Here is a 71471-nt window from a genome sequence, read left to right as displayed (position 1 = left end):
TTACAAATTGGATCATCCGAGTCAATTAGTGATCCACCGATTTAACTACTAACCAAGTGCCATGACCGGATCAGTCACCAGGTTATTTTAAAAACCAGGTGTTGGAGCACGTCAAAAACGTATTCAAAATGGATTGTTTGGCAAATGACACAACAAAATGCATGGCCAAAATGTACCTACTTAACAGGGTAAGGAAGTTATTTGCACATTCCAAAGTAATAATTTGCAATTTCCATTTCATTAAGCTTTTCCAACAGTCCAACTTATCTAATTAAAATTAAAAAGTTGTTTCTTTTAATTAACTGATTCTAAAAATTTGTGTGAAAAATAAAATAGAGATATTTTAAAACTATTTTTTACTAAAAATATGGGGGGGAAATGTCAACTATGATATGTACGTACTTTTATTTATTTATTTATTTTAATGCTGACAACAACGTAAGAAAAACGTGATGCTATTGTTTAATAGAGATATTTTAAAACTATTTTTTATTAAAAATATAGGGGGGAAATGTCAACTATGATATGTACGTACTTTTATTTATTTATTTATTTATTTTAATGCTAAACGTGATGCTATTGTTTAATGATGTACAGGCCAGTGATGCTATTATATATGGTATGGAGTAGCAGGTTTGGAGTAGCAGGAGTGACAATGGTAAGCATTTTATCTTCTTACACAGTGATTCCTAGTGAGGCTACACCAAATTGTAGTCTCTTGTTATCTGAGAGTGAGCAAATCAATGCTCCCACTCATTCGCTCACCATCTACGTCTACAAGCCAAATCATCTCAACAAAATTATCCCCAACATGAACATGGTTGATACAATGAGAGACTCTCTTGCCAAGATCTTAGTCCACTATTACCCACTAGCTGGCCGGCTACGCATGATACAAGGTGTGTTGTGATATATGATGAAAAGTATTTAATTTTATGAATTGTATTTTAGAGTAGTTATTTAAAGTATTTGAAGATTAGCTTTTCTTCTTTATTTCTTACAGTAAGTTTAATTGTTTTAGGTTAATTATCCTTCGACACTTAATGGTACGTGACTCAATTAATTAAATTAACTAATCGACATATGTGGGAAATCATGATATAATAAGAAAAGGATAAAAAAAATGATAAGTATGAATAAAGTGTTTGATATACAAGAGTATTTTACATGTCATTGCACTATTTAAATATATGTAATTTCATCTAGGTAGAAGATGGGAAGTGGAGTGCAATGCAAAGGGTGTGATATTGTTGGAAGCTGAATCCACAAGAGCACTTAATGACTACGCTATCTTTGAACCCAACGACACCATTAAAGAACTTATTCCCAAAGTTGATTACACCGAACCCATTGAGAATTCACCATTGTTTCTAGTGCAGTTGACAAGATTCTCCAATGGTGGCTTCTGTGTTGGCATTGCCATTTCAAACATCATTACTGATGGGATTTCCGGCACTCACTTCATCAACTTGTGGGCAACGTTGGCTCGAGGAGACACCTTGGAGGAACACGACATGCCACTTCTGAACAAAGTGGTTCTTCAAAGTTCGGACAAAAAACCATGCTTTGATCACAAAGAATTCAAGCCATTGCCACTTGTACTAGGTCACGCTGACACCACGGAGGAGAGTAAGAAGGAGACAACAGTTGCAATGTTGAAACTCTCAAGAGAAATGGTGGAGAAGCTTAAGAAGAAAGCCAATGAGGGCAACCAGGGTCGAGCTTATAGCAGATATGAGAGCATTTCGGCTCATATATGGCGATGTGTCGGTGAGTATTACAAAAAATCAATACATCATATATATATATATATATAATTTGACTGATCTACCTTATCTTCCAATCATGTTTATTTTTATTTATAAAACTTAAATCTAAAATATTTCTTAAGACTAAGTTGATATCACTTGAACAAATAATTTATTGGTGTTTTTTTTATATATAAATCAGAATAGATAATTATCTTGAATTAAAATATTTTTAGTTGTTGTTATATTATGTTACTGTTTTTCTTTAATAAGATACTTTTAAATTGAGTTTTAATATTTTTAAAAGAAATTATCAATAGTAAAAAATAATTTTATATCACACTATAAATTTGTATAAAAAATTTAAAATATAATTTATATATTTAAAAATTTTATTTATTACATTCAAATGTATTTTTTTCATCATCATACTGAAAGCAGAAAATCTAGATGACTAATTTTTGTTAAAAAATCTTGTTGACAACTTTTAATAAGATATCTTCTTTTATTTATATTTTTTTATAAAACTCAAACTAAATACCTTTAAAAAAATTAAATCTAATTCTATTCAAACTAATGACTTATTAATAGAAGAATTTATTTATTATAAATTCTACTTATAAAAATAAGCATTTATCGTGTGCATTGCTCGTGATAAAATACTAGTAAATAATTAAATTTAGTAACAAACCCAAATTTTAGTGAGAAACTTCTTAAAAATTACATATATTATTCTATTAATAGTTTTAATTTTTTTCTTGCAGTGAAGGCTCGTGACGGGTATCACAATCAACCAACAGTCGTACACATTATTGCTGGTGCAAGAAACAGATTGAACCCACCTTTACCTTTAAACTACTTTGGAAACGCAACGTATCCAACAGTGACACCGACATGCCTAAGTGGGGACATAGTGTCAAAACCCTTGAGCTACGTGGCTCACAAGATAAGGGAAGCAATTGAAGTGTTAACAGATGAGTATCTAAGGTCAGGGTTTGGTTTTATTAGGAGTCAGAGTGATGTGGGGTGGCTTAGGGAAAAAAATGATAATGAAGGGAAAGTGGAGTCCTTGTTTCTTGGGAACCCTAACCTGAACATTTGGAGCTGGATGAGAAACATGCCAATGTATGGGCCAAATTTTGGGTGGGGGAGGCCTGTGTATATGGGCCCAGGTGTTGTGAAAGGGGATGGAAGGGCATTCATTATGCCAGGTCAAGAGGATGGGTCTGTTTTAGTGGCTATTAGGTTGCAAAGTGCTCATGTTGAAGCCTTTAAGGAGGTCTTCCACAAGGACATGTGAAATTAATTGGCTAGGTGCATGCATGGAAGGTTTCAAAATAAGTTGAAAATTAGTATGGTATTGTTTTTTTAATCAACTAAATTAGACTATTTGGTATGTGGTGCTAGTTTAAATTTGGGAAAGTTGTGTTTACTAATTAATTTGGGCTCGGGCATGTGGTAGGTTATGTGTATTCACTCACATATGAGAGCTATGGCAAGGTTTGTTTTGTATGCGTAAATGTTTGCAGAGGGGTTGGTGTATTTCAAAGAAATAAAATATGTGGCGATGAATGTCGTGCTTCCTCTAGCACGGATTCCATGCATCGTTGCAGTTCTTATTCTATGTCTTGTAATGAAAACTTTATCTTAAATTCAAGTTATGTTATCAGTTTAAGAAATATTTTTTTCTGATAATTTTTAGTTACACTCATTAAAAAATCTCACTTTACTAAAAAAAGATACTAGTTTTTTTTTAACTTAATTATGAAACATATCAAGAAGAGTGTTACTAAAAATTCTCTAATTAATATATTCCTTCTAATATTTTTATGAAAAGAAAAACTGTAGATATCAAAGTTTATTTAGATTTTTATGTTGGCCTAACAGCTTTGAGCAAGCATCTGTCTACCACGGATCGCAATCCTCTCTTGTAGAAAAACAACTGCAGAGGATCTCCTTGATTGAATCACTTTGATTTTTATCTAAAAAATGAAGTTAATTAAAAAGTTTGCACCCTTTTTGGATTTGAACAGTGCAAACATAAAATTTCCTTCTACCTTTAAATCTGACATGCAACCAATATATATATATATATATATATATATATATATATATATATATATATATAAACCATAACCGACACCTAGCTAGCTAGATTTGCACCCCATGCATGCACGCTGTCGTGACGGTAATGCGTCTCACGTTTTGAAAATTTTATTATATAGTATCTTAGTCTAGATCATCAAGTATCTATAGTCTCAATTAATCTATCTGATATGTATTTAAAATTTTCAAAATATTTTTTTAATAATTAAGTAACCTTAGTTATAGTTGCTTGTATAAGAAGTAAAGAAACTAGGATGCTAATTAAGTAATGTGTGGTGATAGAGAACACTGTCAAAAAGGATATTGCTAATGCTGGAAATAAACTAGTGAGATACTACTTCATAAAATTGTTATTCATGCATGATGCATGCAATTTCATATTAATATTACTGATTTTGTTTTCGATGTAAACTGCTTTGTATAGTACCAATAGGTGACTCAAAAGCATGATGAGCTAATTAAAAGTATGTAAATATGAGTTGCTTGCAGATTGGTTCCCTTTAAAGTTTAATGGAAACTTGAGCAAGAACACAGAACTGTGAAGTCTGAAGTGTTTTTTCTTTCATTGAAGCAGTTGAATTTCACTTGATTGACAGAGACCAATTAGCTCCTCATGGAGCACGCTCCAAATCCAATTTCCCTCCAATATGTACGATTCATTTTCTTCTCCCATTCACAAATTCTTAATTTCATTTTGCAGTAAGTAAATTAACCTAACACTACATGGAGTCACCGCAAAGGAAAAAGGTTATGTGCTGATATTTTATTTTTTCATACTTATATATTCGGTGGTTATCTTTTATATTTGTTTTTTAATTGGTTTATTGCTATCATTTTCTTTTTATTAGATTAGTTGTTTCCATGTGATATTCAACTGTGAATTTTTGAACTTTTTTTGGGTAAAGAATATATATATATATATATATATATATATATATATATATATATATATATATATAAGGGCATGATTTCAATATTCTCTTAATTTGGTGTTCACATCGCTACCTAGTGTTTTAAAATAATATCCTCCAATTTTTCATAAGTTCATCAAATTAGTTTCGTTTATAAATACTGGTGCTGATCAGGTGTTTATTATATACTTGCGGTAGGACCTGCTTATATTGCTTCTCTACTCTCTAGTGCTGGATTCATGCTCAAAGAGGAAGTGTCTCCCACTACAGAACCTGATCATCTGTTTCTTCATCAATTAGCCTTAACTTCACTTTCAAGCCCTGTACTCTTGAAATTGTACGGTGGCGCTTGGATTGAGTGTCATTTTCTGTTTTTATTTTTATTTTTTGAAAATAATTTTAGGTTTAAGAAATGTTGATGATCCTGAATTTACTGGATGCATTCCCGTGCAGTCTTAGACCCCTTGTATCGAGTAAACCCATTATAACATAGATGCATTCAATCCATCATTGGCCTATATTTTCAAATTTTTAAGATTAAAAAAATATGTACAGAAGAAATTACTTTAGGGTGTCATCATATTTTTATTTAAAAAAAAAAAAGACTAAAAACATTGATTTTCATTTATTGTTTTTAGTTTTTCATCTCTATTTTTTAAATTTTAAACAAACATATTTTTATTCTTATTTTTTGTTTTCTTTAAAAATAAAAACAGAAAACACTCAAACCAAAAAAATAATTTCATTTTTTGGTATTTTCTTTTTTTATTTGGAAAATGACAAAAGAAAAGGGTCTCATGTGAGGTATGAGAATGATTTCAGAATACAGGCTTACAGTGAATATTTATACATGATGAAATCTGAGATTTGAGAGAATGAGTGAAACTGAAAATGTATTCCGACTTATTTCAATTTTATTGATTTGTATGCTTATAAAGTTATAATGAGTATTTGAAAATGTTGGAGCAATTGCTAATGTTGGTGTGTACTTGGTGAAAAGAGAATAACACCAAGGCATCTATAGCTGGCTATCGATCAGGGGAGATAGGAGCTGAACACCGTGATTAAAAGGATTATTGTCAAGGTGATATCATTCCTCATATTTACAATTCCTTGATCAGCAAAGCCTCCAAGGAGTGAGATGTTGCTTCTGATTTCAATTTGGTGGTTTACCAAAACTTTGTTGTATTTATTATGCTTGATCGCACAGTGGGCTAACATGTTTTCTCTCTCTCTCTGTTTGCGTACAACCAAGATATAAGTATGTGAATGATCATGTTCTAATATGATTCTTTGACTACCTTAATTGATTTATCTTAGAGTTTTCATGATGCTATTGGACTTTTAGATAATGCTTTTATATATAATCAGTGATATATTGTTTTTATTGGCAATTTGATCCCTACCCATACTAAAGGACAGTCATAAGGATGTTTTAATAAGCAAATTATTAATTTGAATTACTACCTTCAGGAATACTCTCACAAAAAGAGGTTTCTACTACGGTCGTATCAAGTCTTCTATGATGGTCGTGAACCGTCTTTGAAAGCTACGTTGTGAAAAGTATTGACTTTTCAGGACAGTCTTCTTATAACTGATTTTAAATAGCAATAATTCTAAGATAATCCTTAAGAGAAAATCGTCTTAGTATGGTTGCATTCAAAGACAATTTTTAGTTAAAAATCATCTTTGAAAGCTATTATTCTAAGACAGTTTGAATGTGACCATTCTAAGACAATTTTTTCTTAAGAACCATCTTAGATGCTGCACCTAGGATGCCTTTGGTTGATTTTGATCCACAATGCTTCTAGTGTAGCAGGGAATATAAAACATACTGTTACATCACTTACAAAAGAATAAGTTGTGCAAGCTATGATCTACAAACTTGTAACCAATTTTATTAGAACGACAGGGAGGAAACGGAACAGAAACATACCTTTGCAAGAAAGAGTGAGAACAAAATGGAAAAATTGGAGATTGTTCATGTATCATTCCTGATCCTAGATTGGGATTTTTCAGGTAATCTGTTGTTTCCTGGATACAATGATGTTCACAATTTCAGACTACCATGAACCAATAAATCACAAAGGAAGAGTATAACGACTATCAATGGAAGAGCATTAAGTGAAGCAATGTCCAATACATTTGAAAACTCAGAAACTTATTTATTTCCATGTAATATTTTCAGTCACACAATACAAACACAGTTAGTTGTTGTTATCTGGAATATATAATCGCAGTTAATAGTTATATATTCAAACCTTGGCTAACAACTGCTCAGTTTATTCACTAGAATTGTTGTCTTTCACACTTGACTTTTAAAAGTTATACATTCCAAACCATCCACCCCACTGCAACCATATTTTGACTCACGGCTTCAATTTGCTGCTCAAGTTCGGCTAGTGTGTTCAAATGAAAGTACTAACACATTGTCAAGGATCAATTCTTCTTAAAGCATAGGCTATATAGTAGAGGGTCATGTTCTGTAATGAATGAACTTATTCCAAAAGGTTTGACAGGCAAAACAACACGAAGAGTTTTATATTTAACAGGCCGTCCTACACGAGAACCCATTGGACTAGAAGCAAGGATAAATACAATGCACAAGCCTACCTTTTTGTCAAATTCAACTTTTATTTACAAGAGTCAGGGTAATAAAATTCAAAATTTAGACCACATGATCATAGAGGCTATGATAACACCTCATGTAGACGTGAACCTACTCTCCCAAAAGCTTAAGCTATTAGATGAAATGATTTTTTATCTAACAATTTTTATATCTTAACAAACATGACACATAAACAATATTAGTGGACAATATTCATATGACCTTAAATAATCCATACTCAATATGAAAGGCACCACGTGTTATGTTCGCCTTGAAATCTTTGAATATTCCACCTCCATCTAATTCAAAGCCACACAAATCTGAAAATTACATTCAAGTATGATTTACAAGTTCCCTTCCGAAGACCAGGGAGGAAATGGTTAATAAACATGAGCATAGGCATTAAAAAAGGACATTACCAATACCTCGAAGGTCATCTTCGGACAAGTGACTCATTTGATTATAAGCATCTTCCAAAATATGATTCTACTGTATTCTTAACCGGTTTCTAGTATAAACAGGCTGAGACCCATGTGTTTGCCTTGCAGCAGCTAGTTGAGACTGATAAAACAATAATTAGACAATAGTTACTCAATGAAACACACCAGTGGCATAATTTGATATGCTGAAACTCCAAAGTTGGTCATTACAATCCACTTTAAATCTGTAATACAAAAATAACCCATATCTTTTGAAAAATTTACTTTGTCTCTCTTCACGGGACTCTCTTTTCATCTTGTATTAATTACTTTTTTATTAAAATATTTTTAATTATTTTTCAATTTTTGTATTTAATAACAATAAACATTATAGATTATAAAAATATTGATTCTCTTTCTCATAAACATTAAAAAGATGACTAACACATTAATTAATTAGGTAAAAGATGAATAAATGGTAAGAGATAAATTAGTCGTAAGAATCTTAAAGAGAGATTTTGAAAAAATAGCACAAATTCTTAATAAATTTAATGTTATTTACTATATTAATTAATTTTTTAATTGATATAATTAATTCAAAAAGCCTTGTATATAAATCGAAGCTTTTTACTATATTAATGTAAACCATAGAATATTTAATTTTAAACAAAACTTTCATTAATATATTTATGAATTGAGGGTAAATTTAAATTAGCATAACTAAATAAACCACATGACAGTATAGCAAATGAAAATAAATAGTGTGATGCCTCACTACTGCATTACAATACTTGAAATAAAAAATAATAAATACCCAAGTATCTTAAAATATGAAAGTACATTATAGTATATATAATAATAAGACATCCATTAATTTATAGAATACATCATCTTGCATGGTTTAAAAGGGCGCCCACCACATCTTTGTCATGGAAAATCAGAAGCCACAATCACATCCATAGTGAATGAGAAGATTGGTATCCTAACCAGTAGATACATGCATGATACCGAGGGTAAGCTTACGTTAATAAATCATAGGAGTATGTGCACAAGGAACATACTTAAAAAGAGTCAACATGACAACAATATATATATTGATTTTTTTTTTATCTACCCAACTATTCCTCCCTCTAAATTATTAACAAAACTATTCTTCATTATTATTCACCATGTGAATTCGGGCCTCTCAATCCCAAATTCACACCTTTTTTTTTTTCCTTTTACAAATCTAGTTTAGAATTCAGGACCCCTAAACTCCTTGAATGGTTTATCTTTTCGGTTGGTTTTTTTCCTTTTTGCAAACCCCCATTTATTATTCACATCCCCATTTATTATTCACACTAGGGATTGGGGTCTCTTAGACTTCAATTCATACCTTATATTTTTACTTTTCGTAGACCTTTGTTTAGAATTTGATACCCCAAACTCAATTTCTAAATGATTTTTTTTGTTTATTTTTTTTATTTTGTAATTTTTTTAATTAATTAGTAATATATTTAATTATTGTATTTCAATAATATAATTAATATAATTTTTAATACATAACGTAACTAATTAACTAATTGTAAAAATAATTTTTCGTGGGTGACTTTTGCCTTTTTTTTAATATTTATGATGTTTTATGGTTAAAAAAATAGTTAAATTTGATAATTTTCATGCAAATAAATTTAATGGTATAAGTTTCATATCTTGACTCAGTTTAAAAAGGCTTGAGAAAGGTGTTTGAAAATATTAAAAATCATTTTCATACTTGAATAATTTCTTGATGATCTTTTTTGAATATTTTTTAATATGAATATGAGGTTATTTTTGTATGAACAATGCATCATGTGTATTATTTTGCTTATGAAAATGAGGTTTTTTTATATGAACAATCGTTCACTCCCACTATTTTCATGTTGATTAATTTAATAGTATAAATTTTATTGTTCTACAATAAAAAGAAGATTTCACATGAAATTTATAAAACAAACATAGTCAGGACCACATAAAACAAACATAAATGATAAAACTATCGCTCAAACATATTGTTGGAGCATTATTTGTCACACTTCATGACATGTTGCATGCGCCAAATACATACCTATTAACATGAGGTCAATTCTTCTTCGAAAATATGTGTCACATATTAACAATATATGAACATACAATGCAAATTTATAAATATCAAAATTATCGGTAACCTAAAATGCAAAAATATTACATTGATAACATTGTGCAGTGTAATATTTAGATAACATTTAGAGTGGGGAGGAAAGAGACAAAACACAATTGTTTGTAGAGTATACAATTTAGTTCAATAAAAAAATGAACTCTATATGACATACAAAGTAAGAAAATAACAACAAAAGTAAGAAGAATGTCAAAATCTTTATCTTGCATGATTGTCCGTTGCAAAGTTGATGAAACCCTAATTTGTGAATCTAATTTTTAGTATCAACAAATTGAGGAACCTATTTGAGACTCTCTGAAATTAGAGGAGAATAAAAAGGAAAAAACAAAATTAGAAAATGAGATGAAAAGAACAACGCCACAATATTGAAAGATTGATAAGTTGAGAATGATTCATCACAAACAATATAATTCTTTGATAAAAACTTAAGGTTTCACACAAAAATCAAGAAAGATACTCTCTTAACTTAACCATGTCAAATCTGAATTTCATCAAAAACTCCAACAAAGTGTTTAATGAGTCTATTTATAACTAATACTAATAACCCTAAATTAGGCGCAAGGGCCAATGGCTAATCTAATAATTAAAAAACTTAAAAATAACAATAAGAAGGTAGCATCCCATTACAAGTCCAAAGACAGGTCCAAAATACAATTAAAAACGAAAATAAACCTTATTCTAAAAGTTGGCTAAAATTTATGAACTTCACTTCTTCTTCTCTTTCCTCCATGAGAGAATTTGGTCTCTCATCAAGCTCTTCTAGAAGTCTCTTACTCCTTGCTTAAGTGATTGGTTCATTCATGTTGAGTCACCCAAACCAAACTCTTTCTCCTTGGATAGTCCTCTATCAAAAGTGACATCAATAGTCTCTGTATGATCCTGAAATTAAAACTCTTATGAATGAATATCCCAAAAATAGCCATGTAATCGTTAGAGATCAAATTAAACTTGACTATCTTGAGTGTAACTCTCATGTTGTCAAAATCATTCGGTGTACAAGTTTTGACAATAACGATTGTTAAAGGTATACGATCAAAAGTATAATCAATGGACCCTAACGGTGTCCCATGATGTGTGTCATCAACATTTATAAATCTTGTAATTATATGAATTCAACAATCAATTGAAGGTTTAGATGTATCAAATATAATAAATATTTTACGGCAGTTGATCTTGTGATCAAACGAAATTTAGAACACTTAACCATTGATTCCTGTTAAGTTTACGTTAAGTTTCTTGGTGGGTAGACACTATGAATTCTTGAGTTGTGAATGACTCCTTAGATTGTCAATTCAGCATGACAGCCTGTACAACCCTTGTGGGACCAAAAATAAGTGCTTTTGATATGAAAGATGACAAATTTGGGTTAAAAAGGCGAACAAAGAATGGAATGTTTGAGTCATTAATATCAATAAATTTCCAGAATTATTGTTTATGATGAATGAGACTTTGTGAGAAAAATAAATTATTTGAAGATGATGAGATATTGAAGTTTACATCCATACATTACTCATATTTATACAAAAGATGAAATCCTACAAGATTCCTAATAGATGAATAGTAACCTCGTTCACATCAATGCATTATGAGCCATTGATTGTTGTCACTGCTAGCTTGACCACTACTTTTCTGCCACAAAAGATGAAGTTGTGCATGATTCATGACTGGCGAAGAGTAACCTCAATGACATCAATGTCTTTTGGGCTATTGATTGGCGTCAGTGTTATCTCGATCACTCTACAAAAGATGAAACTCTGGAGAATTCTTATTAGGTGAATAATAACCTCGTGTGCATGAAAATAAATATTCTTGTTGAGATTATTTTTTCTTGTTTTGGACACTTTTTTATGCATTTTAAAATCATGTAGAATTTAGATTTGGGGTACCAAATTCTAAGCGGAAATTTGCAAAAAGTAAAAATAATAAGGTGAGTTGGTGAGAATAATAAATAGGGAATAAACGGGCTCTAGAAAAAGAAAAGAAAAAAGAAAAATTATTCAAAATTTGGGTTTGAGATCCTAATTTTAAATGAGATATGTAAAAGATAAAAAAGAATTAGGTGTGAATTTGGGATTCAGAACCCCAGTTTACATGATAAATAATAATGATAGATAATTTTATTAATAATTTAGGAGGGAGAATAATTGGATAGAAAAAAAAAAGAATATTCGAGTAAAAAAAAATCATATTCATTCACACTAGCATATTTCATACAACAATACATATCATAAAAATTAGATTGATTTAGTTGGAATATCAAACATAAAGCAACTCAATTTAACTAATTAATTTGTTTAAATTTTTAAACACTTAAAAATCTGATCCAATATGATCGGGCTACATTACTATTTTTATGTTATCTTAGAAGTTGAAATAAAAAACCAAAAATCAAAATACCAAATAAATGTTAAATTTTAAATATTATAAATTTTAAAAAATATATTGAGAAGAATGAAAAATATCATAAAAATATACTCATTTAATCACATGGATGTGTATTTTTTGGACAAATTTCTTTTTATTATCAATTATCAATATACCTTCTTTTAACATAATATAATATAATTTTTTATTATAATTAAAATTTTAATTTTAAAGTAGATTTGTAAAATCAATTTGATTTGATTCGATTTAAACGAAATTTCCTAATTAGTGGTGCATCGTACGATCGTTAATTTCCTCTCTTTGTTTCGCAGACCTCACCAACCCCTTTTAGCTCACCCTCTCACTCTCAGCCACCGCACGCCGCCGTCTCCGGCAGCCACTGTGAGCATTCCCCCCCTTATGTTGTCGATGCAACCAAAATTTCATAAAAAAAAAAGAATTTTTCGGAGGATTTTCTCTCATATATATTTTTTTGGGTAGCAACTTATTGTTTTTGCCTTTTCTTTTTGGGGGTTTGATTAAATGGTTTTGCTGATTTCTCTGTACGTTGGATTTTTGGTGTTCCCGAGTTCCTGGAGAGGAGTTTGAGTTGCATCACTTTAGTGAAATATATACGGTTTCCGTAGATGTTTTATTTTTCCTTTTAAAATTTTCATTTTTTTTTTGTAAATAGGAGGGTGAGTTTATAATTATGTGTATTGATATTTCTATATTTTATGTGACTAACTTAAGTAATTTTGATACCCTTATGAGCTATGAGTAAGTTAATTAGATTTTCTAATACTGATTTCATAGCCAATTTTGTATTCTTCTTCACATTTGTCTGCGTAGTAGGATTAAGCATCATTCTCACTCATTTTTTCGTGTGTGAAAGTATGAATTGATTACATTCTCAGTGTTTTTAATTTTTATTTTATTGAAATTTAGGTCCGTTTTCACTTGTAATTTGTCAACTCAGCATAAAAGGGGTGGGTTAGGCTTTGCAACCATTGGAAGTTCCAACAATGGCAGGCATAGCTATACTTTTAGATCTATGGAGGAAAAATCAAAACTTGAGCTCTGGATTGCACTCCTCTCATGCTTTTCAGTCTTCCAGTGCCTTTTTTTCTGCCTCTGCTGCAACTGCTGCTGCAGCGTCTTTTGCTGCAGGGACTGGTTTTGCCTCAAGGGCATTGTTTGGGTATGCTCTGCCTCCATTTTTCTATACATGCATTGATGTTAGTATTTTAGGGATGTGCTTGATTTGTTGTGTTGAAGGATTTTGATCTAGGCTAGGATATACATATTGACAAAATATGATTGATTTGGTTTTGAAGATTTTGGTATGGCTTTTGATTATTATACACTCTACTTTTAAAGTTTATCTGGATGGCGAAAATTTGCTTTTTTTTTTTTTGGGATAAATGGGGTGTTGATAAAATTTAGAACATAATTTGGTGTGTGCTGTTTATTAGGACATAATTTGGTTCATTGCCAACATTGGTATAAATTGAAATCCATTCACTTACGTTTATTTTTGAAATAGTTAAAAATTATAAGATTTAAAAAATGTCGTTATAATGTCTTATTGTGGTAAAACAGTTTGTTATTTATTTTTTAATGTATATATGAGTGGATTTAGTAGCATATTTGACTAACATATCATTGGTTTGAGTGATCCTGGACTCGGTCCCCTTAAGCAAGGTCTAGGGTTCGAGCCTTGTGGATGGAAATAATGTGGTTAAGAAGGGAGACTCCACTAAAGATGACAAGTTAGGTTTCCTGGCGGAGATTAGTTATTAGTAAAACTGGTGGATACTCCGTCTCAATATCATGATATAAAAAAAGTAGCATATTTGAAGGAGTTACCATTGACCTAATTGTAGCAATTTGGAGGAATGAAAGAAGGAAAACCTATGAACATTTGTGATGTTTGTGGAAGTGTTATGAGTTGTAGTATACTGTCCTACTTTGGTTAAACCATGTGCAATGAGCATATATTTACTTTTAACTCTCACGCGACTTTAATTTCAGGTCATCAGTTGCATATTGTGATGCTGGTGCAGCATTACCAGAAGACTACATTTCTAATATACAAAGTTCTTTTGAAAGGAATTATAAATATGATGCTTTAAGATATAGTACCAAGCAGTATAATGTGGAACTTAAGCCTCTCTTCTCTGCTTTTGAATTGAGGGCATTTACATTGACTTCCTTAAGGTCGTTCTTGATGTTCTATTTGCCACTTTTGGAGCCTCGTGTGGAAATGGAAGATGATGAGGATTTCCTGGAAGACGATCAGGAGCACCATGTTGATCTGGTTGTTCCCTTCAGAAAATCAGTGAAGCATATCATGCGTGAGGTGAGATTTTTATCTTATTTATTCTATTGTTGGTTGAGTAAAATCTATATCCTGCAATATATCGACAATTTGTGAAATTGCTATGAGCGATGTTATTTAGTATTAGTGACAATGCTGTTAAGCTGCTATATGTATCTTGTATTTCAACCCCATGTCTAATTCATAAATAGCTCGTCTTCATTTCAGACACAGATATATAAACATGTTAATTGAGGAGGACAGCTGTTTCTATTTGGTTATTAAACCAAGCTTTTGTTTTGACGTGGAATTTAATGAACCTACAACCTTCTCTACCCTCAACAATAACACTTGTCATATTCTTAGGTCATCCTTAATGTAGGGTGATGACCATAGAAGCAAAATTGTTTCTTTCAAGAAAAAAATAGGGAGAGAAAATATTGGGCATGGTGATCTATGCATAAATATGTCATGCCTTCTGGATTCTGGTTAACTGCCTGATACCATTGAAGAAATTGGTGTTATATAGAAAATTCTGAAAACTCCTGTACAGGCTACCAGGCATTAAACTTCTTTTATATAGCCTAGAAAGTAGAAACCGAAAGTTGTAATAGTTACAAAAAAACTAAAGCCTAAAAGTGCAAGCAATGTACATTTTCAAGGACCCATATTGCCATTTTACTATGTTTTAATTTTTTTTTTAAATAGTTGCCTTCATTCCACCTTGCATATTTGATTAGTGGGGCTCTAGCTTCAGCTTCTTCCTTCATGAAAGGAGTATACATTTTCTTCATCTTCACATTCATCATCTAGACTTTAGAAACCTTCTAGAGTGTCCTCTTGATTGATTTGACTGTGAAGGAGATCCAACTTGATCTCTACATAAGTGTTAGTAGACCTGCAATTAGAAAGATGTATATTAGAAGCAATGAAGTCCAAATACTTAATATATATAAAATCAAGATATTATATGACCTAGATAAATTAGCATGAATTAATTTTTTTTTTTACATAAATGCACAATATTGGCAAAAGGATATTGATCGTTTCTCATGAATACACAATAACTATATCAATGCATAATGATTTCAATTTACAAAATATTACCTTTGATCATAACAAAAATCCATAGTAACATATATTACCCCAATCCATTTCAGAATGTGCAGAAGGCATCATTAGTTTTATTCAATTTAAGAATTGTCTCTGTAAAATTTCTTACTATTTACTATAGCTTTGAGGATATGGAGGAAAAGTTAGAGCTGTGTCAGAATCATATGTAAATTTAGTCATATTCAAAGTATTGGAGTCCATTCCAAACTTATCAGTCAATAAACTTTAAAAATAAAAAGTAAAATTGGAGGATACTCCTTGGATACGTGATTACTGATTAGGCATATTGTACATGCACAATAGTAACAGATATGTGTACGATATCAATGCTTCACCATTTTTGGAGTATTTGGGCTTATAGATCCAAAGGAATAGGGTGAGTGAAGGGGAATGGAACTTGGGTCAGTTTCTGCTGTGTGCCACTGACAGTTGGAGATTCTGAGTCCTAACTGCAGAAGGGAGAGCAAAAGACATAACATATGAGAGGATAAGGGGAATTGAAAGGTTAAGGATATTCTAGAGTAGAGTTCAAGATTGGAGTGCCGGAACCTCAACCATCCCACAGTTGAGAGAGATTTCTATTTTTTATTATCTTCTTTTTGATTCAACAATCACCTTAGTTCTGATTTGGGGGGGGGGGGGGGGGGACTTTTCATTCAATATTTTTTTTTTCCGATGTTCTGATCCAGTTCCTAGTAATAGGTTTTCACGTGTTGCGTAAGTTACATGAACATTTGTCATACCATGGTTATCTCTTTCTGCTGCCATGACTGATATGAATTGGACATCACCTTGAAAAATTAAGGTTTAGGGATTTTTCTTTTTCAATTTCTTTTATAGGGAAAGGGTATTGACACCACACTCAAGACTTAGTTGAAAAGATGAGTGATTACTCTTGAGATTTGGATTGCCACAAATTGCATTGATAAAATTATATCTAGTTCTTTGCCTTGGAAACAAAGGGAAGCTCTCACAATTAGAGAAAACTCACATTTTATTCAAATTCAACTTGATGTTTCTGAATTATGTAGCTTCCTATTTATAGGGAAACATGGTAGAAAAAACAAATAATAGGAAAGGAATTCTAATAATAATAGGAAACAAATCCTAATAAATGATAAGATCCTCATCATAACAGAGGAAACAAAATCTGCAATCAAATTAAAATAAGTCCTAATAAAATCAATCATAAATCCTAATGAAATCAATCTCAAATCATCATTAGATACATAAATAATAACCCAAAATATTCTTAAGTAACAAAATCAATGACTTTGCACTTTATTTGCAGTATTCATTAGCTTCACTTTATTTTGGGTCTTCATGTCCTTGGTCTTGGTCATGCAAGATACTATTATGGTTCATATCAACCTTGGTCTAAGTAACAACCAGGGAATATACAAGAAACTCCTAATATTTTAGAAAACAGAGTTCTGTTGTTATAACTGTTAAACCTCTTAATATATAGAATTTGAGTAAAAACCAATTCTAACCCATAGAATTCGTTTAATCCTAGCCATCCAAAGTAATTTGAACAAATAGAAAATAAGAGAAATAAGAACAACCTGAATTGCAGTTGCATATAGTACTTCCACTGTGTCAACAGTGCTCATTAATAACAACAGAAGAAGCATCTCAACATTTAACTATAGTACGCTTTGCCCTCCATCAATACTATTAATCTTGTTGATTATATGCAGACCTGTCTAGCATGTTGCTATGTCCTTATTTCTAAGCTACATTCAAATTGAAACTGATCAGTTAATCTAATTAAACGAGCATCTAACAATCTCTGGGAATAAAATTTTGACAGGATTAATGTGGTCAAAATTGCTGAATGCTTCAAAGGTCCCTGTCTGTTATATTGCATCTGTTATGTGTAGGAATAATTTTGCATCTACTATTGTCAAGAGTACCCTTACCAAAAGCTACACAAACTTCAACTGTGATAAAGGGATGAAATAATTTACTGTCATATTTGTTATATTACACAAAATTGCACTTATCAATCTATCTAAGCCCATGCTACTAATCTAATTAATCTCCCAGATATTTGATGATTGAGAGAGAAGTATCTACATGCTGCTAGGAATTTGTTAACTTTTCAGAATTGACCATCTTCATATGAAATCTTCCTTCACATCAATCTTTTACCTTTGATGCTCTATATTTCTGCCGGACCTTGTTTTTGTAGATTCAGTAATAAGCACATTGGCTCTATGCTTCCTTTAGGTTTTCCCTTTTATTTAGTAATTACTAAAATTACCTAGTAAACTACTTTGATTCCTTAACTTATGCTCTATAATATTTGGATCAACATCATGCATATTTCATTGTGTTTCTCTGTATTCTTATGATGTTTAAAACTTGTTATGTAAATGTGTCTTGGATGCCATCATAGACAACTGTTGTGACCACTAGAAGGATTTTAGAAAGAATTGCTGTGCATTATGTTTCACAAAGAATGGCATGGAAGCTTCTTAAAGGTACGTTTTCTCTGAAATTGTTTTTGAATTAAGAAAAATTAATTAGATGCCCTTGCTTACATAAAGTAGTTATTATTTACTACTAGCAAAATTAATTAAAATTTTATGAGATGGTTGTTTTATATTCTGAACTCTCCAAGAGATCTTACAAGTAGGTGGTTTTTTGGGCTTTCTCGAACAGATATCCCTAGATCTGCAACTCGCAAGGCTGGAAGGAGCATGCCTACTTTGGTTTACGTCTACTGTGTGAGCAGAACAACATTCAGAGGTCAAAGCAATCCATGAAATATCTGTTCTCTATGAGATTCCCTGAGCTTTTGACTTCATCAACTATCTTTTGCTGACTTTCTTTTTGTTATGTATAGGACATATGCTTGGAGTTGCAGCATCATGGCTTGTCCAAGTAGGCATTGATTTATATCGATTCTTTTCCTCCGCGTTCCAGGGTCAGCATGAGGATAATGATGTTGATCAAACCAATCAAGTTGGAGTTCTTGGACAGAAGGTTTTCATTGCTACAGTTAGATGTACTTCATCTTTAATTTTTGCCTCCATAGGAGCAGGAATTGGTGCAACCCTTATTCGTCCATCGCTCGGCCAGTGGGTTGGTAAGATTGTAAACAACACATTCAGAGAATTACAAGATTGTTGCATATTACTTGAATTTTGTGATTTAAGGTATCGTGTGAATGAACTTTTTCATAGCACTTGAAGAAAATAAACTAAAAAGGTAAAATGAAATAAACTTCTCTCATAAGTTAAAATTAGCTTATACATAAGCTAATATACAGCTCTCTCCTTTAGCTTCTTCGAAAACTGACTTCAACTTGGGCATACAAGAAGTTTATTTTACCTTTTCATTTTCTTCTTCTATAAGTATTTATTGAAAAGTTAATTTAAACAAAACCTTAAGGTGATTCTTGTTTGTTTCACTTTGATAGGCTTAATCGTGTCTTTTTCTCTCTTTTCAGGGTGTGCTCTTGGTGATTTGGGTGGTCCCATCATTGTAGCATTTTGTGCTGACAAATTATTTCAAGTGAAACTTTGAAAGCTAGCTATATTTTCTGACAGATTTTTTACCCGCTTCAACTAACTGGGGTATATTAAGAATTTTACTTTATTTGCTAGCCATGTCTGATAGAGCCACTAGGAAGTTGGTGGACCTGCTTTTAGCTGAAAGAATTCTAACAATTTTCTCCCATGATGGATAATTCCTTATTGTTTCAATATAGTACGCTTTTCAAGCTATTATGATATTGCATTTCGTAATTTGTTAGTAATTTAGGCACTTGGTAGTAGTAAATTACTTTTTGCATTATTTTTTTAATCACACCACCATTCTTTTTTTGCATTGCTTAAAAAGTTAATTTTGGAATTATGTTTAATATATTTCAGAAATGATGCAAAATATGGTGGTATGATTAAAGAAAATGGTACAAAAAGTAATTCCCTTGACCGGAGTAAAATGGTATATTTTTACCCTTAGTCCCTCACTATCCAGTCATATACACGCCTCCCCCAATAGAAAGGAAAACAAATATTGTAGCATAAAGAGGAATGACAGTCACAGAAATTTGATATGTTAAAAAAAATGTCCACATGATTGCAAAGTTCTCTCTTGACCGTAAATAAATCTCACAATATGAGGGATTTTTATTTTTTTTATTCAGCAAGAAAAAATCTCATTATTAAGGGTAATTAATTCCAAAGGAGTACCGTGTTCATGAATGGTACAATCACCTCAAGTTATATACAATGAGAAATGTTACGAATATATTTTTTAAGAAACTTTTTTATTGGTCGAAGTTTATTAAAAACTATAAAATTTAGTGAGTTCTATGTATTATTTAATGACTTTTTTTTCTGATTTTATAGTTTTTAATAAATTTTAATTAAGGTTAAATTATTTTTTTGTCCTCATAAAATTGAAAATATCTGAAATTTATTCTTATAAAATTTTTGGTATATTTTTTATCTTCATAAAATTAAAATGTATCATTTTTGACCTAGATATTTCAAGCTATCGACATTGTTTTTTTACATTGATTATATACACAACCAATTTTAAAAACATCATATTTACATTGGTTATGTATAATTGAGATAAAAAATCTCACATTTACATCGGTTATATGGATAACTGATGTAAAAAAGTCAAATTTACATCCATTATATATGAAACTAATGAAAAAAGTTATCAATGTTGGATTCATCCAAGTTTTTGTTTGAGCAAAAAATGACTAATTTCAATTGAGATGAAAAATGTACCAAATTTTGTTGCAGAAATAAGTTTTGAACATTTTTATATTTATAAGGACAAAAAGCATAAAATGTGTTAAGAAGGGAATTCTTGGTCCAGCAATTGGAAAATTCATGCTGTCCTAAAGCGTACCAATTTTATTTGGAGAGCATGCCACAATATTCTGCACTCTGCAGGAAGAGAATGGATTTAGATCCCACATGTCCAATGTGTGGTGTGGATTACATGAAGAAACTGTTAAACTTACACATACCCTTTTGAAGTTCCAACTGTTCAGTTGATTTGGTTTGCATCAGATTTGGGAATACGGATTGAGCTATCTGATCATCAATTAGGGTTGCTATAAAAATTAGTTTTAAAAAATAATCATAACTAGTTATAAAATTATAACTGGCGTTACAATTATTTCAAATAACTTATTTTTTATTTAAAAAATAATTATAACTATAAAACTATAGTGAATCTTATAGAAATAATTATTTTAAACAACTTATGTAACTGATTTTAGATATTACGGATTATATAACTATTCAGTAAAAAAAGATTTTATATAATTAGTTTATTCATAACCGGTTACATGTAGTTCTATCAAATTATAACTAGTTAAGTTATAATAACCATTTATAATGTAGTTAATTTTTAGTTTTTTTATATAAATTTTTTTATTAGTTATTATGATTATGGTTATTTAAATAATCAAATCATGAGCAACCATGATAAGTAGTTGACATTAAAAAAAATATTCATTGGCAATAAAACCATACTTTGCCTAAAATTAAAGCATCTTTAATAATAAATCTTGAGTTGAGATTTTTACCTCAGATTTGGTTTTCAATAAATCTATCAATGGAGGGGGAACTAAAGTTCTTAAAACTCAGACGTGTCACTAAACAATCTATTTAAAAGTGATTAAAAACTCAAACGGGATTTTACTCTAATTGCCTTGATTGAATATGTCAGTCATATCTAAAGCACTGTATAATCTGTCTTGGTTATTTTTACTCATTGGTACAAGAGAATGTTGGGGCCCGCTACAATAGTTATATTCTTTTTTTCTTTTGGTTTTTACCTTCATAAGTGTATGCGAAATTTTTTAAAACATTGTTTGTTGTTAATGATGGTTGATATTGGGTTGGTATGGTTAAAATAATGAGTTTTTCATGTTCCTCTGGTCCACATGATTCCATTTCATTAATGTCCTACATTTAGTAGTAGTACTTTAGTCATGATCTCAAATTAAAACTACGTACCCTTTTCTTTAGTTTCTTAAATTTTTTCTTTCTGCATAAAGCAATCATCAATTTGATCACGACTTTCTTTAGAGGGTAGGGTATATTTTTCTTGACAATATTAATGGAAGTTGTGGAGGGTGCAACTTCAACTTATAATTCTTCTGAGTCAATCCCAATAATAATAAAAATACTAGAATTTAAGCAAAAGTGAAAATCCAAACAAGGATTCTAATCTTGAATTGACATTTGAGTACATTAACCCAAACAGTGGTAATAAATATGGGAAAAATCATTGTCCAATCTACTACTTTGGATCCACCAAACTGCCACTACAATGAGGCAAACATCAAACAAACTCTCCCAATGGGGTTTGCAGGATAACTTCCCTCATTTTATATTATATTTAAATTAAATAAGATACTATCATAAATTAAGGTTTAAGTATAATATCGTCTTCTATACAGAAATTAGTGGCAGTAAAATGTTTTTCAAGAACTTGCTTTTGCAATGATTTGCGAAGTTTTAATTCATTTAGATTATTTTATAAGTAATCGAACTCAAATACTCTTATTTCAAATATTTGATTACGCAAGTATGGCAAAAACTTAGAGAAATTTGCCGCTTTCAAATTCATAAAACGTAAGTTAAATTAATGCATCCAAATGTCTAATTCAATTAATAGAATAGGTGACTTTTTAGATAATTGTTTTACGAATAAAATAAATAATGCATATTTAATTCTACACGCATCAATTCAATAATAACTTATGTATTTTTCTTCCATTTGACATGAAAATGAAATAAAATACATGTTAAAAACATTTAATAAGTTGTTTTCTTACTTGTCTAACAAGATATAAGAGTGTAGATCATACATAAATAAGTACGAGTTTTTATACAAACATTTAATAAAAAAAATCACTTTATTATCATGCATACCATATCAATAAATAAGATAATATGATGATTGGGTGAGCTTTTATTAAAGGAAAATGATATTCATTCTTCTACTTTTTTTAAAATTTTTTATGACAACACCTATCATATTTATTATTCTCTTTTTATCTTTTTTTTCTTTTCTTCCTATCTTTTTCTTATTTCCATCCCAAAATGAGATGTATGGATATCATAACTCTTTATTAAAAGTCCGTGTAAAAATATATTTTAATGAAAACACATGTAAATACAATTCAATAAATATTATCTAGATTTTTAGCATATTTTTTAAAGTTGCTTCAAAATTAAAATTTAAAATAAAGTAAACTTTAAGTGATGATAGGAGAAAGCCAGAAGAGAGAGAGAGAGAGAGCAGCCAGCCATAAAGAAGGATAGAGCAGGATGCAAATTAACTTTTATCATGTCAAAAGTTACTACATTAATTAGCAATACATAGAAAATTACTTAGCATGAAAGTGTAACCCAGAGAAAATTACTTTGCATGAAGTGTAACCCAGAAATTCCATCGTTCATGAGTTCCTGTTAGCTTATAAAGCCCCACACTTCTTGTTCCTTCGTACCTTTAGTCTCTCCTCTTTCTTGCAGAAGAAGAAGAAGAAGAAGAAGAAGAACCATCACTCTGTAAAATTGGTGAGCAACACTGACACACATTACATTAGATTGCAAACACTCAAAGACCAAAAATCTCTGGGCAAAGTAGTAAAACCATAATGCTGAAATGCATCTCCTTCAAATCCTCCACCTCTTCCTCAACAATCCCAAACCCCTCTCAAGGTAACTAACTCAACACACGCATTAGCCATTCTTTCTCTTCTTTTTCTTTCTTCAAACTGTTTTACTATCACTAACAAACGCTGCGTTTCAGAGGGCACTCCCAGCATCTCTCGCGAGTACAACCTCGCCGTTCACACCACCTCCTACACCGAGATTCGCTCCAACGTCGAAGCCCAACTCCACCACCTTAACCCTAACCGCGACCGCGTCCAAGATGCCCTAACCCTAATCCCCACGCGCCTCACGCGCCTCATTTCAACGTTCTTTGACCACACCGAAACCGCCTCCGACCTCTGCCTCCACCTCCACCAATGCCTCCTCCGCGCGCGTGACCTCCACGCTCCCCTCCTCGATTTCTTCCAAACCCTAAACCCCACCGACCCCACCCAAAACGACTGCGTTCGCGCCCTCCGCCTCTTCCACCCCTTCCACGCCTTCCAAAACCCCATCCCTGATTCCCTCACCTTCTCCGCCATCCGCTCCGACCTCTCCGCCCTCAAAACGCAGCTCGACCGCCGCGTCGCAAAATCGCTGTCGCGACTCCGCATCGTCCGGCGCGCCGTCCGCGGCTCCGCCCTCTGCCTCGTCGCCGTCGCGATTGCCGTGGTGGCCGCCACCGTTGCGGTCACCCTGCACGCCGTGGCCGCTCTGGCTGCGGCCGGTGCTGTGCCGGTCTGTGCCTTTGAGAAGAAGGAACTTGCAGAACTGAGGCAGCTTGATGCTGCTGCAAAATGTGCTTACGTGTTGAGCAACGATCTCGCGACGATTGACGCGCTGGCATCACGGCTGCGCGCCGCCGTGGAGGGGGACAAGGTGCTGGTGAGGCTTGTGCTGGAGAGGGGGAATGAGAGGTACCTTGTGGAGGAAGTTATCAAGCAGCTGTGGAAGAGTCATAAGGGGTTTTTGGAACAGGTTGAGGATCTTGAGGAGCATATATTCCTCTGCTTTTATAATATTAACAAGGCTAGATTTTTAGTCCTCCAAGAGATTACCAGTAATCCGGCTTAGTTCTTGTTACTAACAACTAGTCAAGGTTTTAAATTGTGAGTACGGTCGCATCTGCATTGCAGTTGTCGTGGCCAATGCACTCTGCATCAAGGTTTTACATTGTGGTTGTAGCCATAGTTGCGGTTTTGTTGCAATCTTTGATATTGCAGAAATGTACAGATAAATGTGACTGATGCTGCAAATTGCAGTTGCAGAGACTCGTAGACTGGTTTCTAAAACTTGGTCTGCAGGGTTTAAATTTCAATCAACAGATGCAATTGCAGCCACATTTGTCCCCAATATAAAGGTTTCTGAGGTTTTAGCACTGTGACTGTAACTGCAATTTGAAACCTTGGGGATTGTGACACACTTAGTCCTCTGTTTTTATCATTACAGCTAATAATTTTATATGTTATAGAATCACTGCTAGTTCATGATGATACTACCTGTTTAGGCTAGCTAGCCATCAGTGTTAAAGGATATAAGATCTTGACCAATTTTTGGGCATTGCCACCTTGTGTTCACTGTTCAATTCATTCATATTAGAAAGCACCTTGCTACCTAGTGCTACCTAGTAGCCTTGAAATTTTGTAAATTTGGTTGTTCAGGTGTTGATGTCTGAGAAAGAAATTAGGGCTCTATTATATAACTAATGTTTGCAGGTCTAATTATTAATTATTAATTATTGTGGAATCATGATGTACTTCCTAAAGTTAATGTAGACATGTGATGTTATCAATTGCTATTTACTTTGTTTTGCTTAAAATTTCTGTCTACTATGGTAGCTTTTATGAGTTCCAATGAGTGATTATAGTCATGTTATGCACTCTTCTTTTGTTGATTTCTCATTTCAGAGTTTGTTCTGCCCAATGATCCTTGGAAAGGTGTAGATTCCAGTCATGATGCAATTTAATCCAAACTGTTATTTAACACTTAAAATTTCAAGTACCTCCTATGCTAGATTTCATATTGTTAGGGTTACAGTTTTCATGATAATAAGGGTCATCTTGTACTAATACTGTTTTGAATATCCAAATCGAACTGTGTTTCAAATGTACGTGACAAAATAGTAGTAGATTGTAAATGTTGAAATGACATTACAGCCTGCATTCTTGGATTTTAAATAGATAAATAGATTGTGTTCAAAAGCAATTAGACTGTGTCCAAATCTATTTTAAACTGCTCTTCAGATATTATTAAGAAATGTGACCCTGAGATCTTGGAATGGTTGCTGTGGTATCGTTTGTGAAGCATAAACATGTGAGCCTGGGGCAAGGTGAACGAGTGCAAATCTTATTAGGGATTTGAGGTAAATCTTATTTCCCTATTGATAATGTCAATACATTATATTCATGAAAATAATGAATGAAGTTGGCCTAGAATTTCAAGTGTGTTTTACTAAAGGTTGTACAAGCATTGCAAATATTTTTAAAAAGAATTAAAAAATGAGACAGGGAGTCTGAAATTATGAGGATAAGATTATGTGACACCATCAAGGAGTGGTGCTTCCCCCCTGTCTTGCCTTAAGGACAAGTTCTTCAGTGGTGGTGCCTATTATCTCGTTAGCCCTTTTCAGCCCAACGCATTGATACCGGCCAATGATATCCTGAATTCCAAGGAAAGCTTCCGGTCAACTAAAAATTCTTAATATTCAGAGCATGATGTTTTCTTAGCTAAACAACAATGAAAATGATCTCTCCTACATGTTGTATCAGCACATTTACTGAAGATTCTACCTCAACAATGAAAAAGATGTCCAAAGTCCTTTTTATCATTTAATGCACACATGCAAATATAAATAAGAGTTTTACTACTATCTTGTCAACTTCTTGTTTTTTTTTTTTTTTTAAACTATGTTATTGATATGAAGTATTTATTGATTTTGTCAATGACTAATCTTTGTTAAGAAATCTGACTGATCATCTTTAGTGAAGTTCTTATTTTTTCAATCACGTTTTTTTTTCATCACAAGATTTAATTTTGAAATTTTACTTAAGGAGACTGAGTCTAATACTACTTGGACCAATAACTTATTAGTTGTTAACTTGTAATTAACAATCATTTTAGGTGATTTTTGAAATAATAGTTATAAAGGTTAATAAATTCATTATACATACTAACAGTGGATGACGGTGGATATGCATTCTAATTAAATTTTACAATAAAATCTATAAAGGACATAACTTGTGCAACAGAACAAATAAAATGATTGGTCCAATTGGCAAAAAAAACAGGCCTTCAAAGTTACTAACATAGTGACAACTTAAAGTATCAAACAAGTCATGGAAGCGTTGCCATATTATATACTTAACCAAAGACATGGTCACTTTAGAAGGGAATCTCACCTTGGTGACAATTCCGAACTTCTCTAATTTCTTAACTGCATCATCCACGTCAAAATTACAGCTCTCTCCAAACTCTTCTCTGATTAGCTCCTCGCACCATTGATCGAGTTCCTGATTCACATCCATATATAGCTTATATGAATGAGTAGATGTGACAAACTTTTCCTAACCATAAGTTAGAATTGCAAAATTATAAAGAAAACAATATTTGCTAAATTGATATTGATGTACATACTTGTCTATTAGCTTTTCCCTGCTCCATCAGAATGAAAAATGATATTATTACCTCTTTAACCTGCACATTAAGAATTTAAGATTAATGTGACTTTTAGATGTTTTGGCTGGTGCATAGCTACATACAGCAAAATCTGGCCTAAAACTTAAAACGTGTAGCAGTTGATCTTCAAACAATATAGATCATTGCATATGAATAAACACTAAATAATTGTTGATACATATATTAAGTTTTCAATTACATTTTGTAAATATACAAATACTTTTCATTTGCAGTTCATTCAATTAGAACCGGCTAGCCCTATCTTGTTTTCATATAATGGCAAAATAAGTTAACAAAAATTGTCACTACTAATTCATTGGAAATAATTTAAAAAAAATTATAATGACACAAGGCATATCAGCCTAGCTAGTACTTACTTCCTGTTGAATGACATCATCACATAAATGGAGAAGTGTACCCTTTCCACTGTCCAGTTGTTTGTCATACATTGACCTTGTAATCAAATTTTGGTATTGGACCAAGTTTTGTTGGAACCTATGAGAAGTTAAATATTAGTATCCACATTGGATACATAGATTCATTAAACACAAACTTGTGGAATGTTTGGCCTTACATATCGGGACTATTTCTATTGTTGATACCAGGGTCAAACTTAGCAAAATATATAAAAAATTCAGTATGCATGATCATTAGGATAATATAACATGATTCAAAAGGTTGATTGATAAAATTTAACTCCTGTAAAAAGTAATTGAAGGTTTCATTTTATCAAATTTGACATCTGGTATTACCAAGAATCTTTCAAGTTCCAAAAAATACATGATCTGGCTAACTTTTCAATGTTAACCACCATCTTTGAATGCCATCATAAAGAGGATCAAATTGTAGAAATAGTTAATGCAATGCAGGTGAAACACTCAAACTGATAGATGCAAAGCATATATTTCCAAGGAAAAGAAGCAGTTAACATGCTTACGTGAAGTATGTCTTGGCCAAATATCCAAGTACTGTAGAGAGAACGGCACCAATGACCCTCAAATCAGCTGAATCCACATGAAGAGAACTAGCTACAGCAACCTGTGAAGTAAAACATATTAAATGCATTAGTACAAGATGGCAAAGAACAAGAACACTATGGTAGAAAAACTCAAACTTGTGTAATTGAAAAACTAACCAGCCCAACCATTGCAGATGCAAGAAACTTGACCCAATCCTTTGGAGTCAATCCAGGATTTTTCTTTTCTGGCTGTCAAGTAAAAATTTGTGACCAGGTAGTCACTTATGGTCATCGGGGGAAAAGGGTAATTAGGTAATAACACAGACATTGGAATCTTTCCTAAATGAGGTAACTCACAAGAACTATTTCCATATCAGCCATTGGAATGTTCTTGAAATGCTTCACAAAAATTCCTCTTTCTTTTTTTGAATTGGAGCTAGCTGGCCTGAAGAAACAATTTCCTTAGACTTCAGTAGAATACAATTACTCACGGATTTTCTACAGCATACTTATTTAATCCCAATCCAAGCATTACTTACACGAACCGAAACCCTCTGAAGATAACTCAAATTCCTTGTTTTTCTTGACTTATTATGAGATTTTTTAGCATAGCTATTTTAGTATTTCTTTAGAAGATAAACAAGTTTATAATTATCAGTCTTTTCTTAAATGGAAGAATTTTATTCTAACAAACTAGCATGCATAGAGATCAAATACAAGAAAAGATTGATAATTATATACAAAGAGATTTTTTCAGAACAACCTTTTCAGTATTTCTTTAGAAGATAAACAAACATATTTATAATTATCAGTATATTCTTTAATGAAAGAATTTTATTCTAACAAACTAGCATGGTAGAGTTTAGCCATACAATGGAGCACTACCTGTACACAACAATAATCCTATCAAATGTAGGTTCTTGGATTGTGGTCTTTTTCAGCAAACTACCGAAACTGGAAATTAACAAACAATTTCATGAGCGACAAGATATTCAAACATTCAATATTTATACAGTTTACATGCATGAGATCAGCAGTTTTGGTGAGATAAAACAGCATGCATTTATCAGACGAATGAGCAGTTGGATTTCTAGATGGAACATTGAGCTTTAATAAATAAGAATCATTTTCTGAATCTGCAAAAGTCTATATTCAAACTTTCTACAGGTGGACTACTAGTTTACAAATGTTCATTTTTTAAATTTTTTCCAGGGTCATACTGCTGTAATTGTGATGATTCCAGAGTAATTAACCTTTATTTCACATTAGTCAAATGGTGATAATTTAAATCTTTGATTAAAGGGAAACTGCTAACATTCAGGATTTACATTACAAAGTCTTGCAGGATGTATCAAAGTGAGTGGTGAATGCTATTTCTGGAAGAATGTTTATGTAAATGAAGTATGAAAAGTCTCACTCCAGAAAGAAAAGAAAATAACAACAGCAGCTGAAGCTACAACAACACCACACACACACACACACACTGATTCAACAAGACCTTATTGGCATTTTTTCAAGACGTATCCGTTCATATACATCATCCTGAAAATCTTCCAACTCCAAGTTAATTTCATCATCATTCTTGGGATCCTTCCTACGACGCCTTTTTGCCCTTCTGGATAAAAACTTTTCCAACCTACAAGCACCATGGGTTAAAGTTTTCTGCAGAAAAGCCTACGAAACATGTTACACAAGTAAGTAGCCATTATATAGATTCTTTGGTAAGGCCTTTCTCTGTGAAGACAGGAATGATGATACTGAATATACCATTCAAACATTAACAGAAATCATGACTTGTGATAGTGGATTCTTCGTTAACATCAATTAAAAAAAAAAATCAATTCCCAGTGTGAGTGTTCCTTACCTGGTTATTCTTAATATATATGACCAAAAACGTGCTATGAGCATGTCCACTTTCTCCATGACAAAGTAATCAGTTGTTCGATCAATTCCAATGCCACGCCGAAAAATAATATACTAAAATAACAGGATGTGTTAGCTTGCCACTTCACGAACAGACTAAAATCGAGTTTAAAAAAAAATAATTCTGATTGTTGTCTCAATCTATGCAGGTCCATCCTGCATGTTTCAGTTAATTAAAAGTTATTCTGATCCAACAAAATAAAAATGCCAAACAAACACAAGAACTTCCTAACAAAAACTAAAATTATGAACACTACAGCATCATAAGTTCCTTGGTGGATCAGTACCCCTAGTGCTAAAATTTAAAGGCTTACCTTATCATAAGAATCTGGAAGGTTATCGTGAGGATGTGCTTCAAAATAGTTTTTCAAAAGAACCTTGTCAAGCTACATTCAGCAGAACATAGAGATCAGCAACTGATAACAGCACAATCAAGCATCTAAAGTGACCTATGCCATTAAAGGCACATATATTATGCATGTATATAATGAGTTACAAGACAGAAACATGGTTGCTAACCTTAGATTCATTTACTGTAATTGGAAGATTTAGAATATACTGTCCAGAAAGTGCAATATCAATCTCTTCTTGAGTTGCAATCTTGAAGTTGCTTTTTTTCATGACCTGCATAAAGAATCAAATCATCTTCAGATACCATTAGAAACACAAATACAAATATTTAAAATGTTGTAGTGCTATAGTGCTACTTCTTTCAACCAGTACCTGAATATTTTGTTATTCTAAATCTTATTCGCCATTTACATCTTGGCCAAGAAACATGGACACTTCTAAATAGTGGCTGTGTAGTGTCATAACCATTTCAATTATGTACCATGTTAGCACTTCAAATGTTTTTAATTGTATTTGTACAATTTTTGTACTTTTGATTTTTAAACTTTTATACAAATAGTGATTACAATAATTAGATTTTTTTTGGTATTTTATTATTTTTATTATGACTTGTGCTCATTTTTGAAACATGAATTCTTTCTTGTAATTTAAATTTTTAATTTTAAATTAAACTTTAGATTAATTATATATATTTTATTATAGCCATGTCGTTTCTTATAAATTTTATGTTTACTCCACAAACTAAAGCGTTTAACCACTTTACTTGTGTCACATAAAAGAGTAAGCCTATTAACCTTTTCATTCCAATAACAGAACACTTAAAATCAATGAAGCCCTATACTTCCTCACCCTTTAATTCTTGGACAAGGCTAAATTATTATTCAATTAACCTTTTATTTAAAGGAAGTTTCATCCTTTGAGGCAGAGGCGAGAAATGAAGGATTTTTAAAATGATTAAATTAAAAGAAAAGTTTGGTAGCTTCTATTTGACTGTCATAGCATGATATACAGAATAAAGTTGTAAATCTATCGAGTAACACATTTTATATACAACAATCATTATCAAGATAAATTATATAAGTTGATTTAATTTCTCTATTAAATCATCATTGTTATAGGTTATTTTGTTCCAATATAACTGTAAACAGTGGAAATTCATGAAGTCTCCAAAATACCTCAAATAGGTAAGTCAAGAAATTTTGCTCAAGAACATCAATTTCTTCACGAGGTAACTTCTGCTGTTCCAACTTCTGAGCCCCGGACACAGGATCAAAGAGAGAATAGAGTTGCTTAAGGCACAAAAAAAGAAAGAAAAAAAAATCAGGCTCTAACCACATCACTAAGCTATTTGTATCACAAAATGGTGAAGAAAAAAGAATACCATCATGTCCTCAAACTGTAGAAGGTACCAAGCTCGAATGGTATACTCTATTCTCTTGCAGAGCTTCAAAAATTCAACTCGGTCAGCACTATGTTCTGCACATAATACCCAAACGACTCAAGTCTACAAAGAAAATAGCAGCTTTTGGAAGAGGGTGTGGGTGTTGGGAGAAAGCTGTTTCTATGTTATTTCATCTGTATCAAAACTACAAAATTTTATCACCATAACTGCACCAAATCAAAAATAAGAATTTAATTAGATTCCACCTAAAGATTTATATTGTTATCCAATCATGTCTTTGATACAGTTGTTAACTTTTGTAATAAGTCGCAAGTAGAGAGCATTAGACTTCATTTTAAAATCAATTCACAGGGAAGTTATCTAACAAATTTTGAATGAGAAAAAAAAATTAATTCACGCAAAATAAAAAAGTTAGGTGACCACATTTAATTATACTGATTTCAAAATTAAAATTTAATTTTTTTCAACCTATCATCCATTAAAATTTAGTATGAGAAATGAAAAGAAAGTCATTTTAAGACCAACTAAAGATGAAATTTTTTTAATATCATATCATATTTCATCTTAAAATCAATTAACATTAAGTAAAATTATTCAACAAATATATAAATTACACCCAAAGAATTGAAATAAGAGGATAGAGACTTTTCAACATGGGCATGAGAGAAAAAAAAGTTTCAGAAAAACATACTAATAAGGTTGGCCAATGCCATGATGAGCTGAGGCTTCAAAACTGGAATAACCGATTCACGCTCTATCCGAATCACTTCCTTCTTCTTCTCGTTGCCCATTTCTTCCAAACCCGAATGGGACATTTTTTGTATTCAACCCACCAAACTAGTCCCGAAGATTGAAATACGAATCAAAGAGTGCTCAAAGGAACCTTAACTTATATGAGACACGTTCTAAAGGATCTGTGAAAGACCAAACAAAGTGTTTCTTGGCAACACATAATGGAATAAGATTCATGCTTCGCAAACTAGGCATAAGATGCTTCCTGGTGATGCAACAAACACACATAAACCAAAAAAAAAAAAAATCAATTTAAGAATAAAATAGAAATTAAAAAAGCAAGTTCTTGTTTAAGTGATGAAATTAACTACCACCGGCGTGTTGGTCGGTCACATATGACATAACCAACGTTGTTTAGAAAACACACTCAGATGTTCGCTTTCTTCGGAAGGGGAATTCACGTGCATGGCTAAGCGATTGTTCATACGTTCAGAAAAAGTGAAATTATTATGGTGCGTACTTGTGAAATTGATTTATTAATCAAACTTTCTTCTATATTCTCAAAATAGATTCATTGATGTTTCATAGTATTTTTCCTTTGTCCATTTTTTATTACTATTTATTTAAATGTTCATATTGTGAAAGCACAATAGAGGCAGAGCATTATATCAAGTGAAAAAGGTAAAAAGAAAAGTATACGTGTTTGCTTTTCATTAAATTTCTCTCTAAATCGATATAAATTGTTGAGTGAAAAATTATACGTGTTAATTTCGTATTAAATTTCTCCCCTAAAATTAATTTTTTGGGTAGTGATTTCTAATAGAAATTTTATATTTTTTTTTCTTAAATATGCGACTTTTAAATTTAACAACTGACTTTTTGTGATTAGATAACTTTAAACAAAATCTTGTAATTTTTTTCAGTTTAAATTTTATACAGGTAAAGTGAGTTAGCACATCTGGATTATAATTGAAAGTGGTTTAACTTCCTTTAAGTGTAATGATGTTTACTTTAGAATGTAAATGTAACTATGATGTTTAACTAAAAAATAATTAAAAGTATCATTAAAGATATGCACAACTATAACAAACTACGAATTAACTAAAATCTGAACTAGTGATTAGAAAATTAGCTGGTATAACTATACTTTATTCTTTAAAATACACCATATTCACTATGAAAGAAAATATCATTGGTTGGTTGGTGGAGGTGAGAGAATGAGATAAGAAAATAAAAGTAGCAGAAAAAGAGAGACAAAAGAAGTACCCACAGAGAGAAGTTATGCTCATAAAAAGTATATAGAGTAGCGTTACAAGTTGTAGATTTATATTCTTTTGTTTAGAAAATTAGCTTACATATTCATTATGAAAAATTACAAGTTTGGTATTATATGTTATAGACTCGTAATCTGTCATGAAAAAATTATTTTTAAAAAAAAGACATAAAAGAACAGAAATAACACAATTTCCATTAAATTTAACAAAATTGTGAGAGAGAAAAAACTTTATTTTGTTACGAAAGTTAAATATCATTCACATAAACGCTATCCGTTTTTGCCAAGAAGAGGACTCCTGTCAATGTCAAGCTCAAGCAAGACAAAAGAAATGGATCATTTCACGACGATAAATCAGGTTCACTATTTTGTTTCACATTTCTCACAACAAATACACGTTTTCATAAAAATTTGGAAATCAACATTTTTTATTGCAGAATTCAACATTATTTAACCTTCTAAAACCTTTTTTAAGTAAGCACCCAACATTTTACGAAATCTCTCAAACGACTACAAATACCTACACAAAAAGTCAAGTGCCATTCCTTTGATTTTTTATGACCCAAGACAACAACAAATGGCATTTATCATTAGAATCCGTTACTATCCGCTAGCCAAATTTAACACACTTTCTCTGACGATTTTAAGATTGTCAATTTAATTTAATTTACAGTTTAATTTTTTTATTATTATTAATAACATTTTTTTTTGGTAAAACAACTGATTTGAATATCACACCCAATTGGCTTGCAACTCCAACAAAACAAAATGTGCACTTTTTTTTTTTATAAAAAGTAATTCATAAAATAAATGTATAACTTTAAAATCAAGGCCTAGATATATATTTTTTTTAGATCACCATGATATTGACACATTGTAACTATCAATTTTACTGATGATTAATTTTCACAAAAAAAATCTAATTAATCACCTTTAATAAGATTTTTCCTTTCAATCACATTTTCTCTACCATAAAACTTAAACTCAAAATTTTGCTTAAGAAAACCGAATCCAGTTATACTTAAATCTACGACTTGTTGGTAAGGCCTAAATGTATTTACTTCTACCTAGAGGCTTTAGTTTAGTGGAACTATTTCTTAAATTAACGAGTTACAGTGCCCATTTGTAATGACCTAACACTAAGCTTCACTCATCCAAAGATTGACTGTAATAAACAACGAAACTCAGTTATACTTCACACCAATAATATAATTTAAAAAAAGAAAAAAAAAACTATCATCACTAAGGACAACCTAAAGGAATAGTCATGATTAGACTTCGGAGTCCTATTGACTCAGGAAACCCACCTATGCTTATCTCCAGATGTTAACAATACAAGGTTATGCTCATGTACTAGAACCTTATTTGGTTGCTACTGTCAATCATACCCAACGAGAAAAACATTTTAGCATTTGGATATATGACCAAAATTATGAAAAAGAACCCAGAATAAAGGTAACTCAAAACTCAAAAAGTGGCACCAGCCCCCAGCATTTCTTATCTTCCAAAATTATTAAAGAATGTCTCTCTAGAAGCAAAGGAAAAAATAATAAAATATGTAACTTGCCTAATAGCCTGAAATTCTTGAAGCTTATCTTAACCACTTGGTTTCTTTCCTGCCATCTAATATCTAGATATGTACATGGTGTTGAGTTGGCCTTGGTATAGGTATGTACAGAAACATATCTCTCTCATTTCAGGGTATGAATGCCCCAGCTTCTGTAGATCTTGCTTAAGTCAAAATTCTATCACATGGACAAATGTGCATTTCTTCTCACTGTCTTGCAGACAAGATTACCTCGCTAATATTGGGTAAAACGTTCATTACCGGTTCCATGACCTTAAGTATGGCTTTCCCATTTGGTCATGTATTGAAGAATTCTGACGTGGCAAGCTCATCCATGCCATATCATCAGGCACCAGGCCACTAGGTGCTTCACGTCCAGTGAAGTAATCTAATGGACGAGAAGCCGGTGGTGCAACCGTGTTCACCCTTGGTGTACCTGCATCTACTAATCCATAAGTTCTGGGTGCAAGAAACTGGTCAGTATTTCTAACTGAATCATAAAGGCTACCTGAATGCAATTGGTCACACTCTGACAGAATACTAAATAAACTCTGATCAGAGCTTGCTCCAGGGCCAAGACTTTGATTTGAAAGACCACCACCATCAGATCCATTCCAGCCACCACCACGAACTTGATGATCAGCAGGAAACCAATGATGACCAATAAAATCTCCAGTATTTAAGTGAGATTGGGAAGGCCCTGCTATGCGAGCATTATTAGCAGCCCAATCAGTCATATTTACTGCAGCCAAAGGATCTTGCCTGGGGACCAATGGATCTTGCCTGGGGATCAAAGGATCTTGCCTGGGGATCAATGGATCTTGCGTGGGGATCAATGGATCTTGCCTGGGGATCAATGGATCTTGTCTGGGGATTAAATACCTTCCTTCATCCGAATAAATATTCTCTGACATGTTTTCTGGCATGTAAACCTCAGTAGCTCTCCTTCGCCCCTGGTCCAATGTCAGCGACGTTTGCAATGGCTCCTTGAAATGACTGGAAAATTGGCCACCCCCCATCATAACATTGTTTGAAGTTTGGAAATCTAACTCAGCTTCTTTCTGATCATGATGATAAGGTAACAATCCCTCTCCTTTGAAGAGTGATTGAAGTAAGACACTTCGATCCTGGCTTTGGTATGAACTGAAGGTTCCATTATCTAATTGCCTACTTAACAACTCTTTGCCTGTCTCTTCTCGACGCAAATCAGCTTCAAGATCAATCATACGAGTTGGCTGCTCTTGACTGACTTGAGGATTAGCCAGTGATAACCCACTGGCTGCGTACTCGTGGGTCACAGCAGAATCATAGTATGAATGTGGCATTTCAACTCCTTGCCAGACATCACCACTGGAAGTGAAAGGTGCTCCTTCATCAATAGAAACATCCTGAGTGTTCATATGCACTGAATACTCATCTTTATTCGATGAAGTATTATTTGATTTTGATAAAAGATTCTTTTCTGAATCCACACTCATTTGGTTGAATTCATGATCACCACTACCCGACGAAGTATTATTTGTTGATTTTGATAAAAGAATATTCTTTTCTGAATCCACACTCATTTGGTTGAACTCATTATCACCACTAACATCAGAATTGTGCTGGGACTGGTTCTCGGGGGACCTAGAAATAGAATCATCATCATCTTTCAAATCAGACTGATCACTCAGACCTCCATCCTTCACCTGATCCTGAAGCTCATCACCCGAGTTGACATTATCCTCACCCTGATCCTGAAGTTCGCTCCCTGAGCTCAGATTATCATCATTCTGATCCTGAAGCTCACCTTCTGAACTCATGTTATCCTCATTCTGATCCTTCAGCTTGTCCCCTGAGCTAATATTGTCCTCATCCTGATCCTGAAGTTCACTCCCTGAGTTCACCTCCTCATCATGATCCTGAAGTTCACTCCCCGAGTTCACATCATCATGATCCTTAAGTTCACTCCCTGAGTTCACATCAACCTGATCCTTAAGTTCACTCCCTGTGTTCACTCCCTGTTTTCAAATTATAATTGGACATATCTTAAGTGACAGAGTATTATGAAGAAATGCCAATGATACAGAGCCAAGTGATCAAGGGTCTTCTAGGAATTTGAAAAACTGATACAAGATATGTAACTCAATCCTAGGAAATTACAGAAGAGTAGAAGACCTTAATAAGGAAACACAACTACAAACCTCTATGAGAGGAATTGATTTATCCTTCATCTCTGCCACCAAAGAATTTCTCACGGCATGTCTCTGTATCTGTCTCTCTGTCCAATTTACATAAGCCACAGGGAGGTCTTTGTTTACTAATAGCAACCTATGCAAATGAAATATATTCAAGTGAGAAAAAATGAACAAAATTTTTAAAATGCATCTGTTCAATGACATGTTGGCATAAAAAGATAGCACTGTGAACATCTCACTAACCAATGCTCCTGCAACTTCTTCTGTTCTTCTTTGACAAATATATTGTATGGTTGCACATGAATTTTTTCAAGGTTACCCAAAACCCGGTTAAGGGACCTAGATTGGATGCTTTTACCAGACTGCTTCATATTCTTAACAAGCTCATGCTGCTGCCTACTAATCTGAAACGCATAAAGGAAACAATTAGAAAATGCCCTAACAAAATTAAACATATTCATGGTAAAGATGAATTTTTAGCTGGGTTTCCTCACCATAAAGGAAAAAAATATCTTTAAAAATACTACTTTTATGTTGTTATTATTAAATCCATATAACTATATTCAATAGAATTAGTAAAACCATGTTAAAAGCTTTAACCACAACAATTTTAAAGGAAACTAAAAAAATAGCAGTTTGACTTCGAAGGAAAAAATAATTCAGCTGAAGTCTAAAGTCTAAATATTTACAAGTTTCAATGCAATAATTAATTTCACATAATTGAGAAACTATCATTTTTCCCTCTAATTATTGACACTAAAGAGATAACTAATCCATCTACAATGCTGTTTCTCTGCCAATTCAGTATCACTCAAATAAATAAATAATAAAAGTGGAGAGACTAACCTTGATACATGACATGTATTTATCACTATCACTAGAATGAATGCTACGCTTAGGCAGTTTGTCTCCTGTCTTCGGCTTTTCTGCCACATTAGGCATGTTGTCCAAAGAATCCATCAAATTTTGGGATTTACCTTTAAAAATGCCCTTTTCAAGCACCCTGCCAAACATTATTTCATAAAAACTTGCATTAAGTATTAAAAAAGTAAAGGTAGATTTAAAATGAGAAGTAAAGAAAGCTTAAAACACATGTATACATACAGCAGGAGATATAAGTCAAAATAATGCCAAATAAAAGATACAATTAAGAGGACAGTAAATACAAAACCAGAGAAAGAAATTTGCCCCTAAATGACCTGGTTCCATATTAAAATTACCAGTCAGGTACTAGTTATGTGATCACAACAAAACAGGGACCAAAACTTCAATGCGAGAAGTTGCATGTATTATTGATTACATCATAGATCATTGTACACTGGAAATATTCACTAATAATTCCTTAGTGGTTTTCTAAAATTCTAGGGTGATGTTCAACACAAATAGTAAAAGAAGAAGCAATATAATCATCATTCATCAGTCCTTAAGTACAAAGTGAGATGCTTTATTCAATATTATCATCATTCATGAGTCCAACACAAATAGTAAAAGAAGAAGCAATATAACAGGACTAGGAACTTTAGCATTGTTGGCTGATGTTCCACTGTCTTTAGGTACGGTACAATATAATAGCAATGACGGGGAACAAAAAGCAGGTCTAAAAAAAAAAAGAATATGTCAATGACAAAACAATAGTAATAACAACGACCATGAGCAATAACTCATTAATGGTGATGATATTGCCTGTTTGGATGGCATTAAACTGTAAAATGTGAAAAATTATCACCTGTTTGGATGACAATAGTAATCAATTTTAAAATGCGGAAATATATGCCTAGGAAGTTCACTAATTCAAGAAGTAATTCTATTAATCCTATTTAGCAATCTTGAGACATACAGATTTCTTAAATTTCTATTTCACAGCTTTACCAGAAAGAGCTTCTACTCTGCTTAAGAGATGGCAAATGGAAGCATTGATAAACCAATATCACTAAAATCATAAAATATTTCGCCAAGTTAGTGGTTTGATTTTGACAGATATTGCTGGGTTAAGAGACCCTGCAACTGCAAGTACTATACTAAATATTGCTGATTACAAATTAATTAGTCACCTTCTTTGAAGTTTATTGTCTTTTCTCAGTGAGGAAATTTGGTTGTCGCTACTACATGCTTTCTCCTCTGCATCCCAGGAGCATGAATCAGATGTCCCTGTAACATTCCCATCATGATCATAGACTCTAGATTCAATCACTTTTGAGGGCATTCTTTTCTCTACATGTTTTGACCTGTGTAATCCAACAACCATATGGCATTAATGATTATGACTAGAAAGTGGAAAAAACAAAAGGAGCAGAAACTCATAAATTTCAAGTTTGATAATCACTGAGTACCCAACAAAAGATCACATGTAGCTTGCATTACTGTAACAGAAGTTCTTACACATCAACAAAAACTACAACTATCTGATAACCATAGCGCTCATCATAATCACTATCTCAACCATAAATTAATATTTAAAACGGATACGTCAACAAGAGAAGTGAATCAATATTAACTGCAAGTTGGTACTTTAGGAAGTCAACTATCGTCCATTTGGCATCCAAAAATAAAATCAGCCCAATTTGTTTCACCAACAGTTATCAAAGGATTTCATTTTGAGTACCGAATAAAAGTTTAATATCAAAATTGAAACAAAAATAGTGATGCTTAAATAATTCTATAACTTTTTATCAGTAGACATACAAAACAGATAATGCACACTAACAGACTCATCATCTACTAATGAAGACAGTAGTGAAGCAGAGAATATGAAGGGAAAGTCCCATTTGATCAGAGATGCATCAGAGAAAAGATTTTCGGGATTTTACCATCTCCAATTTGAAGTAACATGACATCCTAAACTATTCAAAATTAATCATATGAAAGATAATATGCATTCCAGATGCATTCACCCAGTTTGTGCAACAGTGAGCTATTGAAAACAGAGCAAAGAAGGTATCCTTTTAATAATAGTAACTATGGAATATGTCCTGTCCTAATTTTGAATGTGGTTGTATGTAGATTGCAATATACGGAAAGTAACAACCTCCATATCTTTTGCGCAATCTCCTTTTCTGGATCTTTACAGCTTTGCCAGCTCTTCTTCAACTTAGATAGAAATCCTATCATACTGCAAAATAGAAGAATTACAATACTGCATTGAATACCATGCCAAAAAGATACATGTTGAGGATGTATAATGCTTACTCGTTGTGATAATTATGTATGTGTGAGTGGTATTCTCTCCTCTCAGTCTTAAGATGCTGTTCCTGATCAACAATCATATCTGGATGAAGACCACCTAAACAAAGCGAAGCACCCCTGCAAATATATATTTTAAGACATTTGTGACTCGGAAAAAGAAGATTTTCATGAATGATTAGCAAACTAAACAAATACCTTTACATGTCTTAATGATATTTTGCTCACAAAATAGGAAAATCAAAAGAATCTTATTGAGATTGCAATATGATATTGCCATAACCAAAAAAGTATTGATAAACAATCACTACCCAAATGAGCATATAGATGGTTCTCAAATGAACGTAAATGAAAAAATGTAAGCATAGGAACTATGAAGAACAAACAAGAATTTCAACCAAACAAAACCCCTTCAAGTTACAAAATTGAGAAAATTGTCTGCAGCAAAAGGAAGACCATAGAAAACTGGTCAATATGCAGTAAGATATGATAAAATCTAGATTGAATTTCAAAAGTAAGCACCAAACAGAATTTAAGGCTGAAATATGCAATTGGTAATGCTGGTAAACTCAACCCATAGGCCAATAATAAAACCAATTACACAAAATTAAATCAATAACTAATCCACTCACTCATTGAAATTTAAAAGTAAGAAATTGTCACTGTGGCATGAATAGATAAACTGCAAAATACAGCAGAGTGAACAGATAATTTATCTAAAGAGAAAAAAGAATACAAATAAAGAGATATTACCATTTCGAGAAGGGATTTCCAAAGTTAAAGTTAATCCCGGTAAGTAGTTCTTCCACAACTTGATGTGGCTCAAAGCCACAAGGGAGGAAATTCATAAGAAGGTTTCTCTCATTTTCTGAAAGATGGGTCTTCCAAACCTGCCAATTGCCAAAAGTTCAATAGAAGATTATTTAGACATAATTCCTAAAAACTAACATAAGCCAGTGCCTGGAGGCTCCTCACTATGCAAAGGTATGGGCGAGGGTCATTGTACGCAACCTTACCCTTGCATATGCAAAAAGGTCATTTCCGGATTCAAACCCATGACTGTCCAGTCACCTAGGCACTACTTCCTAGACAAAATAGAATATATTTTCAACTGAAAACAATAGAAACATACCACAACATGATACTTACCTCAAACGAAAGAACTTCACTTAAATTATCCAAGTCAAAAATTTCTTGAGGCACTGAAAACACATCTGCCAAGATTTTGTGATCATTAGAAACCGAATTGATAAATGGCTTCATTTGTCTCCAACTGATGCCAATTTGTTCCCGCTTAGCAACAACCTTTTTGTGATTATCATCCCACTCAACAGAGATGTGAGGTCTCATGTTCAAATCATTTTGAACTAATCCCAAATTCTTTCTTTTGATCCTGTGTTGCTCTCTAGAACCATAACCAGCAATGTTTGCACCATTTACTCGTTTTCTCCTCTGATCAGCAGCCATGGACACAAGAGAATAATTCTTCAAAAAAATACTATACCGATATATAGCAAAACACCACCTTGTTGACTTCTAATGAACATCTTTCATCCATAAGTGACCTGCCAAGCACCATTTGAAAACAATGTCAATTATATCATAACTTTTCAACTTCAAGTTCAACATCCTGACAAGTTAAACATTATTTTCTCTATGCAAAATGTAAAACTGCTTCACTTAAAGGTTCAATCTAGTCAATCACTGCCGTTACCAGATAAATTTTGATCATTTGTAGTATGTAACACGGTCATTCCCTTCTTACCACTATTCCATAAGAACAAGTATTGCTAAGTTAAGAAGGAAAGAAATATTTGATTCCATGCTTCAAAATTAGAGGCAGAAATTTCCATTCCAGTCAAGAGAAGTAAATGGCCATATTTTGTTGGCTAGAACAAATTGGTGTTTGTTTTAGTGCCTGTTTAGTTTAAAGTTTGGTTAAAATTGATTTTCAATCATTAGATATGATCGCAAAGTGTGTCTACATTAATGTGTGTGTTTTTCGTTTGAAAGTTCAAAACAAACAGAACCTTAATTCCTCATTAATGCCTATTTTTGCGGGCTAGAATAAATTAGTGTTTGTTTTATTTCATCACCCCTTATTAATTTTAATTTAGTCATAAGGATAACTCGCTCTTATACTGAGTGGCGGTACCACCCATATAATAAGAATGAAACATAAAAAAATCATTCCATTCCTGAGCAAACCTAGTGATACAACAGGAACAGTCATTCCTCTCCCATTCTAATTATGCAAAACCAAATCCATGCATCAAGCATGTCCTACACAGTTTCACATCAACAAAACAACCAAGCAACTTAAAACTTCAGATACCATACAGAGGGAGAAGAGGTTATTCATAATGAATGTCTATGAGAAGCATACCAATACAATCTACTATAATATAAGCTTATACACTTGTTCATAGTTGTACAGATATGTATCATAAATTGATGCATGTTTAGATGAGCTTAGTTTAGAAAAATATTCACTTTTTTCTTTTTGCATCTTCCTGAAAGAGATTCTGAAGAAAAGTGATAGTTTCCCGTTTAAAAAGTGCTTCCAAACATCCACTTCCACTTCTCACTAGGATGAATTTCCCATGAACAAATATTTACAATGGCTTTTCATAGGATTTCTAGTCTCCACAAAGAATGAACGCACATTGCCAGTTAGAATTTGGAATATTGATACCGCCACTATCACATATCATAATAATTCCATATTACAATACATAAAGTGAAGTACTCTCAAAATCTAGAAAGAGCAAAGATGATATCAGATAATGGTAAACCACAACAAATCGACAAAACCGGCAGTGCATCTTTGACTAGTTCAATCAAAGTGGCAACAAAAGGGAGCTTTACATGAAAGTATCTCTTGTCATGATAGAAGCAATAACAACTCACAAATCTAAATGATAAAATCCAAAACTACCAACAGAATAAAAAATTCCATGCATACTCATGAAAAGACTGCATATCTATTGCTCAATGGAGAACCAAGCAAAAATTAAATAAATATTCCTCTTACAAAAGATTTTAGTTTTCACAAGACGAACTACTTAACTAAATGATAAAAACCACAACAATGTTTTCATTTATTTCCAACAACTCACAAGTCTATATCATAAAATCCAAAACTACCAGCAGAAAAAAAAATCATGCACACTGATTAATAAAAAAATTGCATATATAGTGCTCAATTAAGAATCAAGCAAAAAATAGACAAACATCCCTTTTACAAAAGATTTTGCTTTTCACAAGTCCAACACTTGTTGAGTGCAAGTACAAGTATATTCAGACAAAAAAAAAATTAACAGATTAATTTCAACAAAATTACAATCCACAATGCAACTCAAAACCCAAAACAGTGCTATTCAAGCATTCAATTCGCCAAAAATTAGTAAACCCCAGTCCTTCACACTCACAACACCAACAAGAGGGGAAAAAATCAGAACCGCAACAACTCAACCACAGTAAAAAAATTCGAAATTAAAGAAAAAAGCAAAACAGCGAATTCCACATCGAATTTCAAAAACCACATCGAAATCGCATTCAAGTAGCATCCGAAGCATGGAAACCCTAAAAAACGAAAGAAAGGGGGAAAAAAAAGTCGCGAAAGAAATTACCAGTAAATATATAAATTATCTGCGGCTGTTCCAGCGGAAGAAGAACTTGAAGCTGCGCAATTAATTCAAGTTAATTAAAAAAAAAAAAAAACAGGTTTGATAAAAAAAATCGAGAGAGAGAGAGAGAGAGAGGGATAGAATTCGAGATAACCTAATAGTGAGGGCAGAGAGAGAGAGAGAGAGTGATAGAAGGTTTCGTATTATTAAGAGAGAGCATCGAGGGAAAAGAGACACACACCACAATTGGCAGAGAAAGAGAGAGAGAAAGAGGATCAGACGACTGTGGTTTGGTTTCCCCTCCAAACCGTTATTTTCCGCATCGAATCCTAATACAGCTTCGCGCGCGTCCCGGCTCGGCTCGGCTCGGCTCGGCTCGGCTTTCTCACGTGCGAGAATGGTTAATGTTTTTTAGATAGATGGAGATGCGGTTCGTGTTGTTTTTGTTTTGGGATATGTCAACGACAGAGTATGAAGAAAGAGGGTCTGTGTTTTTTTCTTTCTTTTAGTAGTATTTTAATTTTAATATATTTATTTTTTTATTACATTATAAGGTGAATTTAATACGGCAATTCTATTGGGTGGTGGCTACAATCTTTAAAATTGAAAAAAAAAATTATGGGACGTTGACTTTGATGTCAACGGAACCCAATCTAGGATGGTAGGTGTAGATACATATAATTGAAATAAATTTATATATTTTGGGATAGGATAAGTTGACGGACGCATCCAATTGTTTTTTTGGTCTTTGGGGTTGTGGTGGCGTGATTAATTTTTTATGTGGTAAGGTGGGGGAAATACTTTTAATATTGTTCTGTTATTATGTAATGGTGAAATTAGTTTAGTGATTTTTTTTTAAGTAGTCTTTGAATGGAAGTGGATTTGATATTTGAATTAGATATAGGGATACTCATAAAAAAATTGATATACTGATTAATATGGAAGTTGATTTAAATATTTGAATTTGATAATATCACTTGATTAACAGTCGAAATAACTAAAATATTTGAAAAAAATGTAAATTGTGGTCTAAGATAAGTTGAGATCTTTTTTTGCTTAAAATTTGGCCCAGTTGAAAATACAGCACCCCAATTAAAAGAGATTACTCAAAACTTAATATTGTTTGATGAGGAAAAAGAATCCTTGCTTAAGAAGAAACAAATTACAGATATTTTGTTCAGAAATGTTTTCGGTGTAATTTTTTTGTGTGAAATTAAAATTTTTCATCATAAGATTGGAGAGATAGAATTAACATTTAAAATGTAAACTTAAATTAATTTATGATACACGTAAAAAAATTACGATACGCTGAATCAACATAGATATTGACAAATTCTTAATTTCAATAAAACTAAGCTTTATCGTTAATTTAAATAAGTTTAATTACTTGGTTTTAAAAAAAACAAGTTTAATTATTTATTTGCTCCTTATAATCAAACAAATTTTCCCTTATAATCCCTATACTTAAAAACGTTCAATTTTAGTCCATACACATGTAATTTTTAATTATTTTTAGTTATCATTGTAAGGACTAGAGGGATTAAAATGATATTCTAGGAAATAAAATAAATATTTTTAAATAAAGACTAAAAGAATTTTTTTAATGGTCATAGTTCGTAATAAAATCTTAAAATATTTTTATAAGTTTCATCGATTATGAGACTAATAATTGATCTTAAGTTTAGTCACACATAAATTCCTTATCCCTCTCTAAGAATGTATAACTATAATTTAAACTACTTCTAATTAAAGAAAATATATGCAATTTGGTTATGTAACATCCATGAATATTTTATCCTTTCTAGTGATAAATTGGAGCTAAGAGAGGTAGGATAGAGGAGTTATTCTTCTTTTTCACACTATGCCTTTATATTTGAAACTTTCATGGAAATCGATTTTCGATGTACACAAGACTTGTTGAAAAGTAGTCATTAAATAAGTGAAGGTGTTCTTCACAATTCCTTTATATGAATTTCTTTTGTTGTATAAAACTTGTTTATTTATTAATTAGTGAATAAGTATTTAAATAATTTAACGAGAAATTAAATTTAAATTCCACATTGATGAAGAATTAAAAATATATACTTGTTTCTGTTTGAATTTCTCTAGAGAAAATTTACAAAAATAGAGTAAAATTTATTTAAGAATGTCAGAAAATATACAAGACAATTGACAAGGTCAAAGGCCTAGAAAAAATTTAATTATAATTAATTAAATTTAATTATGTTTAATTTCATATAGTACATATATGTTTGACTTATTATTTTAGTATCTTAATTTAGGGTGTATATTTTTTTAGTTCTTAAAATTAAAAAATATTTTTTTAATCTTAAATTCTGATAAATTATTTTTTTTGTTGCATAATAAATTGATACTTTCTAACAATTTTAATCATCACAAATTAAATTTTATGGCTAAAAATCTTCTAACTTAATGAAATTTCTTCAAGTTTCTTTTAAAGTATAGTTAAACTTAAGATTAAATTAATCCGTTGAATTATTTGATAATTTTAATTGGATTCATGAAGTTTAAGAATTCAATTGAAAAGAAAAAAAAAAAAACATTGACAGGTTTCCCCAATTAACAAAAAAAATTAAATGATTCAAGATCTATCTGAATATTAATTCAACCTTAAACTTAAATGTTTTATTAGAGCAAGTATGCAAGATGGGACAGTTGACAGGTTTCCCCGAGATTATCCACAAAAATGTGCGATCATCATCGTTTCTGGATTTCCCCAAACGTGGCACCATTTCGGCTTCGGTTCCTTCCCCCTCTCACCAACGCAACAAACATCATCCACCGTGTCTTTTAACATCATCGGACCTAAGCCTTTAGAGCAACATAGCATAACCAATTCAACCGTGGAACATCGTATCTGCTAAACTAAACCCACCCTCTTTGTAACCACAATGGTAGTAACTAAGGCATTGTTACTCCCTCCTCATCCACACCCCTTCTGTTCCCTTCCAATTCCCACCAAACTTGGAATCAGACCCTTCTTCACCTTTCACCAAGTACACCCATTAGTGGTGCAGCACACGAGAAAACCAAAGAAACATGTGGCTCATGTGTCACTCCATGATGACCCTTTGGTTTCATGCATCATCCACCAACAGCAGCAAAACCCCTATCACCTTGTCTTGCTGGCAGAGAGTGCGGGTTACTCTTTGGCCAGTTATTACACTTCTTTGGGCCTCTTTGTCATCTCTGTGCCTGGACTCTGGTCTCTCATCAAACGTTCTGTCAAATCCAAGGTGATCATTCCCATGTTCATTTCTTAGTTTTTGTTTTAAAATCACTTCATTTTACTTGCCCCACTTTATATTTCATGATTTCCGCTCGAAATTTTGTAACTTTAACTAGTAATAATAAGGAGTGTGATAGAGATTGTATTGCTAGCACTACTTGTTTCTGTTTTTGTTTTGATGGTGGCTTTTTTCTGTTGCTTTGACTGTTTTGCTAGAAAACACATTCTTAGGAACATGCTCTTTTATTATTAATTGACATTATTAGAAATCAAATAAACCTCAGTCGAGGTGAAAAATTGATTTTTGTGGTGCTAACACAGAACCAAACATACACACCCAATTAAGTTTTAACTAATAGCGAAGAATGTGTTAGAGGTGGTGTTGTTCTCCTTTTGGTTTTAGTTTTGTTCTAGGGTTTTTTCCTGTTGTTTTGACTATTTTGGTGTGGTTTGGTGGATGGGGAAATAGATTGTGCAGAAGACGTTTATAGGTGAAGGTGAAAAGAAGGCGCCGAATCAGGTTGCTGGGGAGATTCTATCGTTCTTCACTCGTAACAATTTTGCAGTGACTGACAGAGGAGAGACAATCACGTATGTTACTGTTTCATTCTTGTATTGTGATTGTTCTTGCTTGCTTTAGGGTAGGTTTAGTTGTTGGAAGAGAAAAAATTGGAAGAGATTGAGAAGAAATATTTGAATTATAGTAGAAAGAGGTGTGGAATCCATGCTATTTTTTTGAAAATTTCTTCTTAAATAGTAATTTCCTCTCTTCAACGAAACCACCCCTTAGATTTTTCTTGGTACCTTTCTTTCAATCTATAGTTAGGAAGCAAAATGCATCATTTAACCCTTCATGAAAAGAAGGGGGAAAATGGACTTTGTGAACCAAAACTCGAACAACATTTGGAAATTTCAGTGGTTTTCCTGTTATCAAAGCTTCTCACATGAATTAAGTATGCTTATCAGTGTAATTTAAAAATGAAGCCTCAAATTTGTTTTTGAGAAAGTAAAGCAACCATGTTAGTTCCTAATAATAGAAAGAGTTTAATTTTCTTGCACTAGAGATTTTTACTTATTGTTATTATAAAAGTCAACAAATTTATCATGACAAATTGTGATTGAGTGGCAGTTTCTTTACGTTCTAATATAATTCAAAGTATGAATCGTTTAAGTACTGGATACATTAGTTGTTGAAAAATGAAACTGACATTTGTGGTACTTATTAGAAACTGGCAAAAAATTTGCATTTTGAACATGGTTTGTGTTATCAAAATCTCTCAGATGACAAATGTGGAGATACAATTTTCCCTTCTTTTTTTGTTATTCTTGTGAGATTTCCCTGATTTTATATATAATGAGAATAGTCACTGGGGGTGCAAGTCCATGTCTTCCTCGCAAATGCTTCCTTGTGAGCAAGTTAAAATGTTAAACCCAGTTTATTTTTCATCACTAATTTAGTTGAAGCTAATAGCTATTTTACCTTGCAGGTTTGAAGGAATGATGGTTCCAAGCAGAGGTCAAGCAGCGCTATTAACTTTTTGCACTTGCATCAGCTTGGCAAGTGTGGCACTTGTGCTTACCATAACCGTACCAGATGTTGGCAACAACTGGTTTTGGATCACCCTCTTGAGTCCATTGGCGTAAGTGATCCCACTGAAAATTTACATTACACCACACTATTTTCCTTTTCATTGTGGTTATTGTGTTTTTGTTTTGAGGGAGGTTTAGGTGAGAGTTACTATTATTGTCTTGTTATGCTGATACTCGAAATACATTGGGATTTAACACAGAGGCCTTTATTATTGGACTCGAGCATCCAGAAAGGAGCAGATTAAAGTGAAAATGATTGTTGGAAATGAAGGAAACTTATCAGAAATCATTGTCCAAGGTGATGATCAACAGGTCGAGCAAATGAGGAAGGAACTCAAGTTCAGTGAAAAAGGCATGGTTTATGTTAAAGGTGTCTTTGAAAGATGACCAATTTTCTTCGGGCGGTAGAATCAGAATGCTAAAGAAAATTGAGATCAAATCTATTTTTGTAATTGAGAAATGATAATGATCAAAATCATATAAAAAATAGATGATTTTATTATGTGTTTGGAAATACTTGTAACCAAAACTATATTAGAGAAAAAAAGAAATCAAAATTTCCATTCCACCAAACTCCCCTCCTCTTCTCCGAGGGGATTGCACGACAATCGGGGGCAGAGGGGAAATATACGAGGTACTGGATCCAAATTCACTGCAGCTGGATTTTTCACACATTCACATAATCATTGAAAAGAAATCATTTGAAGATAGGACTAACTTGTATCTTAAAAATTCAAAGTACACGGATTCAAAATCTGAGTCATCCAATTTTGGTTTCTATTCACTAACTGCATAAAATGCGTACGTAAAAAAATCCAACTACTCTGATTCTGGTTCCCTTTGAAGAAGAGTCGAAGGAACAAAGATGGGCAATTCCAAGATACGAACTTTATAAGCAAAATTTTAAAATGTTTATACATGGTGCAAACTTCAATATTCTTGAACTCGTCGACAATATGCTAACTAAAAGTCAGGCGATTATTGATATAAGTCTCGCCAAAGGGTAACAGTTACAATTTCCAAGTTACATAAACCACTTGCTAAACATACCCAACAAGAACTTGAAGGTAAAAGACGTCCGAAAGGCGCATTGTAATCCAAATAAATTTTAAAAAAAGAAATTGTAAACTCATTCCGCTTGTATGCAGAACCATATTTATTTTCAACCAATCATCAACTTGTTTTCTTCCAAGAAGGTGTAAGTAGGAACCTCCAGATTGTATGGTGCTGGCCCCTTCCTAATTCTGCCTGAAATATCATAATGTGATCCATGGCAAGGGCAAAACCATCCCCCAAAGTCACCAGCATTTGGCAATGGAATGCAACCCAAATGGGTGCAAACCCCAATCACAATGAGCCATTCTGGGTCCTTGACTCTATCAGCATCCAGCTGGGGATCGCGAAGAGATCCAACATCAACACTGTTTGCCAGCTTGATATCATCCTCGGTTCGGCGCCTGATGAACACTGGCTTTCCACGCCACTTAACGGTCACTGTAGTGCCAGGCTCAATGCTGGAGAGATCAACCTCAAGTGAAGCCAGAGCAAGAACATCCTTACTGGCAGACATGCTAAGCACAAACTTGAGGACAAGGAGACGGACCAAAGAGGCATAAGCAAACCTACCACCTGTAAGGACGAAGTAGGCAAATGCCCTCTTGCTTGGGTCACCTGGGGGAAATCTTTCATGGTTGTGCTCATCATAGACAATCTTAGAAGTAGGGTTCTTAACAGCAGTAACAGTTGCAGGAATCTCAGGAATAATGCTGTTTTCTATTGGGTGGATCAGGGATTCAGTAGCAAAACCTAGACAAAATTATGTTACATCAATTACTAGAGTTGCTTTAGTTGAACAAAAAATAATAAATCAATTACTGGAGAAAAAGCATGCTTCAACCCAATTAAAGAACCCATTTCCCTAAGAAAAGTACTAGCAACAAATTCTCTAGCATGTCTTCTAATACATTATCTATGTATTAATTAAACTTTTCTGACAACTACAAAATCAAAAGAACCTCATTATATAAATAGAGGGACCTACACCATTGTGTGATTTCCAATAAATTTTAACTAATAATAAAGCAAACAAAACTTAAGGAGTAGAGATCCTCTCCATTTCTCATAGGAAATGAACATATCCATTTGTATGGTTTTGTGTGTGTATAAAGATGATCATGTCTAATTGTTTGATGTAGCAAAATTTCCTTTATAGACACAAAACCATGAAAATTGAGATGTCCATTTCTTATGAGAAAAGGAGAGGATCTCCACCCAAATCCAAAACTTAGTGTGATTCTTCACGTTTTGGTGTTGTTCTCTGATCAAAATTGGATTTTCACATGAGTATTCAATGCTGACTTAAAGTTTTGACCTTTATTGTGAGTTAGTGAGGTGAAATTCCAATATTAATTGGAAAATAAACTGTAATCTTGATTGGAAAACAGTGTTAAAAACACCTAAGGAACTACATCTAAATATTGTCTTAGTGTATCAGAGACAAAGACTAGGTATAGGCAGAATAAAATCTGCAAAACTAAACCCCCAGAGTAAAATAACATGCAGATACTATTTCATACTTTTTTATTAGCACACTACAGATAAGACAATAATTGCATCATGTTTAGATTTCAATTGGGAGAGCTTAAAAGTACTTCCAAAATAAATATCCTCCTTCTCATTGCATGCAATGGATTGGAGTTATCCAAATTCAACAAATGAATTGTTCCTCCATCGTTACTGATAGTAGCAGAAAAAACAGCACATTCAGCAGTCTCAAATAGAAAAAGAAGAAAAACAACTTGATTCACAGCGTATTCAAGTCACAGAAAAAAGAACGCTATTCATCATTCTGAATCTCTGATTCGAAGATGAACGACGCCGTTCCTTGCCATGTTTTTTTATTATATCACCAATCTCTACATAATCACAGCTTTTTGTACCTCTTTTCTTTCAGTTTTTTTTATTAGACACAACACACAGAAAACTGCATACACAACACAAGACATAGCCTGAAACCAAATTTCATAACCAGAAACTTCAACCCTAGACCCTAGTCCATAACTGATCCACAATTTCAGCAATCAAACTACCAATAATTCAATTTCAAACGATTTAAAAAAAAAACTTCAATGAATTTAAAAGGAGGGGGAAATGGTAAAAGTGTAACCTCTGAAGGGAAAAAGGGGATGGGAGGAAGGATCGGATCTGCGGTCATCAACGACTGCGTTTCGAGAGACATAAGCGGAAGCGGCGTGGTTGGGCCGCCACGGAGAGGAGGAGGAGAGAGAAGAGAGCCTTCTAGCTGCAACCCTCAACATCTTCTTCTTCTTCTTCTTCTTCTTCTTCTTTCTTTCTTTTTTTTCTATTACTGCAGAGAAAAAAAACAAAGTGAGGTAACAAACTGCGAATTGTCAATGGTGCGTCGAGGAGGTGCTTGTCACTAGTGTCTCTAACTTTCACACGTTGGCTGCTACATGGGCCACAAAATGGGTACCATTGTTTTTGGGCCTAGACCTGGCCATTATTGATTTCATATTTGTTGTAGAGACTCTCACGTGGGTGGGTTTTCTTATTCCCAAAATGCCCTTTTGGTGGAAACAGTCCAAAACATACATTATAATCATGTTTCTTCTTGTTAACTTTTTTTTTCACCCCCAAAGTAGTTATGGATGTCACTGGAGGTACTAAAATGTTACTTGACTTCATTATCATCCAACCTTATATGTGGAGGATGGTTGTGTGCCAACGATTGTATAGAGCTCAAAGACGATAATGATGTGAGAAAAATGTTTTTCATATTTTTGGATTTTCTTTTGAAAGGATAGATTGAGTTATATGTAACATTTAGTTGATCTACAAAGAAATTCTTATCCTGATGCATAAATCAAGATCTACCAAATAGATAGATCTTTGCTCTAATGCATGAAATAATGATGACATGTAGCTTTAATGAAAATAAATCTATGTAATAATGTTTTCATTTTATTTTATGAAATCTACATAGAAGTGCTATTATATTGTTTGTTGTTGTTTAATGGAGAGATCATTCTTTATTAATTATTAAGCACGTATTGTTTAAGTAGTTAATAAAAAAAAGTGTAATTAGGTCACAACATAAATTACAAAATATAAGTTCATACAATAAAAAAAATGCACATACAACATATCAAGTTAATACATAATAATGATAAATACAAATGTCAACACATATTTATAACAAAAATTATTTACAAATTTGTACCTATGGAAGCAACATATATTCGCTAATTTGGTGACAACTATGCATGCTAGCATCACTAAGGTGTTCATATAGAAAGCACAATGCAACAACACCATATGCATATCAGTCGCAGCTCCCGAGATCCTGGAATAATGTGAGGTATGAGTCTGACACACAGTGAGGGCTTTTTTCAGCAAATATCATACAATTGAGAAAATAAAGAAGATAACCTCCACGTACCCAACCTCACCTTCCACCACATACAGGTAAGTCTTGTCTCAATTATAGCAAAAAAAAATATAAAAAAAATGTTTTGTTGTAGTTGACTCTTAAGTAGAGATCCAATCATGACCATGCCTCGACTTGCTTAATATGTTGAAACTTAGGATTCCAAACTTCATTTTGTTGGCCTGTTTCCAAACTCCATCTGCATATCTGAAGGAGTTCCACTTGGAGGGATGGGGTATCATTTCATCCAATTGAAAGCTACCAATTAATTGCCTAACTTGCTAATTCTGTATACCATTCTTTACAAATGTGTTTATCCATGGCCTTTGGTAGTGATTTTCTAGAACAAGTTTCTTCTTGTATTGATTTGAACATGACTGTATATACCTACACAGGAGTGGCAACATATCAAGAGGATTTAGAGGCGAGTTCCGACAATGGCAAATTATTCCTAGCTTATGTGAAGCACCACAATCAAATCAGTTATATGTGAGTCCTTTTTTTCCCCTGATGTGTTAGGCGTGTATATTTTTTTAAAAATTATAATGCACATTGTATATATTAAAATTTAATCTTTAGTTGGTATATATAGAAATATTGATGAAATTTAATGATTAATTGTAGGTTACTCAATATTTAACATCGATGTTTATGTAAGCACCGATGTAGAGATATATAATTTCTAAGACGGTGCTTATGTAACACCGCCTTAAAAATTACATATTTCTACATCGATGTTTACGTCTGTACCGATGTTAAAATAGACATTTTCTACATCGTTTACGAAGGAACGACCGACTTAGAATATGTAATTTCTACATCGATATTGATGTCAGGACTGATGTTAAAACAGACATATTCTACATCGTTTACATTTTCTACATCAATGGTCTCGATAACATCGATGTAAAAATGCGACCTTCAACAACGATGATGGGGTTAGGACTGACGTAGAAAAAGTTATATTTCTACAACGGTCGATTATGGATCGATGTCGAAACATAACTCTAACAACGACGTCATATTCTCCATCGATTGACCATCGATATAGAATATCGTTTTCGACTGATGTAAAAAGTGCACTTTGTAGTAGTGCTCATCCCGATTCATAATCGCATATAAGTAGGACTTCCTAACTATGAAAAGGTATATGAGACATAACACACCATCTAGTATAGGATGACAATGAGAGACACAAGTAATAGTCATTTGCTACTTGCCCAGGTGAATAAACACCTGTCTCGTGTGCCGTCCTATTACTTGTGCAAATGCCCATTAAGCTAATATTTGCAAGGTTTTTTTAATACCATGGATATTTAAAAAAAAAATCAAAAGTACTTTATTATATTTTTTATTTATTCTAATATTTCCTTTTTATTTTTTTATAATATTTATAACCAAAATTATTCAAATATTCTATAGAATTAAAAATATCCATGGATAACTCTTAAGAAATAAAATAAAAATGAATAAAGAAAAAATTTATTTTGTGAGCTCCAAAAAATTTTATCTAAAACAATACTCTCTCTAAAGTATAAACTCAAATAAAAATACATTAAAATATAAATCTAAATAAAATTATATAAAAAAATCTATAAGTATTTTAACATTAACTTCTGTTAAAAAATATATATTTTAATATTAATGGGTTAACAGATACTTAGATACTTAAGGGTATGGCTACCATGCCATATACCCGTCCTTGTCCTTGTCCCGTTAACTAGCACGCAGTGAAAACACTTATACTTATTACTAGCAAATGCCCGTTAAACATGAGTTCTCATTTTTTACCAGTTGCAAAGACTTGTGGATATTCTCGAGAGCATTTTTTTTTTCTTTGCAATCCCTAACAAGCTGGTGTCTTTATGTTACAGCTTAACAAACGCAAAAATATGGATTTATTTACTACGTCATACTGTGAACATGTTGGAGAAACCAACCTTGACCCATCAACATATACCTTAACGTCTATACTTGTTAGCATGTCCATAATCATTGTTGCATTACTGATAGGCTTCAATGGTGTCCTATTCCATCCTTTCCACAGTCATGGTGCAATATGATTTGCATAGGATTCCAACGCATAGTGGTCTACATATATACCCTCTTTTATAATAGGCTTGGTACTCCATAGACTACGCTCTATCATATTGCATCATCCTATGAATCTAAAGCCTTGTCAACCTTAACAGCAACAGTGACAGTGAGATCAACCAGAAGTGGCTTGTCATCCTAAGCCAATACCGACATATATCTCCCTTAACGGTTTTATAAACTTATTTCAAAAAATATTATTTTAATAAAATACTTGTATTATTGTTAGGTTAAAATAAAATATTGGTCCTCCTATTTCACTTACTATATCATATCGATCTGTTTATATGTTTAAAATATAAAATTAAGTTATAAAATTTTCGGCGATTATTTCAAAATTTGTTCAGAGTGAAATAGCGACAGAATGGTATTCAATCGCCATCAACAAAAAAGTGTTATTATGCAGTGACTGAAACTATTTTGGTCGTTGGTTCGTACATAATTAATTATGTCAACGACAAGCCAAAGTTTGTTCCTGAGTCAAATAAAACATCGGTCATAAATCACCTTAAGACTGAATTAGCGACTAGTGCAATGCTACCTACTATTTCGGTTGCAAATATGGTCGTTGTCTTGTACAAATGACGAAAATTTCTGTGTTTGTCACCAAGATTATTCAGTTGTTAATGTCAGTCGCTAATCCTCATTTTTCTAATAGTGATATAAATCTCAATTTTAATTGATAATCATGTAACAACTTGCTTTAGCCCTGAATTTTATCTTTGAAATGTAGGAGTGGCTTATGCAAACGGTTTCCCATTGTTTTTCTTGGTCAAAACACTTATTTTCTCTACAATAGCTTAAATATTTGAGTTTCCACTAATTAACAACTTAGAGGAAAAATATAACTTTTTTTCACATTCAAGAAAAACCCCTTTGAGGTCACCAGTTGAATTCACTTGCATCAGCTAACAGGTTTCCTGAACGAATGAGTTTCTTGACTGATATGTCCCTTAGTTACCTAGCTTCTTAAATGAGGTCTCTCTATTAGCCAAACTATTACTTTCCAAACTCATCTCAACTCTATTCAACTCATTCTTGCTTCAACGAACTACTTTTCAATTAATTATGGCTCAATAGTCATTTCTCAGCTATTAACTTAATTATCACTATTACATTTATCTTAACAATTTTTTGGTGCTAATAGCAAAACAATAAAAGTTCTAGCTCTACTATTATAGAGATTTTTCTCGAGGAACCATTATAATAGGTTTCTTTTTTATTTTCTTTTTCATCCTAAAAAAATACCTTTAATACGGTGGATATCTATTGTAATGGTTTTGAAGAAAATGATTTTATAAGCACCATGAAAAGTATCCGTACCTAGTCACACAACAGCTTGTCAAAGTCACCATTATAGTATGTGCGTTATAAAAGGTCAATATATTTTAACGTGGTCACTCTTTTTTTTCATGTTTGAAAAAAATGTGTTTAAAATATTAACTATGGAATCTTATTTTAGAAGGAATTCTAATTAGCAATTAATTTTGGAATTATGTTAAAAATTACATAACTTTTTATAGTATAAAATATTAATTATATATCTTAATTAATCCAGAGTAGTCATAAACCTTAAACATAAAATAAAATGGGATAAAAAGTATCATGCTACAAAAATCACCTCATTATAATTAAATAAGAATTACAACAGAACATAAATATTGTAGTTTTGTTCTAGTTTTCATTTAATTAAATAAAAAATATATTTAACATAAATAAATATATTACTCGGGTTTCTTTATAAATAAATGAAATTATAATTAGAAAAAAAAATCTTATTAAAAATGATAAATTAAATTTGTTAATATAAATTAATCATAAATAAAATTGATAGATGTTTACGTGAAAAAAAAACAAAAAAAGCAAATATATTTAACATGCAATAATGAAAAGAAGATGAAAAAGTTGGTGGTAGAGGTACTTTACATTGGAGAAGGGTGCATGAAAGTGGAGGAGACAGAGAATAATAGCCGCAAAGGTTGACGTATTGGATGACGCAGCCGAAAGCACATAATAATTATCATTTTCAGCAATCAAGTGAATCACAATTAGGTTATCGTGTTGTGTTATTTATTTATGTATGACATATCTCATGTTCCCTAACGGCATCTTATCCCACGCATGAATATGGCAAAGCTTCAAACACTTTTTCAGTGCTTCAACGTGCTACGAAGCTTCAATTTCTCCTTGGTCGGCACCTATTTTTGTTTCTACTCATCTTATTTTCATTATTTCAAAACAAATTTGAATTCCTTCTCTTATGTATGTTTTTCTTTTCTTTTTTTTTATAAATAAATCACACCTATTTTCAACTGAAAATAATCTTACTCAATTTAGGAGAAATTATTTTAAGTGATAAAGTATTTTTTTTCTCTTTCTAAATATTTAACACAATTATATACTTTAAGACTTAAACTGAAAATTATTAATTAAATTAAAATAATTTTTTTTTCTAATTGTGATTTTCTTTTATGTATTTTCTGTTATATAATTAACAATACAAAGAAAATTTTATACTATTATCCACTCTACTAGGTCGTTCTAGTATATAGAGCAATGTAATTATATGAAAAAACTATTTGGAACCAACAATATAATTATGACATTTAAAAAGTTCATTAAAAATGTCATTAAGTGTACTGTGTACATAATAAGAAATTCAAATCTTTAATAGTTTAACAGTTATTATAGAGGAGCAACAAATAATCATTATTTTTTTAAAAAAAATGTACAAACAAACACTTTATCTATGAAATTATAAATTTGCTTTATTATCTTTTTAATTATCTCAAAAGTAAAGTATGGTTTTTTCATTCTGTATTTAACCTTAAACATTTATTTTTACCTCTTGTAACAAAAAAAACGAAAAAATTATTTAGATAGGTTACGGTGTATTTGATTAATATTGTTTTTTTTTTTAAAGATAACTTTAAACTGAAAAGGATATACAAAAACGGTTGTTGTCATTTTTTTTTTAATTTGTTTGGGTGAACGTCAATCTTGACTATAATACATTTGACTATCGGAGTTTCTTCTCATTATATGATTTCGTTTTGTTTGCATGAACCTGGACCCAGTCATAAATTAGTCTTTAACATAAATAAGTATTATTAAAAAATTAGGAAGAATTGTGTAAGACTTTACACTTTTATATTATTCATAAATTTATATACATTACGATTTTTAATAATTTAACTGTTAAATTATAATGACCTATTAGTTAATTATTTATAATAAATATTATAAAATAATAATAGTAATAATAATAAGAAAATTATAATTGAATAATTAGCATTTTTTATGTTTCAAAGTATATGAAATATTGTTAACATTTTTCGGGTATATGTACTCAAACTGTATTATTCAAAAGTGTTTGTATTTCAAAGTGTTTGTAATCAAACTATTTATTACAATTTTTTTTTAATATTTCAAAGTGTTTGTAATCAAACTATTTCAAATTCCGTTCTATTTAAAACCCACTATAATCGAAATATAACATTGACTCAAAATTAGTTTATTTTCTCTTTGAAACCCTAACTTTACATATTATTCAAAATTCATTCAAATATGAACAAAATTATTTATTTGTGAGCCTTTAAAATGTTTTTCTATCAAAAATATATATTAAACTTCAATTATTTGAATAGAAAATTAAGATATGAAGGTTTTATGTAGAGAGAAAGTTATAGATATTGTTGATTGTAAGAAAATAAACTTTAAAATACTAGGAGACTAAATTAAAGTAAAATTTATTAAAAGGCTAAAATTGTACATTTATCATAGTAAGAACCAATATATAATTAAATAAGTTTGTTAAATGTCTCGTGGCATTGTCAAGAGTCATGTTTCATATAGAAAAAAAATAATGTTAATCTGGATTAATTGACACTCAAATAATTAATTAGAAATAAAAATAATGTTAATCTGGATTAATTGACACTCAAATAATTAATTAGAAATAAAGAAGATTTAATTTAGTTAGTTCAATAATATATATGATTTATTGTAAACTTTTTTATACGGAGTTCAATTTCCGTGGTTAAAAAAACTGACTAAAAATATGTTGTTATTAATTTATCATATGATACAAAATATTAATAAAATTATTGACTTTTAAGACAACAAAAGGTACTAGTAAAAAAAAAAAGACAACAAAAGGTAATATTTTTTAGCTTATCGTAACTTTAACTAATTAATTTTTTTATTTGAGCGCACAATCTTATTGTTCATAATAATTTATAATTAAATGATAACTTAGGAACATTTATACCATGACCAGGGTATTCTAATAATTTTTTTTTACTATAATTTACGTTTGAGTAATTGACATAAATAATGATATAGTGTATGATTAGGTATCTATCTCTGGGCATTTCCAAAAAGATCAAGAGAGTATTTTTTCATTTGGTGTATTGGATTGGTCTATATACACGGACCATCACATAATGAACAAGAATTCAACATGTCCATAATAACTTATCATTTAATTATTATTTTTTACTTATTAGTTTTAAGGATATTATAATAACTTTCTATTTAAGTTTTTTTTTTTATAAATTAAAACTCTTTTCTCTCTCTTCTCTTATTTATTTCTCCCATTATTTGTCCCTCCTCTCTCCTCTCTCCTTCTCTCACGTTCTATATTTTGATTCTGTCTTCCCAAATTTCTTAATTCTTTTTTCTTACTCTTTTATAACTATTCTTCTTCCTCACTGATAAAAAACTATTATCCTTCTTCTGCACAAACATTATACTACCGTCTCAACAAACATGTCAACCTTAACGGGATCTTCTTCTCTACACACTTTTTTTTAACAAAACAAAAATGATAATATTATAAAATCTTTTCTCAATCAGTATATATTACTTGAATTGTTGTTTCTAAATTACCTTCCTAATTATATGCAACACAATTTTTTGTCTTTTAAAGAAAAAAAACTTTTACTGACTTTCAAAGATGGTTTTGTTTGTTTGAACATTTCTAAGAACGTGACCTTGTGAGAGAGGAGGCAGGAGAGAGAATATTAATGGGAGAAATAAATGAGAGAAGGAAAAGAAATGAGTTTAGTTTTTTTTATAAAAAAACTTAAATGGTAAGTTACTATAATATTCTTAAAATTAATTTAGTAAAACAAAAGAAACAATTTTTTTTTATGTAGGATGCTAACATATATACTTCAACTAAAAAAATATTTAAAATATGTTAGCAATCCCATATATATATATATATAAACACTACATGTCTCATATATAATTGTATCAGTTGCCTTGAAAAGAAAATATAAGTGACATATCTGTGTATAGAGAATTTCTGATATTTATTTGTTTTTAAATTTTTTCTAATAATTAGTTTAAAGATATAAAGAAAAAAAATTATTATAACAACGGAATAATTCCTGTGCATACCTAGTTGAAGATCATATCCTTTTTCTGCCATGCCGAAAAATAATTCATTGTGGAAAAAAGATTTGTTAGGCGGTCATGTCCTCTCGATTATTGGTCTATGATAATTTGTTTGGTATACTATATATATTCTAGAATAATTAAACCCTAACTTCGGGAATTAAATTAAGCTTAAGGGAGGCTCTAAGAGTAATTATATTAATAATTTTGATGCCTCTTTCTCGTTTTGAGTTTTTTTCTTTCTTTCTTAAAGTATAAGAGTAGGGATTAATATTGAAGGTTCGTCCATCTTTTTTCTTTTAATTTTATATTTTTATCAAAAAATTATTTGTGTTGGCCGGTTAAACCTTAAGTTTGGTTTATTTTTGTCGTCCCTCTAAAGGGAGATTTTGATTTTCTTTTTTCAACGTGTTAGGGGGATTGGATGGCATTATAAATTTTGTTATATTATTTTTTTTCAGACTTTTCTTACATTATTTTTTTTGACGGATTTTTAAAGGGAGATTTTGATTTTTGCCAGAGTATTAATCTTTGTTATTTGTTAAGAGACAACTTCTCTCTTTACCAATGTTGCTCCATCTATTTACATACTCCTATCATTCTTTCATAGTTATTCTTCAGTGTCAAAATAATTATCATGTTAGATATAAAATAACCGATTAAGAAAAAATAATAAATACATAAAAGAAAATAATAATTTTATAAAATTAATATTATATCATCGCTAATTCATTTATAAATTTTATTGTTGACTATTAATATTATAAAAAATATAAATAAATAATATTATATTAAAAATTTAAAATAATAATTATTTTAAAATATTTTTTTACCTGACAATTATAATAAGACGGATTAAGTATAAATTAAAAATTATAACTACTGGTTATATCTTATAGGAGTTTCTTTAATATCTATTTTGAAAGATGATTTAATATATATACTCTTCAAATTACAACATTTTCCTGGTTGATCTCTATATTAAAGACGTTTAGTCATTACAACTAATATTTGGGTACAAGGAACATAATTTTAAATCTTAAGTACTATAAATAGTTCTTTTCCACCCTCTTTCTAGTTAATGTTATATACTATTATGTACTATCTTTTTTGTTTTGTTTTACTTTATATGTGTGCACACAAATTTTGTTAATAATAAATTTTCTCTCACATAAGAAAAACGTACGATGACATTTTGGATGCGTATAATGACATGACATGTTGGGAATATATGAGGTTGCATAGTTAGCACGCATGCAGAGTGTTGTCGTATCGTTTGGCCTCAAAATAGAACAAGGTAGTACTATATTATAGGGTGAGCATGCTTTCAAAGATCACTTCAATAATTTACGTGTTTTCAGCCATTAATTCATACTCGAGCAATGCATCATGCCAATGTGGCAGGAGACTATGAATAAACGAATTGACCAAAGAAAGACAACAATTGTCACGTTACAAGTAATAATGATAAAATCAAATCAAATCGCCATGAACCCAAAATCCAAAAATCAGGGTCCCCAAGTTGCAGATGAAAATCACTTGTCTTATGTCTGATCAGCTTCGCTTTTATTCCTCTAATATAAAGATATCACATTATTAAAAAGTAACTTTTCTCCCAATTATTATATTGATTGATTTTCAATTCACCTGTCGTCCACTTTTAAAAAATTGAATAAAGTATATGTAATTTAAGTTTATACTTTTCATGTTGCCTTTTAATTAAAATTATAGTTTCACTCCAATAATTCATCTAATAAAAGTCATACAATGAATATTAGTATCTATTATATTATAGTGAATTTTTTTAATTAGAAAATAATACTAAAATATTTATTATTGCACCTAAATTTTATATATATAAAAAATCCCTATCAATCTGTTCATTTGGAAATTTTATATCACATTAATTGTAGTTTTCTCTGATATATTCTTATATCACCTGATATCTCGATCTCAAGTAATAATGAATTACTATTACACCATTAAAGAGAAATAAGAGTAAAATATATATAAAAAATACCATAACATAAAGTTTAAAATATTAAATATACTTTCTAACATATTTACAGCTTAATTAGTGGACAGATAAAAATAGAATAAAATTAGGAAAAGAAATTCTACTAATTAAAAGTAATCGGTTAAGTCTCTCTATAGATATTTATGATCGTTAAAACTAATAAATACATTTTATAAAAAAAAAAAAGACGGATAAAAGAAGAAAGAGGAGTATTATAATCTGATTTAGACCTCAGGTATTATTTTGTAATTGGAATAATAAAAACAAAAGAACAAATAAGAGATGTGTGATTGAACTTCCTTAATTGTTGTGGCAGCAACCTAGCTAGCCCCCACTTTTCCACCAGCATGCAGTGCTCAGAATTCAGAGACAAAAAAACTACGACCCCCTCTTATTCTCTTCATCAAAACCACTCCCTCCTTGACCAAGAAAATCAGAAAATGAAGATGCCATTGCAGAAGAAGAAGAAGAATAAGAAGACACAAAAAACGGCACTGGTGGTGGTTGTGATGAACCATAAATATAATCCTCATTATTGTGATGCTGGTAGAGCCCCAATGCAACACGTTGAAAGTCATCATCATCGCTACAATTCAGCAACCTTGCATACTCCTCAAGATTTGGAAACCCTTCTGATGAAAGAGAACTATTATTATTGCTACTATTTTGTAGAGATTGTGATGGTGGTGGTGGAAGAGAAGAAGGTTGTGTAGTAGGAGCTGATGATGAAGAAGTGGTATTGTTATTATTGTAATTGGTATTGGTTTGTGATGGTATTGGCATAACAACACGTTCAGGAAAATTGAGCTTTGCTTTGTTTCCTTTGAACCTCAATGCAGCAGCATCATAAGCCATAGCTGCAGCCTCTGCCGTGTCAAAGGTGCCAAGCCACACTCTAGCTGCTTTCTTAGGGTCTCTTATTTCTGCTGCCCATTTGCCCCATGGTCTCTGCCTAACTCCTCTATAGTGCTTTTTCCTAATATCATCAATGCCTTCAAATTGAAAAACATACATTAAATGTAAATTTCTATAGTTAGTGTACAACATTTTTAATTAATTAGTCTCACTGGTAAACACAAACAACAAAATTTAGATATATACCGTTACTTACAGTAGGTATTTTTGGTGTTGTTCTTTGTCAGAATTGAAGTTTCATCTCTATAATTTTTCGCATGAGATGAGAAGTCATGGTGTGGATGTGAAGATGAAATATAAGTTTTGACTAGAATAACATTAAAAGCACCTGAAGAATTATATGTAAGACTTGTTGGTTTTCAAAACTAGTGTGTAAAGATACAAGGGAAGTGGGGAAAAATGCAATGTGAAATTGAATGCCAAACATTTATTGCTGTATATGTATATAGTCAAAGGTAGACCAAAAAAAAGAAAACTGAGATATGGTACATGAAGGCCAATAATGATAATATTGAGGGTAGATAATGGAAATGTTTCAATTTCAACTCTCGGGTTATTGTACAGATCGAGAGTTCCAGATGGTTGTGCATATGCACCAACAGGTGAAGTTTTTTTTTTTTGAGGTAAACAACAAAATATGACAGCAACTAACTTTTGGATGCTTTTTTTCCTTTACTTTTGAGAGAGAAGAAGTATCACGTAAGTTGCACTCGGGTTATTGGTGTGAAAATATCTTTAAATATGTTAGAAATTAACACAGTGGGCTAACCTTTATCCAACCACCTCATATAATAAGTAGACTATATTTGAATTTCTAAAATGAATAAAATTAAATCCATGAGATGTGGATCCAGATTATTGATATGATATGATATGATATATATATAATTGAGAGGACCATATAATAACATCGATGGTAATATGAATTATTAGAATAATATGATATATAATCAACCTGGCAATAATATATAGTTTACCTTGATTTGTAGCCTGGGATGGATTGTTCTGGCTATTAACAAATTCAGAAGTAGTTATTTGGCCATGTGGGAGGGGGAAGAAGGTGGTGTTTTGGTTGGTACTCATGAGGAGTGAAAAGGGTGATGATGATGGTGAAGCTTGTTCCTTTCGATTTTGAGATGGTGTTGGATGAATAATAGGAAAGTTGAAAGCTTCTTTTTTCTCCTCATGAGGAGGGAGAGACCTCTTCCCTTGCCTTCGATCCACCTTGCTCACTAACTTTCCCTCTAATTGCTGCTTCTTCTACTCTTCTATTTATACACCCTCTTTGCTTCTTCTTCTCCACCAAAACCTTGTGTTAAAAGCAGATCTAAGATTTCTATAAAAGGAGAACCAGTGATTTGATGATAAATACTGAAACCGAGATCGAAAGAGGGGATTCTGTTTGCTTGCTTCATCTTTTAAATAAGAAAGATAATTGCAAAAAAAAAAAAACACAATTAATGAAAGAAAAGAACAAGATAACATGGGCTTGCTTGTAGGTTTTCCCATTGCTCCGTGATATAAAGTCATGTTTGTCCCTTGGAGATTTTTAGGGTGCTCCTCCTCCCCAAAAAAATCAAAATGAAATGAATTCTTTAATGTGAAGTTTATAATTATATTTGGGCACAGGAGATGTAGCATATTTTAATAGGGGCAACACAGTTAGCATATTTTTGCTGCGGGTAACTTTCTTGGTGTTCTATTATGTTCGGATTGTATATTGTATAATTTACTTATTTATTTCTTATTTAGAGCGCAAGGACAGGTGTGTGGGGTACAATATAATATATACACATTGAATTTGGATCATCTAAGGGTGTTTGGTTTAGTTTTTTTTTCTTTTCATTTTTATTAAAAATAGAAAATAGTGATGAAAATATATTTGATTGGATTTCTGTTTTTATTTTCAATGAAAATATGTTTTCAAACGAACTAAAAATTGGAAACAATAAAATCTCATTTTCAGTTGAAATCAGGAATTTTATTTTGGATAAAATGAAAACGTGATGGTAAGAAATGTAATTTTAAACAAATCTAAAAATACATTTTCTTTGTAAACACATTCAATATTTTTATTTCTTGAAAGCAGAAAATAAGAAGTCAAACCAAACATATTTTCATAATTCTAATCTTTTAAAAATAAAAACAATTTTTAAAAAATAAAAATATAAATCAAACAAGTGTTTTTTAATACTTCTACTTTTTGGCATCAATAGTTTTTGTTTCGTCCCTAGCTAGTTTGCATCAATTTAGACATATATAAAGAATATAGTAAAATGATATTTTGACAATATAAAAATACAATTTTTTTTAAAAATAATACTGTTTTAATTGAATATTTAATTAAGTTTTTAATTCACAATATTTTGAATATGAATTTGACTAATAAAATGTTATTTTAAAAACAATCTGTAGGTATTTCATTATTCTTGATGTCGAGTGAAAATTTTGAATATTAATGATAACAAATAAAGAAATTGAAAATCCATTAATTTCATTAAATATTTAATCAAAGAAAAATAAAATATTAATTAATTTAAAATAGAGTCTCATGATATATATATATATTAAATATAAAATTGTTTTGTTTTCAAAAATAAAAAGTTAAATGTATTATATAAAATAGAATCACCAATTTAAGAATTATATTTCATTACAAAATGTGACGTTAATAGTAGATCACTTGTCTCGTCAATAATCTAAAACATGTGCTTCAACCAAGAGAAAAAAATGTGCCGGCATATTAATTAAGAAATTGCATATATTTCGTTTTAATTCATTCATTAATTTGTTTTAATTTCAATGATTTATCACCCGATTAAGGCTTCAAAATAATATTCATCCATAAAGATACAACGTATGGTGCATAAAAGTTACAGGTTAATTAAACGTATGGTACATTTTATTCAATTCTAAATCCTAATCTTGTTCACTTAGTAAAGATACAACGTATGGTACATTTTATTCATCCATAAATCCTAATCTTGTTCAAAATAATATTCATCCATAAAGATACAACGTATGGTACATTTTATTCAATTCTAAATCCTAATCTTGTTCACTTAGTAAATCAGGTTGATTCAATGATTCTTATAAAGTAACTCTTACGTTTAAGAGAATTAGAATTACAATTTCATTTCTTGAGAGTTTGGATTCACAACACCAAAAGGGTTTAATAGAAAAAAAAAATGACAACAACTTCAAAAAACATCATCATACTCATCTCCATTTGAATCTTGGCTGATTGAGAGAGATGAAAGCTTCACCTCCTGAGATCACAATTTAATTCAAAATTTTATAATTTAAGTTTATGAATCTTCTTACTTATATAATATTTAATTTACTTATTTTACCTAATGCAAGACCTCAATCCATACTTATATTTCAACATAATGGAATTACAATTTTATATGAGAAATTTTTCATCCCAATAAAGGTTAATTTTATATAGACAAGATTAATACATTCACAATTCTACTTCTCTTGAGCGTAGTAGTCACTCTCTACAAGAATTAGTATGGTTTATAAGGTGAACAAGATTATGGATCAAACTTTTAAACTTATGCTTAAATATATTTTTAATTTAAAATGATTGTCATTTTAATTTTTGTATAACAGTATTTTAATTAATAAGTACTATTTTTTTTTAAAAAAGTTTCATTAGTTAATGAGAAGACAAATGATGTGATAATTTTATTAGTATAAAAACTAACAGTATCAAAACTTCCAAAAAAAATTAGGATACTATAAAAACTCTCTCTAATTAGAGATGTATTAAAAGAAGAAAGTTAAAATATAATTTTTGTTCATGCAAAATACCTCAAGTTTGCTTTTAGTCCTACAAATTTTTTTGTTTCTCTCAACCAAGAATATATATGATAGAAATATCTACAAAATAAAAATTTATATGACCAAATATATATATATATATATATTTTAATGCCTATGCACTCATAGTATAAAATAGATTCTTATTTCATCACAAATTATCATTTGAATTACTTTAAAAAAATTATTTTTAAAATCAATAAATTTAGTGTCATCCAATCACAATGTATTTCAGTTAGTCTTTAACTCTTTTTATTAGTTGAAAAACATGTTTAACTATTTGACAAACAAATTTTTGTAGTAGTTTTTAATATTTTTTGAAACACGTGTGAAACACCATTTTCTAACATGTCAACTTCTAATTTCTAACTTTTTATATTTTACTAGCTTAGTTTCCCTATATCTTGCATGGATATTAAATTCATATTTGATAATTTATAAGCATAATTTTTTTTAATATTACTAGCTTAGTTTCCTATATCTTGCATGTTCCCTGTCAACTTTCTTTTGAAAAGATCATTTTATTCAATTTTTTTACATTCTTGATTTGGGATAACAAAAATTGAGTGCAGTTGTTTAATTACAATAGAATAAATTAATATTGATTTAATTTTTTTTATCAAACAAGCAATTAAAATTATGCTCGTATATGTTTCATAATAGTAAAATATTCTTGTGTGAATTAATTTAAATTTTAACTATGTGAATCAATTAAAATTATCCTAAACCATTATTACTAATGGAATTATTTAAATTTTACACATATATGTTTTATAATAGAACAAATTACTATATCCTTAACAAAATTTTGTATGATGCATACTCTCTCTCTCTCTCTCTCTCTCTCTATATATATATATATATATATATATATATCAAATTTGTGTTTTTATAAAATTTCGTACTTCATAAAAAATGTATCCCATGAATTTTATTTTATGTTTATATATTTTCAATATTTTATATTAATAAATGTATATATTGTTAATTTAATAAAATTGAAAATTAATCAAATAAGTTAATTTAAAATATTAAAATTTTATTTAATTGAATAAATAAGAAAAAAATTAATTTGAACTAAAAATTTACTCCATGTTATTATTGAAACTTCAAATGTTATTTAACATATTTTTTTCAATTAATGTTTAAATATGGTTTACAAATTTAATATTTCCATTTTATAATTCATTCTTATAATTTTTCATTACATGATGAAAACATGAATTTACCCTTACTATGTAGAACTGATATAGCTTAATACATATTGGCTAAAAAAGATATGTTGTTAATTAAAAAAAATACTAAAATGGAATGAAATAAACTAATTGGTCATTTTTTGTAGTACATTATTATACAATATTAAAATTGTTATTAAAAAAAATGCTAAATCCACGTATATTTTAGTTTATGGCGGAATATAATCCTCTGCTTTGTATTACCTTTCCCTTTCGGACATAAAACTATGATATTTTAAATGTTTGTTTTCATTTATGATTCTCTTTAACCTCTTCATGTGTGTTTAATTTTAAGATGATTTTTTAATTTTTCCTTTTATTTTCAGGGATTGATTCATGCATACAAGAAGACGAAGACTTTGTTAGACAAAGTAATATCTACTTCCATGATCTTTATGCTTAACAGAAATTAGTAGTTGACATAACACTCTTAGTTACAATATTGTTGGTGATATATATCTTCGGTGTAAAATTTTTTTTTATAGTTTCATATTTTTTTTATTTTCTTCCTCTAATGCAATATTTTTTTATAATTTATTTTATGTTTTTATATTTTCTTCTTCTAATATAACAGATTCTCAAGAGTCAAAAAATTATGAAAATAATTTAATATTATTATTTTTGGTATACCAAAATTTAAAATTAATGATTAATTTAAAATGGATGATCATTTTCAAAGATAATTTAATATAACACTTAATTTCGTATACTAACACACATTCATTAAAAAAATACACAAATAATTGATACAATATTAGAAATTTATAACACTACAAAATAATTATACAAATATAAGTTTAATACTCATACAAGGCACACGATATTACTTAAAATATTTATTAAATTTTCTAATTGTCCTTTTAAATAAAATATGATTTTTTTTATATTTGTTCCTTTCACCCATTTCTCCTACACTTTTTTTATATTGTGCTAATTTATTTTAATTATTATATTATTTATAATATTTAATATTTAATTTATGAAATTGACAATAATAAATGTTAAATTTATTTTATTTTAATTATTATTATTTTTTGAATGATTTTATATCATATAATTTATTTTAACTAGTATATTAATTAACATGGTACAATGTCTAATTAATTTTTTATATTTATTTTAAACTTGATTAAAAATATTTTAAGATATAAGATAAGATTAATAATAAAATATATAATATAAAAAACATAACAAATAAATGTAATGGAAATGATTTATCTATAAATAAAAATTATAAGAGTTTAATATTAATTAAAAATTAAGTTATAATACCTCAATATATTTTTGCCGATAAAAATATTGAAATTTATATAAAATTATTATATAAATATGTCATTTTACATTTTACAATTACTTCAACCTATAAGTTTATCGAACACTTATGATTAATAAATTAATTTTTTAGTTTCTAACTATCAACTTTCAAATATCCGCTAACTTTTTAGTTTTCAATTAACTTTTCAACTAGTTTTGTCAAACATCTATGACAATTTTTTTTAAGGATGACAATGATATACACGACAAACATGGATAGTAGACCAACATGTTGACATGAGTGAAATTGTGTTCGATCTCTTAAAGTAAGATCTTGGATTCAAATCTTATGAATGAACAAAACGTACATGACTATACATATGACCTTTAGTAACATTCTTTTGTAAACACTTAGTAAAAATGTTGTTAAAAACTTTTGATGACATTTAAAAAAATGTTGTCAAATATGAATAAATGTTACTAATTTATTTTCACGACATTTTATTAAATGTTATGTATAATTCCATGTTGCTAATAAATCAACATAAGTCAACAAAAGATGAAATAATACAAAATATCGAAGATGAAAAAAATAAAAAATAAGTCAACATTAGATATAAAAAAAATTACAACTAAAAATATTAGTAACATTCATTTAGATCATTTAAAATCTTAAAAAATATTTCTAGAAATATTAAAATGTAACCAAACATAGTTTTTTTTCTTACAAATACCCAAGAATGATATTCTCATATTATATTCTTTAAAATGTAAGAAGATTCTATGAAACAAATGTCCCTTAAATAATCTCGAGAATATTAATAATGAATCAAACATATTTTAGTTATTCCTAGAAATCATGATTCCCATGATATATGATTCCTAAGAGTGTGTTTGTTTAACATATTAACAGTTGGTTCCTAGGAATGTAAACATGGGAATGTTACATTCCCATTTTTCTTACAAGCTTTAAAAAATTAGTCTTACATATTATTGATTGCTAGGAAAGTTGTAACTTCCATTTTTACCATACATTCCTACATTTTTATTCCCATGAGAAGGGATGAGAAAATGATATTTCCATGAGAATAAGGAGAGTCGTGCTCTAAAATACCAGTAATTAACTTCCCTTCGCATTTGTTTTTATTTAAGTTATTTTAATTTTA

The 71471-nt window shown here is 31.0% G+C and overlaps 8 protein-coding genes across 12 annotated transcripts; 4 read left to right on the top strand and 4 right to left on the bottom strand.

Annotated features, from left to right (window-relative positions):
* The first annotated feature begins 617 nt into the window (after window positions 1-617).
* On the top strand, window positions 618-3427 carry LOC100779652 (spermidine hydroxycinnamoyl transferase). Its single transcript, XM_003548870.4, has 3 exons — window positions 618-899; window positions 1207-1770; window positions 2513-3427. The coding sequence occupies exons 1-3, from the start codon at window positions 656-658 to the stop codon at window positions 3046-3048; spliced, it is 1344 nt and encodes a 447-aa protein (XP_003548918.1). The 5' UTR covers window positions 618-655; the 3' UTR covers window positions 3049-3427.
* A 9197-nt stretch (window positions 3428-12624) lies between these two features.
* Window positions 12625-19495, top strand: LOC100808514 (uncharacterized). Its single transcript, NM_001253067.2, has 7 exons — window positions 12625-12731; window positions 13278-13530; window positions 14364-14691; window positions 18164-18248; window positions 18430-18516; window positions 18614-18856; window positions 19220-19495. Exons 2-7 carry the CDS (start codon window positions 13355-13357, stop codon window positions 19294-19296), a joined length of 996 nt encoding a protein of 331 aa, NP_001239996.1. The 5' UTR covers window positions 12625-12731; window positions 13278-13354; the 3' UTR covers window positions 19297-19495.
* A 3585-nt stretch (window positions 19496-23080) lies between these two features.
* On the top strand, window positions 23081-25474 carry LOC102661264 (UPF0496 protein At3g19330). 2 transcript variants are annotated; one of them, XM_041010516.1, is made up of 3 exons: window positions 23081-23471; window positions 23563-24383; window positions 25313-25474. In XM_041010516.1, exons 1-3 carry the CDS (start codon window positions 23408-23410, stop codon window positions 25346-25348), a joined length of 921 nt encoding a protein of 306 aa, XP_040866450.1. In that variant the 5' UTR covers window positions 23081-23407; the 3' UTR covers window positions 25349-25474. The 2 variants fall into 2 exon arrangements, with proteins under 2 accessions (XP_040866450.1, XP_006599418.1); XM_006599355.4 differs by lacking the exon at window positions 25313-25474 and having other exon boundaries at window positions 23082-23471; window positions 23563-25197.
* A 160-nt stretch (window positions 25475-25634) lies between these two features.
* On the bottom strand, window positions 25635-33206 carry LOC100779123 (uncharacterized). Of its 2 annotated transcripts, none has more exons than XM_006599353.4 (16): window positions 32818-33206; window positions 32406-32711; window positions 31694-31788; window positions 31488-31601; window positions 30481-30585; window positions 30276-30347; window positions 29903-30015; window positions 29537-29674; window positions 28924-28992; window positions 28396-28483; window positions 28216-28287; window positions 28018-28118; window positions 27458-27575; window positions 27039-27098; window positions 26804-26914; window positions 25635-26064 (listed from the first exon to the last, which is right to left on the bottom strand). In XM_006599353.4, exons 2-16 carry the CDS (start codon window positions 32527-32529, stop codon window positions 25951-25953), a joined length of 1494 nt encoding a protein of 497 aa, XP_006599416.1. In that variant the 5' UTR covers window positions 32530-32711; window positions 32818-33206; the 3' UTR covers window positions 25635-25950. The 2 variants fall into 2 exon arrangements, with proteins under 2 accessions (XP_006599416.1, XP_040866449.1); XM_041010515.1 differs by having other exon boundaries at window positions 31694-31756; window positions 32818-33201.
* A 1980-nt stretch (window positions 33207-35186) lies between these two features.
* On the bottom strand, window positions 35187-44574 carry LOC102660655 (uncharacterized). 3 transcript variants are annotated; one of them, XM_006599351.4, is made up of 12 exons: window positions 44427-44574; window positions 44276-44327; window positions 41793-42208; window positions 41397-41533; window positions 40650-40763; window positions 40489-40572; window positions 39515-39688; window positions 38310-38466; window positions 37707-37867; window positions 37470-37596; window positions 35795-37286; window positions 35187-35728 (listed from the first exon to the last, which is right to left on the bottom strand). In XM_006599351.4, exons 3-12 carry the CDS (start codon window positions 42108-42110, stop codon window positions 35544-35546), a joined length of 2949 nt encoding a protein of 982 aa, XP_006599414.1. In that variant the 5' UTR covers window positions 42111-42208; window positions 44276-44327; window positions 44427-44574; the 3' UTR covers window positions 35187-35543. The 3 variants fall into 3 exon arrangements, with proteins under 3 accessions (XP_006599414.1, XP_006599415.1, XP_006599413.1); XM_006599352.4 differs by having other exon boundaries at window positions 35187-35722; window positions 44427-44573; XM_006599350.4 differs by having other exon boundaries at window positions 35187-37286; window positions 44427-44573.
* A 2539-nt stretch (window positions 44575-47113) lies between these two features.
* LOC100807450 (uncharacterized) lies at window positions 47114-49659 on the top strand. Its single transcript, NM_001252835.2, has 4 exons — window positions 47114-47529; window positions 47992-48113; window positions 49010-49162; window positions 49313-49659. The coding sequence occupies exons 1-4, from the start codon at window positions 47185-47187 to the stop codon at window positions 49497-49499; spliced, it is 807 nt and encodes a 268-aa protein (NP_001239764.1). The 5' UTR covers window positions 47114-47184; the 3' UTR covers window positions 49500-49659.
* A 321-nt stretch (window positions 49660-49980) lies between these two features.
* LOC100806917 (cytochrome b-c1 complex subunit Rieske-2, mitochondrial-like) lies at window positions 49981-52537 on the bottom strand. The gene is made up of 2 exons (NM_001252712.2): window positions 52279-52537; window positions 49981-50918 (listed from the first exon to the last, which is right to left on the bottom strand). The coding sequence occupies exons 1-2, from the start codon at window positions 52427-52429 to the stop codon at window positions 50275-50277; spliced, it is 795 nt and encodes a 264-aa protein (NP_001239641.1). The 5' UTR covers window positions 52430-52537; the 3' UTR covers window positions 49981-50274.
* Window positions 52538-63180: 10643 nt separating this feature from the next.
* LOC100806383 (ethylene-responsive transcription factor ERF113) lies at window positions 63181-65775 on the bottom strand. Its single transcript, XM_003547985.4, has 2 exons — window positions 64966-65775; window positions 63181-64065 (listed from the first exon to the last, which is right to left on the bottom strand). Exons 1-2 carry the CDS (start codon window positions 65069-65071, stop codon window positions 63452-63454), a joined length of 720 nt encoding a protein of 239 aa, XP_003548033.1. The 5' UTR covers window positions 65072-65775; the 3' UTR covers window positions 63181-63451.
* Between the last annotated feature and the right edge of the window lie 5696 nt (window positions 65776-71471).

This window comes from Glycine max, chromosome 16 (assembly GCF_000004515.6).
Source record: "Glycine max cultivar Williams 82 chromosome 16, Glycine_max_v4.0, whole genome shotgun sequence".
Taxonomy (NCBI): Eukaryota; Viridiplantae; Streptophyta; class Magnoliopsida; order Fabales; family Fabaceae; genus Glycine; species Glycine max.
This window is presented reverse-complemented; position numbering and strand designations above follow the sequence as displayed.

Excerpts from the sequence above, each read along its gene's own strand:
- LOC100779652 (XM_003548870.4), top strand. The coding sequence starts at position 656 with ATGGTAAGCATTTTATCTTCTTACACAGTGATTCCTAGTGAGGCTACA. Across the intron at positions 900-1,206 it reads CCGGCTACGCATGATACAAG|GTAGAAGATGGGAAGTGGAG; the intron begins GTGTGTTGTGAT and ends AATTTCATCTAG. Across the intron at positions 1,771-2,512 it reads TCATATATGGCGATGTGTCG|TGAAGGCTCGTGACGGGTAT; the intron begins GTGAGTATTACA and ends TTTTTCTTGCAG.
- LOC100808514 (NM_001253067.2), top strand. The coding sequence starts at position 13,355 with ATGGCAGGCATAGCTATACTTTTAGATCTATGGAGGAAAAATCAAAAC. Across the intron at positions 13,531-14,363 it reads GCCTCAAGGGCATTGTTTGG|GTCATCAGTTGCATATTGTG; the intron begins GTATGCTCTGCC and ends CTTTAATTTCAG. Across the intron at positions 18,249-18,429 it reads GGCATGGAAGCTTCTTAAAG|ATATCCCTAGATCTGCAACT; the intron begins GTACGTTTTCTC and ends TTTCTCGAACAG.
- LOC102661264 (XM_006599355.4), top strand. The coding sequence starts at position 23,408 with ATGCTGAAATGCATCTCCTTCAAATCCTCCACCTCTTCCTCAACAATC. Across the intron at positions 23,472-23,562 it reads AATCCCAAACCCCTCTCAAG|AGGGCACTCCCAGCATCTCT; the intron begins GTAACTAACTCA and ends GCTGCGTTTCAG.
- LOC100779123 (XM_006599353.4), bottom strand. The coding sequence starts at position 32,529 with ATGTCCCATTCGGGTTTGGAAGAAATGGGCAACGAGAAGAAGAAGGAA. Across the intron at positions 28,288-28,395 it reads CTGATATGGAAATAGTTCTT|CCAGAAAAGAAAAATCCTGG; the intron begins GTGAGTTACCTC and ends TTTACTTGACAG. Across the intron at positions 28,119-28,215 it reads CATCTGCAATGGTTGGGCTG|GTTGCTGTAGCTAGTTCTCT; the intron begins GTTAGTTTTTCA and ends TTTACTTCACAG.
- LOC102660655 (XM_006599350.4), bottom strand. The coding sequence starts at position 42,110 with ATGGCTGCTGATCAGAGGAGAAAACGAGTAAATGGTGCAAACATTGCT. Across the intron at positions 41,534-41,792 it reads GTGAAGTTCTTTCGTTTGAG|GTTTGGAAGACCCATCTTTC; the intron begins GTAAGTATCATG and ends GGCAATTGGCAG. Across the intron at positions 39,689-40,488 it reads ATTGCGCAAAAGATATGGAG|GTCAAAACATGTAGAGAAAA; the intron begins GTTGTTACTTTC and ends TGGATTACACAG.
- LOC100807450 (NM_001252835.2), top strand. The coding sequence starts at position 47,185 with ATGGTAGTAACTAAGGCATTGTTACTCCCTCCTCATCCACACCCCTTC. Across the intron at positions 48,114-49,009 it reads GACAGAGGAGAGACAATCAC|GTTTGAAGGAATGATGGTTC; the intron begins GTATGTTACTGT and ends TTTACCTTGCAG. Across the intron at positions 49,163-49,312 it reads ACCCTCTTGAGTCCATTGGC|AGGCCTTTATTATTGGACTC; the intron begins GTAAGTGATCCC and ends GATTTAACACAG.
- LOC100806917 (NM_001252712.2), bottom strand. The coding sequence starts at position 52,429 with ATGTTGAGGGTTGCAGCTAGAAGGCTCTCTTCTCTCTCCTCCTCCTCT. Across the intron at positions 50,919-52,278 it reads TCCCCTTTTTCCCTTCAGAG|GTTTTGCTACTGAATCCCTG; the intron begins GTTACACTTTTA and ends AATTTTGTCTAG.
- LOC100806383 (XM_003547985.4), bottom strand. The coding sequence starts at position 65,071 with ATGAGTACCAACCAAAACACCACCTTCTTCCCCCTCCCACATGGCCAA. Across the intron at positions 64,066-64,965 it reads ATCCCAGGCTACAAATCAAG|GCATTGATGATATTAGGAAA; the intron begins GTAAACTATATA and ends TTCAATTTGAAG.